The sequence below is a fragment of the Lissotriton vulgaris genome, chromosome 3_1 (assembly GCF_964263255.1).
Source record: "Lissotriton vulgaris chromosome 3_1, aLisVul1.2, whole genome shotgun sequence".
Lineage (NCBI taxonomy): Eukaryota > Metazoa > Chordata > Amphibia > Caudata > Salamandridae > Lissotriton > Lissotriton vulgaris.
The window spans coordinates 114,957,606-115,029,694 of NC_141689.1; positions in this window are offsets into that span (position 1 = coordinate 114,957,606).

The window sequence follows — 72,089 nt, forward strand, 5'->3', positions numbered from 1 at the left end:
GCATCTGCCGTGACGCAAGGTTAGTTTTGTGTTACGCATTTGTTCTGGCGCACCTCTGGAGGTGTGCAGCCCAGAACTCGTAAGTATGCCCCTAAGTGTCAGATTTGCAATTACCTGCGCATCCCTGCAAAGTGTGCGGCATGCCAGCACCACCCATGGTGCGCCGTATTTACAATGCGGCACACCATGGTCCCAAAACGTCACCGAAGCGTTACGCATCGGTGACGTAAAGGCGGCTCATTGATGGAGTTGCGTCGCAACGATGGTGCAGCTCCAGCAATGCTGCGTCAAGCCGTACGTCTGCTTCATGCAGGCGCAGGGTTTGAGTGACTCATCATTGTCCTAAATGACTGATTGAAATTTTATATATTCCCCATAGCCACTTTTAGCATGCGTTCCTGCGCAGGAACGCCCTCCCTTGCGCTGGAACGCTCCCTTATGGCGCATGGCTTTAGAATGGGATGCATCTCACATATGCGTCACATTGTTAATATACGCCACACCATGGCGCCTCTCTTGTTGTGGCGCTGCGTCACAAAAGTGACGCAAGAACGGAGCAAAAGAGCTGCAAGGGGCTTGTAAATCTGCCCCTAGAGTAGAGGCTCAGGTGCAGTCCTTTCTTTGTAGCCCTCTTTTTGGCTGAAATAGTTGGTTCTTGTTCTTTCTAAATGTTTGATTTGGTTGACAAGGACATCGACAAGCAGCAATCATCAATGTTTTCTGTTCTTTCTTTCATGTTGTACGTCAGGTCCCCCCAGGGGCAAGCGGATGGAACAGGAGGATGCTGTGGCTCCAGAGGAGGAGGATGCAGGCCAGGGCGGCGAGTGCTCCTTTGCTGGCCCCAGTAAGTTTTCATTTAAATATAGAGGACCTATTGTTGTCCAAGCGTTCCTAATTTAATTTTTTCGAAATAGTGTTTAGATAGGAGCACAATCTATAATACTACTGTTGCAGGGACAATTCTCCACAAACCGAACTATGGACACTAAACACCAGAGTAATAATATTTCAGAGTGGCGTGTTTGGCGCACTGTATAAAACTGGTAGTGTCAGAGGCACGGACTCCTCCTTGCAAAAATTGCAAAACCTTTCCCTCAGTCACTCTAGTCTGGAGGACCAAAAACCACAGAGTCTATTCAAGTTTAAAAGCTTTATTAAAAGTAAACACATATATTAAAATTAAGTTAGCTGGAAATGGAAAAGTGCTTGGTGCTGAGTTGATGAGTAATGGAACACATTTCTTGTGGTCGAGCCGAGCTTTCACCTGGTTTGAAGTTGATGTTGCTCTTGTCCTTAGAAGTCCAGCTTCTGTCTGTTCAGAGAAAAATGGTGTGTGTTAAAATTAAGCAAGCATTCATCAATTGTGACAAAAAAGTGCAGCAAGACAACAGCCTTCCCTGGAAGGAGGGACATTTTTACTTTAAAGTAGAAAGTCAATTACTTTTTCTGTTGTTTTCACATTTCTTCATTCCTAGACCAAATACTAGTGAGTGGTGTAATCTAACATTCTTAAATCTACTTTGTAGGTGGAACATCTGGTGGCGGGGCCAGCTCGGATGTGGTGGTGGTGGTCGACTCCGAGGACAACTCTGGGGAGGAGGTGGCGCAAGTGGCCCAAGAAGATACTGTGAGGAAGCAGACAGTGGTGGTGGCGGGTAGAGGTAAGCTGGATCATGGTACTATCTGACTCTTAGATAGCATATGATGTGTATCTACAGAGAGTAGACGGTCACTGGATGAACTACGTGTTACTTTGAAGAGCAAGTCACACCGCACCCGCACGTCCGTTCCAATGTAGGAAAGGCAAGGAAAAGAAGTTGTAATTTTGTCAAAAAACTACCATGAATAGTAGCAGTAGTTTTTATTGCAAGCACAGCATATATCCGGTTAATAGTACGGTGGCCACTCCCCACCTCTTAATAATTTTAGTAGTAGTACGTCATTCATGTGTGGATGTATCACTGGTCACTCAATAAAAAGCAAAGCACCTGAAGTCATCCCATATGTCAGCAAATACATCCCATGTGAAGTGATAGATAATCCCATTATTTATCTCCTTGATTTTCCTTTCCTAGTACTCAATTGCACTGTAGGGTGAAAGTTAAATTAATTAAGCAGTAGCCCTTGTAACAGAGTATTCTCAGTGCCACCCGTAATAGAAAAGTAAGAGCTTCACCACCTGCATGTACTGGACCGGTACAGCAACGCAAGTGTATGTCACTCATCATGGCGTGCGTCTGTTATTTTTCTCGGGTGCAAGTTCACTGCGCTTGCATTATGCCGGCTTGCAGATAACGTACCAAACAATTTTCCTAAACAAGAGAGAAGAAGAAGAACAAGACTGGTGTGTACTGTCATAGTCTACTCTAATGGAAGTCCATAGTGCTCGTACAATTTGTTCCTTAAACTCCCACTAATGTTAGAGCAAGGATGAAGAAGTGGGAGGTTACATAGATACTGGCCATGGGCGTCCACAGAAATGTTTCCAGGAGGGGGGGGGGCAACATCATCACCATCTCCTGACATGATTGAGCACAAGTATTAAATACATTTTTTTTAAATCTAACATGACATAGAGCTTAAATAAACAAAGAACCCCATAGGGGGAAGAGAAAAATCTTGTGCGGCACCACAGCAGACGACCTGGCAACTACATTAAAACAGAGGGAAAAACTAAAAATGCCAGAAAAAAACAATTCTAAATCAGGAGGATGTGGTTATAGAGCATGGTTCCTCACAAACTTTCTCTCCGGGGCCAAATTGACAGTGTGGTTTGTGGCCAAGGGCCGCACCGATGGGGGCAGGGTCAGTGGGGGAGGGAGGTGGATCTAGAGCAACAAAAAAAACTATGACCATGAGGTTGAACTCATGCCCCTGCAGCGGACGCCTTCGTCCACTGAGCCACCAGACCTGGCATACACACATCTTTCTTTCTCTCTCTCTCTGTCTCTCTCTCTGTCTCTCTCCCTCCCTCTCTCTCTGTCTCCCTCCCTCTCTCTCTGTCTCCCTCCCTCTCTCTGTTTCCCTCTCTCTCTCTGTCTCCCTCTTTCTGTCTCCCCGTGTCTCCCTCTACCTCGCTGTCTCTCTCTCTCTGTCTCCCTCCCTCTCCCTCCCTCTGTCACCCTCTGGCTCCCTCCCTCTCTCTCTCTCCTTCTGTCTCCCTCTCCGTCTTCCTCTCTGTCTGTCCCTGTCTCTGCCCCTATCTGTCAGTCTGTCCCTGTCGCTATCTGTCCCTGTTTCCCTCCATCTGTCTCCCTCTCTGTCTCTCTGTCTGTCTCTGCCTGTCTGCCCCTTTCCCTGTCTCTGCCTCCATCTGTCTCTGTCTGTGTCTCTCTGTCTGTCTCTGTCTCCCTCCCTCCCTCTCTCTCTCTCTGTCTCCCTCCCTCTCTGCCTGTCTCCCTCTCTTGCTCTCTCTCCCCCTCTCTCTCTCTCCCTCTGTCTCACTCACTCTGTCCGTCTCCCTCTCTCTCTGTCTCCCTCCGTCTCCGTCTCTCTGTCTCCCTCTGTCTTCGTCTCTCTGTCTCCCTCTCTGTCTCCCTCCCTCTGTCACCCTCAGTCTCAATCACTCTCTCTCTCTCCCTCTGTCTCCCTCTCCATCTCCCTCTCTATCTCTCTGCCCCTGTCTCTGTCTCTATCTGTCTGTCGGTCCCAGCCTGCTGTAATTACCATATTGCCACTGGGCCAGCACTGGATGGACCTGCGATCCAGGGGGGGGGCAAGCGCCCCCCCTTGCCCCTCCCTGCGGACGCCCATGATACTGGCCTCAATAGTTTTGTACTGCGCTGGCTAGTTGCTAGTTGTACTGTGACACAACTTTCTGCTGAATCATTTTGTGTTAATCATATTCTTAAAGAGCATTGGTTACAGATTAACAGCCTGATTCATCATTCTCCCGTTTTGCGAGCCCCTAATAGCGATTCATAGCGAATCGCTATTAAGGACTCGCAAAACGGGATTCATGTAGAAATTTGCATAAAGAAATGCGATTCCTACATAATCCTTATTTGCGATTAGCAAATTGCTAATCGCAAATAAGGAATAACTCGCCATTCATTCCTATGGGTCAAAAGGCCCATAGGAATGAATGGGGAGTATTCCTTATTTGCGATTAGCAATTAGCTAATCGCAAATAAGATAGCGATTTGAAGGGTGCCAGGGGTGTCCAAAGGACACCCTGTAGCACCCCTCAAATGAAATTTTACACAGGTGTTGCACACACACATGTCCAAAGGACATGTGTGTGTGTAACATGCAACTCGGAAAAATGCATTTAAAAGCATTTTTTTCGCAATTTACCATGAGGTCTGACCTCGCGGTACATTGCGGCCAGAAATTGCGAATTCGCAAAACAAAATTGTGATGATGAATTGCATTTAAGGAATCTCAAATAGAGATTCCTTAAATGTAATTCCTCGCAAAATTGCGAGATCGCAATTAGCGATTTTTGCATTTGGGATGATGAATCCCAAATGCAAAAATCGCACTCGCAAAAGGCCAGATTCTCAGAATCTGGCCCTTTGCGAGCCGATTTCGGCTTCATGAATTAGGCTGTATGTCTTTCTTTCTTCATATAGTTGGTCGTACTAAAACATCCAAACCATCCAGGAGTATGAAGACTCTACTGGCCCGGCAACGGAGGCTGGATGCCACTGTTGCCGAATATCGGCGGCTGGTGGAACTGGAGGAGGAGGACACGCAGTCCAGTACATCTACTGGGACACCTGCATTCTCCTCCGCGCCCCCACGTTCTGCCGGTCAGCGCAGTGCTCCGGCGGTACGGAGCCGGGCTGGCAGACGCCACCGCCGAGCAGCAAAGGCTGCCCCTCACAGTACTCTCAAGGCTCGCTTGCGCCGTGCAACCCACAGAGTGTCCGACCTGGAGGCGGAGGTCCGCAAGTTGAAGGAAAATCAAAATTTGTTGGAGGGCCTCCGCTTAGACCACGCCATCCTCCGGGAGCAGTACGATGCCCTGGCCCTAAGGCATGATGCCCTGGAGGCCAAAGTCCACAGCATGCATCCCTAGAGTGTCCCTTGCCCCTTTTTTAGAGACTTTTGGGGGGTGGGAATTGGGAGTTGGGGTTTTTGGGGACTTTTGAAGGACTATTTATTTGTTGGGGTTAGGGAGGGTCTTGCGGGAGATTATTTTGTTAGGGATATAAAAATATACTTTTTCAAACTTTATCTGAGCATATCTGTTTTTTACTACTTTTGAGCCTGGTGGGTGGTGGTTTTGCAGTAAGTTCGTTTTACAGAACACTGTCATCGTGTTGGTTCACGTGTAATTGGCCAAATGTTTTCCAAAGTAAATGCCTGTCACAGAGTAAGTTAATTCAAGAGTCCTAGGACTTTACTAGTACCACTGTCACTCTCTCGCCTCTCCTAATACTCCATTATACTACCTCCCATCCAAACGCTTATCTTACCTGTAATTTGTGTTTGAGGGCTGGCTCCACCTGGAATTCACAGTGTCCTAAAGTGTTCTGCAGCAGTGCCCCAACTGGAGTTTCCCGGCGTGGATTTTCTGCAAAACAAAAGCAATCAACATTAGAAATGTGGCAGCGGTGGTCACAGACCCCAAAACCCACCCCCAAAAACCTAGAAGCCCCACAGACAGCACCCCTAAGACAGGCAAGCCAGCAATAACGCCTAAACGTTCACGTGTAATTGGCCAAATGTTTTCCAAAGTAAATCTCTGTCACAGAGTAAGTTAATTCAAGAGTCCTAGGACTTTACTAGTAACACCGTCACTCTCTCGCCTCTCCTAATACTCCATTATACTACCTCCCATCCAAACGCTTATCTTACCTGTAATTTGTGTTTGAGGGCTGGCTCCACCTGGAATTCACAGTGTCCTAAAGCGTTCTGCAGCAGGGCCCCAACTGGAGTTTCCCGGCGTGGATTTTCTGCAAAACAAAAGCAATCAACATTAGAAATGTGGCAGCGGTGGTCACAGACCCCAAAACCCACCCCCAAAAACCTAGAAGCCCCACAGACGGCACCCCCTAAGACAGGCAAGCGAGCAATAACGCCTAAACGTTCACGTGTAATTGGCCAAATGTTTTCCAAAGTAAATGCCTGTCACAGAGTAAGTTAATTCAAGAGTCCTAGGACTTTACTAGTAACACCGTCACTCTCTCGCCTCTCCTAATACTCCATTATACTACCTCCCATCCAAACGCTTATCTTACCTGTAATTTGTGTTTGAGGGCTGGCTCCACCTGGAATTCACAGTGTCCTAAAGCGTTCTGCAGCAGGGCCCCAACTGGAGTTTGCCGGCGTGGATTTTCTGCAAAACAAAAGCAATCAACATTAGAAATGTGGCAGCGGTGCTCACAGACCCCAAAACCCACCCCCAAAAACCTAGAAGCCCCACAGACAGCAACCCTATGACAGGCAAGCGAGCAATAACGCCTAAAAGTTTTCACCTCCCATTTCCTCCTAACCAATTTCATCCCTTAATAGACCTTGCCAGCAATGGCCCAGCCAGGACCCGTAAACTCAGGCGCAAACAAGTTTGACACCCCCAAACAGCCAAAAAGCAAATCCGGGAAAAAAGCCACCCTTAGCAAAATGTATTTAAATGAGGACTCACTACTTCCAGTCCCTCTTTAGGGGACTCGTCAACGTAAGTTTCTTCATTGTGCGGAATCCAGGCATCAGCATTACGGGAAATGGATAGGGTGAGTCTGGAGGAGGAGGATAGACGACCAGGACTGAGTTCTTGTCAACTTGTGAACCTGAGGAATGCTGCGGCATCAAAATCAAGACAGTTCTGCTGATGGGCTTGTTGTTGTGATTGGGTGATTACAGTTGTGTTGTGAATGTGATCAAGCACTTGCTAAACAAAGAAAGACAGACACACAGGAATAAAAGTGAATAAGGACGAAAAATAAAGTTAGTGAATCATTGACTTATTTTCAGAACTCGCTGTCAGGGAAGCAGAGCTCGTCCTCAAACTCTGCAAATTGAGTCAGTAGTACTTCTGGTAACTGAGGAAAACTTCCCTCAGGTAGGTCGGTGTCCTCTTCTTCCTGTGTGCATTCTCGTACTTTGTAATCTGGTGGTATGAAGTGCTGGTTCATCTTTATCATGGTGAGCCGCTCCACATTTGCGGGCAAGAGGCGGGTCCTTTTGAAAGTCACAATGCCACCAGCAGAACTAAAAACATGTTCTGAAGACACGCTTGCGAGTGGGCAAGACAAGTAATTGATAGCCAGGTTGGTGAGCTCTCGCCATATGTTTCTTTTCCCATGCCAATACGCCAATGGGTCCTCAGTAATATTGACTGCTGTTGCGTCATCCAGATAGGCCTGCACCATTGAAACAATGTTCTCCCGGATTCCTGTACTTTGCACTTCTGTGTCCTTTCTGGGACAAGCAAACCCTAGCTGACTTAGCCAATCCTCTTCAGACATATCGCCTGGGCCTGGTGCAGATGATACGGTTGCTGGTGTGGTTAACGGCTCAGAGGAAAAGTCATTCACTTCTGCCACAGGCACAGATGCAGAAGTGCTTTTTTGGGACGCCTGATGGCCTGCTGATTCACTAGTAGTACTGTCTTCTCCTACAGTTTCCTTCCACTCTCTTTCAAAACGAATGGCTGACTGAGCTAGCCAACCTTTGTACTCTGTAACATCTGATGTTTCAAAAGGAATTAATACTTTGCCAAACAATGCCTTTTTGTAACGTGGATCCAGAATAGTAGCACAAATGTAGTGCTGTTGTTTCTTGATATTTACAAGCCGTTCATTGCTAACTAGGCGTTGTAATAATCTCTGCGCCAACTCATATGCTTCATTCTTTCCAGCATCCTTTAATTTTGAAGACACCGCCTTGACTTGGTGCTCTAGCTTCAGCAACAATGGGATAGCTTTTCCCAAATTACAGTCCTCCCTGCTGACTTCACGCGTGAAGACCTCAAAAGGACGAAGCATGTCTGTCAGGCTGTTAACTAGCTGCCATTGCTCCACCGCTAGCATCATTTCTGTCGTACCACCACCCAGGTTGTAGACATACTCATTGACTACTGGAAACAGCTCATGCAGACGCTCAAGCATGTAGAAGGTTGAGTTCCAACGTGTTGCCACCACCTGGATAAGTGCTTTCCCTGGCATTCTACGTTCATTTTGCTTGCGCCTCAGCTCCTTCCGGGCCTTAAAAGAATGGTTGAAATGTGTGCATATTCTTCTGCAGATGGTCAGTATTATGTCGACTGCAAGTTCTTTTTTCAAGAACTTTTGCACGACCAGGTTTATACAGTGCGCTAAACACGCCACTCTGAAATAGTCACCGTCCTCCATGGCCTTAACTACATTGCTGCCATTATCAGTGGCAACATAACCAACCTTGCATTTTCTTGGGGGCAGCCATTGCGAGACCTTTTTGTTAAAGTCATCCAAAATGTGTCTGCAGTATGACTTTTCTCCATGCCAAACATGGCTAATGTTGCATGTTTACGAGCACCCTTAAAAATCTCGACCAAGTCACCACCTGCATTTATCTGTTTTGCAACCCCTGAAAAAGAGACCCAGTGTGCAGTGATGCACATGTAATCAAGGGCTTGGCACTGGTCCACATGTCTGTTGTCAGGTGTATAGTGTGAACAGCACTCTTCTGCAAAGCTTCCCCAATCAACTCAAGCACCTCTTTATGTAGTGCTGGAACAGAAACCCTGGCAAAATAGAACCGGCTAGGAACCTTCCATTTAGGGGCCAGTGTTGCCACGAGTTCAAGAAAACCCACACCTTCGACAAACGAAAAAGGGAGAAGGTCCACCGCTAGCATTTTAGCCAGCTTAGTGTTATACAGGCGCACAATTGGGTGGTTGCGTTGAAATGGCGCATCTGAGGAGAACATGGCTGTAATGGTGCGCTGGACAAATTTACTGGATGATGCTGATGACTTCTTCGACCCAGTTGTGCTCAGTGTTGACATTTTCCGCATTGGTGTGTCTCCCAGACTCTCAGTGTGCCTCCTATGTGTTGCGGAGGGTGTGGTGCTGCCAGGGGTACGGGGTGCAACCGGACAAATGTCTGACGCTTCTACCTCCCCGTCATCTTCAGATGAAACATCTAGTACGGGTATATTTTGGCCACTTGCCCTTTGGGATTGCTTTCCCTCGATGTTTGCTAGGTGCGCATACCATTCGACACCGTGCCTTCTTTTAAGATGACCTATCTGGCCTCCGGTACCATAGTTGGTACCAGGCTTACCACGGCTAACTCTAGTCTTACAAATGGAACAAATGGCTATGTAATCATGCTTTGCATGGACACTAAAAAAGTTCCAAACTGAGGACTGGAAACTTCTGGTTTTGCCGCACGAGGTGATACTGCCAATGCCAGATGAAGCAGTGGTGGATGAGCCTTGCAGACATCTACTGGGTTGTGCAATTATTGCAGCAACCCTGCTTGAGGGAGTTGAGCTGGATGGAGGTCCCCTCTGGGGAGAAAATATGGGAGCTGTAGGTTTTGTTGAACTTGTTGTACTACTTGACTGCGTTGGTGGTGCTACCAGTGCCACGTCGCCAGGGTCACGCTCAGCATGACGTCGGGATAGGGTATAAATGTCTGTCTGCTGCATGGCTGGTGTGGCTGGAATGACGTGTGTGATGAATAGGTCATTGCTGTCATCCTGTTCATCAACATCAGAATGCACCACTTCATCAAGTCCGACGTTCGGATCCATAAGTATGAGCTTTCCGGGGCCCTTCCTTTTAACATTTGATACCTTTCTCAGCTCATGGTGTGCCTCCCTCTCAGACGTCAGATGCCAATCTTGATCCAGATTATCTGATGGAGCGGGGCTTGAAGAGGAACTTCTACACACCCTCCTTGATCTTTTCCTTGCTGGGGATCTGGGAGAAAATGAATCATCAGGAGGAGTGGCTTTGTCTTCCTGACATGATACCTCGGCTCCAAAGTCAATTTCCTCCTGTGCCCCTACTTCTGGAAGAACAACCATTGTGGGCACTTGCACCGCTCCATGCGCCGCTACATGGGCCTCTTCACTGACCTCTACTTGCAACTCTCCATGGACCTCTCCTTCTCGGCCAGCTCCTTCTCGGCCAGCTCCTTGTCGGCCAGCTCCTTCTCGGACAGCTCCTTCTCGGACAGCTCCTTCTCGGACAGCTCCTTCTCGGACAGTTCCTTCTCGGACAGCTCCTTCTCGGCCAGCTCCTTCTCGGCCAGCTCAGCTCCTTCTCGGCCAGCTCCTTCTCGGCCAGCTCCTTCTCGGACAGCTCCTTCTCGGACAGCTCCTTCTCGGACAGCTCCTTCTCGGCCAGCTCCTTCTCGGACAGCTCCTTCTCGGACAGCTCCTTCTCGGACAGCTCCTTCTCGGACAGCTCCTTCTCGGACAGCTCCTTCTCGGACAGCTCCTTGGACAGCTCCTTGCGCATGTACTTGTGCTTGTACTAGTAGCCCATGCAGTTGTTGTTGCGGCTTTGGTTGTTGAATAGTACTTGTGAGATGAGTTACAACCTGTGTTGATTGTGTGCTGCTACTTTCTTGCGATGAGCCAACATCACTGGTCGTTGGTGATTGAACCACTAAACAGGTTACCTGTGCAGCACTCATGGTGGACTTTTGTTTTTTCCACAAAAATTTAGTGGTCGAGGCACCAATCTCCTTGGTAAGTGGTGCCACTTGCTTCTTCTTCTCCTTAGTAGAGACATCTTTCTTGCAAGAGGAGCTACGGGCACCTCTTTTTGGAGCCATCTTCTTCAGATGTCGGAACAGCAGGCCGCAGCAGGACTTCTGCCTGGCACTGATGCTCAACGATGATGCGGAGTTCTGGACCTTGTGCACCTAAAAGCAAACGAAGACAGAGGAACATCAGTTAAATATATGTTGCATATGTAGCGCTTCAATTAATAGTTTGCAAGTAGGCATTTATGAATACACACGTGCACACCACAATATGGAAATATCAAAAATAAGAATTGCTAAATTTTTGGGAAACAGGAATTTAACATTGATCCAAGAGAGCCCACAGAGAGGGTTGTAGTTTCATGTACCACTGACTCCCCCTGGGCACAATGGGAGAAAGCAAGGCAAAATGGGTGCAGGCCTATGGCACAAAGCTCACTGCCTGCCTTCAAAATGGCCGCTTGACCCCCATCCACATGGCCAGGACCATGCCTCAAAATGGCCCCCACCAACATAGCCAGCCCCCAACCCCTACTCCAAAAAGTAAAAAAACACAACACAAATCACCACAATCCAATGCCATCCTTCAAGTTTCAGAAGGTTTATGCTGCCTGCCGGTAGTTTTCTGGTGCAGAGTTGCAATTTTTGCAATTTCCCGAGTGCAAGATTGTTGCTTCACGACGCGAACATGGCGAAAAACCCGCACAATCCGCGAACAGACTGATTCTGGGCCCCCTGGGCATAATGGATGAAATCAGAGCACACTGGGTGCAGGCCTATGGCACAAAGCACACAACCTGGCTTCAAAATGGACCCTAGATCCCCACCCAAACGGGACCAGGCAATAAAATGGCCCCCACCCACATAGCAAGCCCCCAACACCACCCCAAAAAGTCGTAAAACACACATAAATCACTACAATCCAATGCCATCCATGCCCTGGCCAGAATCATGTTAAAATTCAACAAAACAGTTGTATCATGCACCCATAACTAAGCCTGGTCCAACTGGATACTGTGGCTAGCCAGTAGCCACTATATAATATTTTACTTAATGTTTTGAAAAAAGTTCCAAAATTGTAGCTAATGCCCCAAACAAACATCAACTTATCAATTTACTAATCCAAAAGTAAACCAAAGAAAGTCAAAAAGGCCTCAAATCCAAATATCCAGCAGCATCCACAAAAAGTAATCCTTCCCAGTCAAGATCAAATTCAAAATGGACAAAGCAATGGGAGGAGCTTGCTGGACAGGAACAGGAAGAACTTGGTGACTGGGGCACTTCCTTCACCCCCCCCAAAATGGACTCCTTACAATTAATTATGGTGCCTGCTGGTGATTTTCAATTCATGTGCAGAATTGTAATTTTTGCAATTTCGCGAGTGCGAGATTGTTGCTGCGTGGGACGCGAGCAGTGCGAACACAAGCAAAAAAATCCGCAGCTCGCGAACGTGCAGATTTTCGGTAAATCCGCTGGAGCTCTAGGCCCCCTGGGCATAATGAATGAAATCAGAGCAGACTGGGTGGGCCTATGGCACAAAGCACACTGCCTGACTTCAAAATGGCCGCTTGACCCCATCCACATGGCCAGGACCTGCAGGACCATGCCTCAAAATGTCCCCCCACCAACATAGCCAGCCCCCAACACCACCCCAAAAAGTCGAAAAACACACACAAAAATCACCACAAACAAACAACATCAACTTATCAACTTACTTGTGAAATCAAATTTCGAATCCAAAAGTAATCCAAAAGGCCTCAAATCCAAATATCCAGCAGCATCCACAAAAAGTAATCCTTCCCAGTCAAGATCGAATTCAAAGTGGCCAGGAAATGGACTAAGCAATGGGAGGAGCTTGCTGGACAGGAACAGGAAGTTGGAGACTGGGGCACTTCCTTCACCCCACCCCAATGGGAGGAGCTTGCTGGACAGGAACAGGAAGTTGGAGACTGGGCCACTTCCTTCACCCCTCCCCAATTGTAATTTTTGTAATTTCGCGAGTGCGAGATTGTTGCTGCCCGCGCTGCGGGCTGCGAGCAGTGCTAAAACAAGCAAAAAATCCGCAGCGCGCGGATTTACCGAAAATCTGCAAAATCCGCAAGCGGAACGGATTTTACGCCCACGCTTAATATAAAACGGTTTCTAAGAGCACCAGATTAATAGTCAGCAGATGCGGTGTGCCTAAAGAAAACAGAGAGACAAGACGTACCTTCGTACCAATGAACACAAACTCACAGTACTCTCATCAGTCAATAGACTCCCCGTAAGAAAACCCAATATGTTATTTACAATCACCAAACTAATAAGGGCATCAGATGCCACTGATCAGATTTTATTAAAAAGGAAATCGGCACTCATTTTTTTTGTAAACAAATTCTACTGCATTTTATATTGCAATGCAGTACAAAAAACACGGGCCTCATTTACACAAAAATAACAAAGCGAGGCGCCGCAAGCCATTTTGCTGTGCAGAGCTGTGTCATTTTAAAAGCATACGGTGTCATGTAGTTCCTATATATCTATATATTTTCTGCACGTTTAGACAACATAGATTATAGGATTGGTGTCAAACTGATTCTGGACACCACTATCGGGAATGTTAGCCTGTATACCAGCTAGATCTCAGTGCCACTAAAAACCCCTCTTACCGAAGAGAGAATAGTTCTTGGCACCTATCAGACATGACAACCCTGATCCCTTAGGACCGTGGAAGCAGTGTACTGCTTTTCCCTCAGTCACTCGTGCTCACTTGGTCTCAGAGAAATACACAGAATAAACGATAGGGACATTTTCAATAAGGATTTATTGAACAGTCATTATTCTAGTGTGAAATAGATGTGCTGAAACAATCATTAGACAGAAACAGATATAAATGACTAGAAGCACTGGTAAAGTAAAAGGATGGTGGATTTTTACCATTCTGCTAAAATCATGAATGTAGGCAAGTATGTAAAATACATGACAATAAAATGCCTACTCCTACGATGCAATCCAAACTAGATGTACCTAAGTGTACCTACCCTGTGTGTACGTGTTGAGTCAAAAATCCCTCTAGGATAAAGTTGGACCCTATTACCTGAATTAACCCCTTCACTGCTGGCCCGTTTCCGCCCCTGTGCGGTAAACAAATGAACAGGGGCGGGCCATGACGAACCCCAGCCGTCATCAGCACACGAGCACCGTAGTGCATGACGGCTGGGGTTCGTCATCAGCATGCAAGGGGTTAAGAGACTGGTCTCTAGATGGACAGACCACTGCAAGCTGAAGTATCTGCATGCAGGTACCAAAGCGTGTTGCGTCAGTGTGTGGGGCTGGAAGTCCTGCTCTCTTCTCTATATTTCAGCAAGATGTGATGTTTATAAACCCAAAGGTCTCCCCAGGAGTTCTAACTTTGTGTGCGACTGTCAGACTTAGGATGACGTCAGGAATGAACCTTGTAAATAGTTATTATGCAGGAGATGGTAGTCGTGCTGTGTTTCAGAGAATCTAAGGATCCTCATATATAATGTATGAGGCTATTGTTCAGGGAAAACCCCAGGTTCTGTAAGTGGTGCTGTAACTAGGTAAAGGGTCAGTCCTAGCAGCACGTTATGTATATATTGTAGGGACGAATATAGGTGAAAGGTTGAGATGTTACCCTAGCCTATATTGGGGTACCTACATGGAATATAACACACACTCCTCATCCGATCGAACAACATAGTTACGTTGTGACGTATTGCTACGCAAGAACTATAGTAAAGACCAATACTTTTGTAAAAAATGTTAAAAACTTTAAAAAGTGCTAAAAAAATAGTCACTCAAGCAATAGCTCTAATGTGTCCTTATATATAGTTCGAGCTACTATAAGCATTGGAAAGCCATGCCAGTCAAAATTCTCATTAGGATTTTTGGAGTTCCAATTTATGAGTTCGTTTTTGAAAAAAAGAAAAGAAGGCCACATTTTTCCCAGCACATGACGGGCCAAATGTTTATGTGTCCTGGCTGGTAGATGCAACATTGCTTATGCCTTCCTTCGCAGACGACGATCCCTGTAACATCTCGAAGATGATGTCAATTGAGCACAGATGATCTTCCCTACTGTCTGCGGCCGATGCCAGGGCAGTCGGTGTGCCATCCAAGGCCTGGGTGTCAGAGGAAGAGCCGGTATCCATCCCAACAGGAGCTGAGACTTCCTGTGGTGGCTCTAAGAATGCTGCCAACAACATCAGAATACAAGGGAGGCACTGCAGAACATGGGCCGTTATCGGGTCCAGTAGAGCATCAACATTCAGTGGCGCAATCGATGGATGTGTCAGAGAGATATCCACATGCATTATTCTCCGCAGAACAGGCATCAGAGACTGGTCTGAATGACATAAACCTAGAAGCATTTAGTTCCCGTAGGCGAGGTGTGCCCAGATGTTGTACAATGCTATAACGGTATTTAAGCTTCAGGAGCACTCTCTCCATTTCCTTGGTGATTGGGACATCCATTGCTTAGCAGAAAATGTGCAATCAGTATACCTGCAATTAGGAGCAGGATCGGCGAAAGCCCTCCAAAAATGCTTCAGAATATCGAATGTTTAAAGTTTGGTATAACTCCTAGAACCGTTTGAAAGGTACTTAACAGTCCAGAACCTATGGTCTTAAATAGGTGGACTATACCCGTTGTACCAGACATTTTAAAGATATGATTCACCATTTCTGTGAAATGGAAGTGGCAATTTGTACATCTGCCGAGGACCTTCCTATTTGAAGATCAAAAGCCTCCTGAGCGGAGGTTAAGGGCACGGATTTCTGAAGAAGGATGGCTTTCATTCTGCTCGAAGTATCAAACTGTATAAGACAAACATTCAAGAAGGCCATAAGGATGCCTCCCTGATTGTGTGTTTCAGTGGAAACAATACTTGCATACAGCAAGTAAACTTGTTGCTCACGGTGACTAGATATGCGAAGCTAGGAAGCATTCCGCAACAACCTTGATCGTTCAGCATCAAGTAGCTCCCATTTGAAAGCAACTCAAATACCAGGGTAATCACGGCTGCTGGGGTACCTCTCAGAAGGCAGGACAAGTTTGCTACTGAACCATTGCAGGCCCCGTGTAACATAATATCCTAGCATATGAGAGATCCACTTAAAGCGTTCTCGCAGTTTGTGCCGCTAAGAAACACTTCTCGATCCCCACTTCTGCAGCAAAATCTAATTCCCAAAATTCCTAGATGAATTCCCTACCCATTTCTTCATATCTGCATGCCTGTTGTTGTTTTTCTAGGCAATTCTAAAACCGGAATGTTGTGATCGGTAATGCTATATGGCCATGGATCAACCATTCTGTAGACGGTAATTCTGCTACAGTGAAAGCTAACCTATCCAGTTTTTCGATACACACCATTGTATATTTTACTCCTCTTTGTGCCATTTTCATCAGTTTTTTTGTGAGGTTGTATGCAGAAAACAAGGACGTACTGTTGATAAAACGCCAAGGCACATAACCAGGGCCCAGGGTTTGCAGTGTCCAGCTTAACAACATAATCGAACGTAATTGAGATTGTCCGTGCTGTAGTATGGAAGATCTTGTTCTAGTACATCAATGGCAGAAGATGCAATGTTGCCCAGTGAAAAAATCCTGGATGTTAATGTAGTCATACCATTGTCGACTACAGCTAATGCTTTTTCTAACTTGATCCTATCTATTTCTTGTAATCGCTCCACTGCTTCTTGTTGGGAGATTTTCCAGATTTCATTCTAGACAGCATAGTAGAAACATTTTTGACGTGGCATTCTGGGACCCAATCAGAAAATCTGTAGATCCACATTCGCTGTAAGTAAGGATAAGTGTTGTCTCACCTCTGTGAGTGTTGAGGTTTTTAGCCAATCAAGGCATAACTTCTCAACACTGTATGATGTTACCACGCCCGGATGTTCTCTTTGTACATAGCGTGGAACTGGCCTATGGGTACTGAACCCTTCAATGGTACCCCTGAATCTCTCTTAACATCTGTTAGTGTCTGCGGTCCAAACCAACCATCCCTTCCAATTGGGGTCTGATCTATTGTATTACATGATGCCATCTGAAGTAAACCCTTCTTTGGACGTATTGTTGTCCCTCTGTTTGTGATAGTGTTGGAATCTGAGGTGTGTTCAAATCCTTGTTCTTGGCTATTCCAAGACAAGAAGTCTATTGCACAGTTTCGATCAGAGATATAATCTGCTGTGGAATGAGGCATGCTCTAAATAGCGCTTCTGTTCCCTGGACTTGCCAATCTCTAGAACCGAGACTGATTTTAATCAATAGTGTCTTTCCATAATTTGAAACCCTGTTCAGACAGTTGGTTAATAAAGGAAGCAGAATAAATCTGTTTGGTGTTTGTCAACATATTTTTCTGTGCAGATGTAGGTGCAATATGAGGCTCGGTCAGAAGTATTAAATCCTGAAAAATATGAAACTTTTTATGCAAATGTTTTATAACTACTTTTCGGCGGTGTTGGACAATGTTCCCATTACTGATATGTGAAAACATTTCTAGGGATACTAGATTTGTGTAGGAAGTGATGACCAAAATGTTGATAACAATACATGCGGAATTCAAACGCCATGAGGGGATCGGCTTGAAAGGCACTCACCAGCACCTACCAGCTCCGTCGCAGCCGATCGCAGCGCCATGAGGGGAACGGCCACAGCAGTCTGAAGGGGGACTGCAAATCCCAGGCACCCTTGAGCCTACTTCCCACGCCTGGAGGCGGGTTATAAACAGCAGCGGCCTCCCGCAGCGTGGAAAGCCTGTGGAATTCAAATGCCGTGAGGGGAATGGCTTGAAAGGCACTCACCAGCACCTACTAGCTCCGTCGCAGCCGATCGCGGTGCCTTGAGGGGAAGGAGGACTGCAAGTCCCAGGCACCCTTGTGCCTACTTCCTGCGCCTGGAGGCATGTTTAAAAGAGCGGCAGCTCCCCGCTGCGTGGAAGGTGCGCGGGCATGCCCGGGCGCTGCCCAGGCCAAGGGCAGGCCCATCTGCGCCCATCAGAGACTGTAGGAGGCCAGGTCACCCCTCTGACAAGCATTACCTCCAAAAAATCCTTAGTGGTGAGTCATCCATCCTAATATTCTCTTGTTTGAAGGACTAATACGTCATGGGGGAAACGTACAACCCAACCAAGCTCTTGTTCTTCCATCTCAATAGACAACATGCTGGAAAGAGCGGTTAATTGAGAGAGCACGATCGGGAGGTCGGCGTTTCTCCTACAACGCCTCCAAACTGGGGAACTCCCTCCCCCCTGATCTCCGCGCACAACCTAATCTTCTGGCATTCCGAATATTTCTAAAAACCTGGCTGTACCCGTCAGCTTCCCCTCTTTATTCCGCCTGTACTTGTTCAGCGCTGGGACGCTTGCGGGCAGCTATGCGCCCTAGAAATCTCCTAACATTTAACATTTAACATTTAATATTATTGCCACCAAAATAGAGTTTGCGGAGAGGCGGTTGTTATTGGGACTTACAACCCCTCAGTTTGTTTCCTCTAGCCCCCCTAACTAGCCTACCCATGCCATTGAATTTGCCATCAACTTCCACTAATTACCTGGCTGTAACAACGAAAATAGCGCGATCAGTGAGGCTACTGGGACCATCGGCGTGGTGGACCACATGGGATGGATAGACCATAATGTCATTGCACCAAGCATGAATGTCTCCCCAGACTCAGCAGTCACCGGGGCCAAAAGAAAATGGAAGGCTACTAGACCAGTGAGTTGTAAAAGAAAACAATCACCTTGTTTAAACAAACAACATACTGCCTTGAGCTCATGGATTAAAGGTACTGTGCTCCCTGTGGCTCAGAGCCCATCTATCATTTATGCTAGTGTTGACTTCACTACCTCCGTGGCATCAAATCGGTCCACCCGCACCTAGACTGAGGCCGTTACAGGCCTTTCCTCTTGCTTCCATCTTGGCGATACTGCAAGTGACATAATAGCAGACTCTGTGTATGAGCACATTAAAACACTCGTGGATAAGAACTTCACAGCCCTCTGGAAACGCTTAGACCATTCGGAGTCATTAAAGAACAAATTAGGATCGCCTAATAACACTCACAAGCAGGACCCACAACAGGGGGAGACTCTTAAGCCCCAGGCCTCTTGTGTATCTAGTGTAATTAGGCCCAATAATCAACATCAAAGGTCGTCTTCGAAACATCCACCATCCAATAGTACTTCATGTGCACCTAGCGTAACTAATTCTAATAATCAACAGCTGAATCTGATTTCCAAACATCTGCCATCTACCAGCACCTCCAATACCTGTGCAACTTGCTTTAAGATAAGGGAATGTCTCACACCCACAACCACCATCATATAGAACAATCCTCTAAGGACTGGAATCCTTAACAACACACACCAACCAGCCCATTCAGCCACCCGAGTTGCCACCGCAAATCACGTAACCAAGACTACTCTAGCTCATAGCACCCAGTGCTCGAAATCCATAACTGCGTACAATACTAGTGAGTCTCTGATGGTTAACGAAGAAAAGCTTAATCTACCACGGCTGCTTGTCCCTATGTTTTAGTCTTAGCAGGTGTTACCCCCCTAAAGAAAAACCAGACAGAGACATGGGAACAATTGTATAACAAAAGTGCTGATTGTCTTGTCATTCATTTGATAACTTTATTTCGGTCAATGACCATAAAAGTGCAATAAAATATATACAAGCACAGAAGTAAACCCATAAATACAGATAGTTTAAAAAGTTATTAAACATTGACTTATCAAAGATGTGAAAAAAGCAAGGGGGCATTACTTTTTGTTAATAAAAACAGTTCTTCTCCGCCACATGCCATATAAAAATCAGGATTCAGAAAGTTGAGGGATGCACACCTTGTAATCAACAGTCCTTTTTCCCATGTTCGTCGTCATTAAATTCGTGTTAGCGTGCACATTGGTGTATGGCATGCCCAATAGCCACCTAAAAATCAGGAAACAGCTAAGACAATGGAAGGGGCAGTATCATATGTTAAAACTCTGCAGGCTTGTGCACATTATCTAAGTCCCAAGTTTTAACACAATGGGATAAGCCAACATTTCCGATTTTCACTATATGCCGGGCAGAAAAAGAAAATATGTACAATGTCTTCCTTGCTATAATTACAGGCAGGACAGTTACCCTTCATCGACTTTACCCATTTAGATGTCAACGCCCCAATCGGTAGAGAACCGTGTCTCAATTGAGTATATCATTTTCTTGCGAGTAAAGACTGCACTAAGTCCAAGAATACCTCCGTCTTGGGTTCAATTTTCATCAGTAGGAACTCAGTAGACAGCCTACCCAAGGAAGTCGAACAATATAGTATTTTAAGGTTATAACACCTTGCAGCCGCCACTAGCAAAGACTTTTGCATCCTTGCGCAGCTATCCTCCGGTGTGCCCCACAATTGGGGCAAACCAACTTGGTAGAAAAGAGCCTTTATATGAGCCAACCATGGTATGTTCTTATTCTTTAGCTGCCCCCAAATTGCAATGAATTCTGCTCTAAAGGATACAAGCTCTGGCACAGACCAGAGCCTTCTCCAGTAGAGTAGAGGTTGTGTAGCTGCCGGTTCATTGATGGGTTCCAGGCCCATATCCAACCGTAGTGGTATAAGAGGCGTGCTTTGGGGAAGGCCAACCAGACTACGCATGAAGGCCTGTTCTACCTTCAGTAAATTATGTGTGTTCGTGTGTCCCCAAAGTTCTGCAGCATACAAGGCTGCTGACCTCACCTGTGTTTTATAAATCTCGAGTACAGGGGCAACAGGTTTGAATATTGAAGTTCTATGGAATCTGCCAATACCCCCCCATAATCTGCGACAGTCTCAGGGAAGATTTGGATACTTGTTGGTCCCATACAAAGTGCTCGGTCAACGTAACCCCCAGATAAATAAAAGTCTTAACTCGCTCTAAGGGAGTGCCACTCAGAGCTGGATTCGGGCAGGTGAGCCTCGGGGGATTGAAAATCATAAACTTGGTTTTCTCCAAGTTAACCTCCAATCCCCGCGAGGCACAAAAGGTCACACACACGTCCAGGACCCGCTGGATGCCCGATGATGTCTGTGACAACAGCAAAGTATCGTCCGCGAACATCAGAGAGGGCACTTGGCCGGAAGCCAGGCGCGGAGCATCATTGTCCCTAACACTATTGAGTTCATCTATGAGTCCATTAACATATAGACTGAAAAGTGTAGGTGCCAGTACGCAGCCCTGACATACGCCCTGAGTCACAGAGAAATGGGCCGATAATTCTCCGTTTCTCCCACATCTCACCTGTGCATAATTCCCTGTATGAAATCTAATTAGGGCATCCAGTAAATAGGGCGGGAGACCTAATTCCTCCAACACCGTCCAGAGCCTCTCCCTAGGATACAGACCGAACGCGGCCCGCAGGTCCACGAAGACAAGGTAGAGGCTGCCACCCTCTACTCTTGCAGTTTTCCAGTATAGGACTTGGAGCCGGAAGATCTGGTCCATGGTCGAGACGCCCGATATAAATCCGGCTTGGAGGGTGGTCAATGTTTTGTTCTCCTCCATCCAGCCCAATAGTCTAAAGAGTAGAATTCGGCCCATCAGTTTCTGGGTAGTATCCAGTAAGCTGATGGGTCTGTAGTTGGATGGAACAAGCGGGCAACCATTCTTATAAATGGGAACAATCTCGTCTCCCAACCAGGTCTCTGGCAATGCGGTACCCTGCAAGACCGCATTGAACAAGACCGCCAGGTATGGAGCCCAGATTTTAGGTTGGGACCGGAAGAGGTCCCCTGGGAGCTTGTCAAGGCCTGGGACTTTATTTGGGAGCAGTCTCTCAATTGCAGATCCCACTTCCTTAAGAGAAATGGAGTCTAGATTATTAGCGGCAATCCTCTCCTGGGCATCCAGCTGTCCTATCCGGTTTCCAAGGCCCAAGGCCCCCGGCAGTCTATGCTCATGCGGGAGGTCTGGGGCCGTGGAAGTCCCGGAGACTGAAACCACTTCTGGTTTTGTATCCTGGCCTTGAAACACAAGAGCCCGTGGCCCCAAGACCCCCAGCAGTCTTTACTCGTGCGGGAGGTCTTGGGCCATGGAGGTCAGAGGGACCGTTACCACTTTAGGCATCTTGTCCCTACCTAGGCACACAAAAGCCCCCTGCTCAGGGCTTGTATAGAGTGCCTTAAAATGCGCCTCCCACACTGAGGGAGCGATATTCGACACCCCAGCCTCTCTCTCACCTTCCACATTTGAAGTGGTGATGGCCCAAAAGGTCTTAGCGTCCTTTGAGAGGAGTGCTTGTCTTAACTCATCCCATCTAGATTCCTCCCACTCGCTCTTACCCATGGTGAGTTCCTTCTTGCAGAGCAATCTAGATGCTCTAATTTTTAGGGTATCTTTAGATTTGATTGCTGCAAGGAGACCTATCTTTGCTTTTTTACAGGCATGGTCATGCCAGGGATGTGTTCTAATCCTAGGCTGCTTGGTCCCGCTAACTGGATAGAATACCTCCCCTAGGCTCATGGCTAACTTCCTGTGAATCTCTATAGCCTACCCATAAGAGGTAGATCCCCCCCATTTCACTTATGAGCGGGGTAGAAATCTGGTATATTTCTGCAAGTCGGATGGGAGAGTCCACACAGGTAGGCTATTTGACCCTTCCCGTGTTATTGGATATAATAAAAGGTGGCACTGCCATGTTAGGGCTAGAGTCAGGGTTAGTTAAACCAAATGCACCAGGCGTAAGCGTCAGGACCAGAGCGTTATGGTCACTGTCGTGCCTTGGTACAACCCTGAAATCTTTGAACCTGTCCCAATGTTTAGCTTCCAACATGAGATAGTCAATGATGGAAGTGCGGTTGGTCCTATTGTATGTGGGTAGGCCGGAACTGTCGTTATTGGACCTTCCGTTGCATGCCCGCAGAGACGTTGCAAGGGTAAAGGATTTTATTTGTAATACCAACGAGGTCCAGGCCTTTACCGGGGCAATCATAGGGACCGGGATGCACCAGAGCGAGTCAACTTCGTCCTGATCGCACATCTCGGATCCACCCAGGGGCTCGAACTGGCAATTAAAATCGCCGCCAAGAATTATCGAAATTGCGGGATCAAGTGTCTGAATAAAAAGATCAAGCGCTTTAATAGTACTCAATTCCTTTCCATTCATGGTGGGCCTGGAATAGATGTTTATAATGGCCACTCGAGATTTATCAAGGAGCATTAGTATAATATCTGGGGAATTTGTTTCCATCTGGGTAACCTGTATACCTAAGTGTATACCTACCCATATGGATAGACCACGCGAAGGGCGGCCCTTGCCCCCGGAGACTGCAGGAATGTCAAAAGTCGCAAAGCCAGGGCTAGCACTCTCCTCCAGGGCCCAGGTTTCTTGCATCAAACAAATGTCATGCGTGGCCATGAAGGAGGACCACTCCGGTACAAGTAACTTACTCTTTATCCCGGCTAAGTTCCATGAAAGGATCTTTATACATCCTTCCATTGCCTTTTCTAAGCCTTGCGCATCCCCCTGTTCTTTTAAGGGGCCCTGATCCAAGCTCCGCTCTACTCTATTCCCCACCCGTATAACATCAATAGGACAAAGGTCATCACCAGTAGGCGTGGGTAAAATCTTTTCCTTTGATACAAAACCTCCCGTAAGTTCACCATTATTACATTCTGATGGGGGGGGGGGTTCCCTTCGGAGTAAGGTAATCAACCTCCTCCAGAACACTAAACCTACCTCCTCCAGAACACTAAACCTTGATTGGCTTGTCAAGCATAAAGGTTATAGGATGGCAAATACCAGTGACATTATAAAGGTGCGCAGAGTAGGGTGGGTTGGCTCCTCGGTAAAGAATATAGAGGGCGATTGTGTCGTTCTTAATTTTCGCCGCCCAGCTCTAGTGAGATCAATATTAATGTCACAGGAAGCCAACAGCACTATCCCCACCCTCCTTTGGTCGATACCCCTTAGTTTCTTTTACAAAACGACCCCGGGGCTACACATGCCTGCTCTTATCACGCCCACAGAGTTTAACAGATTTTCTGTTTTGTCTGTTTTGGACAGCCTGGACTGACTGTCATCCATTCAAACACCACCAGAACATATTCCTTCGAGTCCCACGCCCAATTCTTTAGTGCTTGACAATTCAGAAACACATGACCCAAAGCCCAACCGTATAATACACAACATCACAGAACCATATGACCCAAACTTGCATGTCCTTAGCTGGAACATTGCTGGCTTGTCTTCTAAAACAAGTTCTGAAGAGTGGGTACATTTAGTCAGGAAATGTGACAGTTTTATGTTTCAAGAAACTTGGGCAACCAGAGATTTATACCTAGAGGGGTTCAAATCTCTTAACATTATTGTACCTACCCCAAACAAGGTCGTCCATCTCGTGGTCGTTCTATATGGGTCAACATCTCCTCAGGTGGTAGCGTTAAAAAGCTTGTTACAAATAATGACAATTGTCAAGCCACCATCTACACACGAGGGTCCTCAATCTGTTTTATTAATTTCTATAATAATGATTTCTCTGATGTACCTAATAGGAATTATATTAATCTGTTTAATTTTATTTCAGTTTTACAGAACCAGATTGAGTTTAGCAAACTTGCAGGAATTTGTCTGGGTGGGGACTTTAATGCTAGGATGGTGAGGGCAAACGAAGTAGTAACTACATCTATCTTAGACACATACGCATGTAAAAGAGGGAAATAACTATTGGACCACCTGTTAAACCATAACCCACGGAATGTAATGGACGTTGCAAATGTAAATCACAAAGAGAGTCCTATTCCAACTTATAGGGGCTGGGGCTGTGCCTCAATAATAGATTACACCTTTATCTCTGCCTCGTTGGAAGACCTCGTAGTGCAAGCCGAAGTCCTGCCAACCGTGCATGGAGATCACAACCCAATTTTAACAACAATTAGGTTGGTTCCCAGACCCGTCTTCATCAAAGTGCCGGGGGCAAGAAATGTAACACACTTGACGGGCAACTTGAGGATAATCTGGAAGGGGATCGATAATGGCAAATTGTTTCTCAACATGATAACAGCATACTCACCATCTATTGAGGTCTGTTTGTCGTTTCATGATCCCAATCCGGAAGTAGTTAATGCTTTTTGCCACCTATGTGCTGGCGTTAAGGGACTCATTTCAAGGCCTGTATCTAATACTAATTCGAACCCCAGATGGTTTACTAATGCTTGTTCTCATGCGAATAGAGAGCTCCGTGCAGCACTTGCAGTGGTACCCAGGGATGCAACTCTTGTTGGAACCATGAGTCATCATTATAAACAAGCGTTAAGACAGCGCAAAGAGGAAATATTAAAAGAACGCTGGGACAAGCTTGCCTGTGCTGCTAGTTTAAAAAATGGGAATACGTTTTGGGCAGCAGTTAAAGACATGAGATCCATAGGCCTCCCACTTACTTCTATAAGTTGTAATATAACAAGTGAGGCCTGGGAGGCACATTTTTCCAAAATGTATGGAGCCCGCCCCCCAGATTGAGGTTCCTTTTGACTCTTTTGATGATGTAGCACCCATCCAGATGTCAATAACAGAAGTCGGGGACGCAATTATTCAAAGCTTGGGTAACAAGGCTCCCGGCCCTGACGGGCTTCCCATTGACCTCATCAAGTATAAACCTGGGCGCCTCTTTTACTTAATGTTTTCAATAATTTAGTAAATACTTTTATACCAATCACATGGTACACGAGTATTATTGTTCCGATTTTTAAAAAAGGGGTCAGGTCTAATCCTAGCTGCTATAGACCGACCTCCCTGATTGATAATACACTCAAGATACTTGGGAGGATCCTGTTTAATAAAATCAGTTCACGGGCCGAGGAGGAACACATTTTAAATATTTATCAGTTAGGCTTTAGAAGCAAACTGGGCACAGTTGAGCAATGTTTAAATATTAACTTGATTGTCAGTAAATACACCGTAGCCCGACAGTCACCAATCCATCTGGCTTTTATGGATCTCTCCTCGGCCTTTAATCTTGTAAATAGGTCTCGTTTATGGTCAGCACTTATAAAATACAGGTTGGACGAGGTTTTAGTTAATTTTTCAGCTTATTTGCACAGGGACTTGAAAGCACGGGTGAGAATTGGCAATGATGGGGAGGTTTCAGGGTATATTAACATCGGCAGAGGGGTCAGGCAGGGGTGTGTACTGGCCCCTCTCCTGTTCATCCTGTACATCATTGATTTACACAATGCCCTGTCGGAACTTACTTATGATGGACCACAAATCAATAGCAATGTACTCCCAGTTCTATTATATGCAGATGACGCAGTCCTAATGGGCCGCACTCCAAACGCACTTCGTACTTTAATTAGGGGCTTTGTTGATTTTAGGGCGGCCTTGACCTTTGTACTAATTTTAGGAAATTACAAAAAGTACCACATCCCCTCAGTTACTGTAGGGTACGAACACCTCCTATGCACTAGCACATTTCCGTATTTAGGGTTAATGTTTTCAGATACTGGCTCCTGGGTAGCTCACTTGGCTTATACTAGGAATAAATTCTTAAGTGCGGTTAATTCAATCCTATGTCTCCTGCAACCAAAAAGAACAGAGGTAGTGCTACCAATAGTTCAAATTTACAAAGCGCAATGCATACCTACGGCTACCTACGGAGCGGAAGTTTGGGGTTACACAAAAACTAGCTGCATTCAGGGAGAAGAAAATCGATTTTGCTGAAAACTTCTGGGGATCCTAATTTCTTCTCCAAATTTTATTTGCCATCAAAAATTACAGTTGCTTTACATCGAAGATTATATCAGGTCTCGACCAGCCATATTTTGGTTAAAGGTTTGGCAAAATCTGGCAGCATCGTTAACAGTAGCGGCTCACGAAGGAGTGCTGCGGGGGGTGGGGCGGGCGGGGGAGTGGCAGGGTGGGGGGTAGTAAACACCGGCATACGGCCAAACGGAGGTAAGTACATAAATAATTCAAACAAATTACATTGCGCAAGCCGCAACGCCAACGGGCGATGCAGCCTGTGCAATGTAATTCGATGTATTTATTTATTTATGTACTTTCCTCCGTTCAGCCCCGTAGGCCAAAATTTACTAGCCCCCACCCTGCCCTTCCCCAGCCACACCCCACTGCCCCGCAGCACTCCCTCCAGGAGCCGCTACTGATCGTTAACAAGAGAAATTATAACGGACTGCCTTAAATGTGACAGGGGTGGTGATATACCATGGCTTGCTGCGGTTAGGAATAGCTTGGCTTTGGTAAACCTTGAGCACATCTTCATAAAACCGAACAGCATAGAGGGAATAACCGAGAAGACGCCACAGGAGGCCCTATATGACCAATATAGCAATTCAAGGCACAACATAGAACTTGTGAAGCCGTCAGCTATAAGGGAAACGTCCTTGTTTTCCACCAACTGCACCTGTACCCATTTGCCATCTAGCTACCTCCTACTGAATTTAAGTCATTGGGAGAGAAGCCTTAAAATATCTACTGTGCTTCCCGATAGGCTTCAATATCAACCTTGGGCAAATGATTTGTCTCTGTGGCAACCAAAGCAATTATTCAACTTTACACTTCTCATTTTTCAGTAATTTTTTTCTGTTATATACTAAACAGTTTTTGATTGCTTTCTTTAAAGCTAAAGCCACTAATGATTTCAGAACAGCTTACCTGGAAATCCTTAATATCAATAGCGCAGATTTAAGTTTCAGAGTAACCTCCTTTCTGAAAGGGGCAGACCACTCACGTGCTTCAATGAGAATCTTCTAAAAATCATCAGATTACACTTGTTTTTATTTAGTTACTACTTGTATAGAATCATAATTCCTATTATTCATTGGTGCTCTTTAAAAAATTGTTGCCCTGTTCACCATGGCTTTTCAGAATTAGCGTATATCTGTACGCACTTTAATACAACATGTTGTTGTCTTTGTGCAGTTTTTTATCATACTGTGTTGCGCTGCTATTTTTTATCTTTGATTGCTCTTGTATTAATTCAAGTTGTTATGATAACCGCTATTTGCACTTCCCTCACCATGTTGCTAATACCATAGATAACTGTGTAATTTAAGGGAGCGGTCGTTCTATATACCTAACTCCCTTTTATAATATGATTATTAATATCCCTGATTTTGCCTAACTACATGTTCTTGTTATTTGTTATTTACTGAAACATTTTAATGTAACTATCATATGCTGATGTTTTTATTTACCTGTGCTTTTATGGATATTATGTATCCGAATGAAGATTGTTTTGAAATTGAGAATAATGTTTAAATCTGATGTGTCTTCCAACATTTCATTGCTAGAAAATGCGGCAGATTTTTCTAAATCAGACAACATATTATTAACAGTTTCAAAATCCCAATCATCGGAAATGTACTGGAGATAATAGCATAATTTAACACAATTTTAAATAAATTAGGTATTTTTAAAACTTCTTTTGGGCCAAAAATGTCATAATCAACCTTGTCCCATACTATACCATCAGGTATAGGAGCTGCTGTAATGTTCACTGATGACAAGTCACTGTGTTCGCGATGTGATGAAACTTTAGGTCTCAGGAGTAAGTTCACTTTTGATGATGCAGAGCTTTAGAGAAGGTAAGTTCCATTAATAAGTAAACAGAAAACAGTTACTAAGCCTAAACAGAACAGAAAGAAAAGGATCCCTGTACTTATCCATAGTTGTAACCCCGGTGACACCAGGTCATTCTTTTTAAGTGAAATGAAAAAGTCTTTGAGTTGTTGACGTGTTTTTTGGGCTGGCATTGTTTCAGGTTCACTCGGATCCAATGAAAAGGTATCAAAGTCTATGAAATAGCCAGATTCAGTTCGGTCTATTTTACGTCGCTCAGCAGGTTTTTGTTGAACTTGTAGGTGGATCTTGTTGAGGTACGTTTATGTGGACATCAGTGTTTGGTCTAATTGAAATGTGTCTTTCATTTTGATTTCTGTGTGAATATCATTTCCTAGTGGAATGAGTTCCATGGCGTTATTGCATAGTCCATCATTCAGTGTAGTTGACTCCTCAAATGTGATGAGTCTCTCTGTTTGTACTTCCTGTATAGTAGCGAGAGGAGGACCCTGGCTACCTAGGATTCCACAAGGTCTACTGTTCAGTATCGGCCACTTAGTGTGGTTTGATCAGATCAATGGAGACTAATCTCTTTTCTTTTGCGGCAAGAGGCGTCAGAAGTACAGTTCTTGTTCCTTGAACTGCTGGGACAGGTATGGGCTTTCTGTATGATGGCCCAAATTCTTTCTTGTCAAATATCTTTTCTCTGACCAGATCCCCAACTTTAGGACTCCAGATAGGTCTTGCTGTTACTGATTTGATTTCCCCAGTGGAGGTCTGCTTTATATGGACATTAATTTGTCATGTCCTGGATGCATTCAGATCCTGTAAAAAGCCAAACGTTGATTGATGTCAAAATGTTTTTCATCCGTCACTGTGCTTTCACAATCAAGATCAGGTACCCACATTCTTGTCCCAACTAGGACCTCATATGGAGTGACCCCCCAACCCCTAGAGAGCTTCTTGGCAGAATATTGACTCCAGTGTGTGATGAACTTAGACCCTTCTGTGCAGCTAGTATTAATTCTAACCTGCGATCCATGTTTGGTATTACTCTACCCCCCACTCCAGGAATCTGAGCATACAGAATGTTGTTTACATCTAACTTGTAGGCGTACTTGAGTGGAAAACCTTTTGGTATTGCTGTTTTTTTTTTGCCTGAAGTAGTTACAGCTACCATTATCTGTCCGTCTATTCTCGTTTTTGAATGAGTGATTGCAGCTACCGAAGCAGTTATACTGCCCCCTTTGAGGCTTCATCAGCCACTAAATTCCCTTCAACATGAACGCCATCACGTTGATGACTCAGTGTATGTATGACATGATTTCATGGTAGTTCGTTTTTCAACTTAGCTAATTGTTTCCATAGCATTTTATTCTTAATTGGGCCACCTTTTGAATCTTTAAACCCATTCTGTCCCCAATAATGAAGATATTCATTGTATGTCTGGACACAGTAAATGGAATCACACACAATAAGGGGGTCATTAGGATGACGGGCGGACTTAGTCCGCCCGCCATCCTATCGGATAATGGGACCGCCCGCCATAAGAGCTGGGGTCCCGCGGGGGGTATTAGGATGCGCCCGCCACAGCGGCGGGCACATCCTGCATTTTTTAAATTGTGGCGGGCGGTGCTCTCACCTTCACAATGGGGGTCCGCAGGGGGCCCCCGAAGTGAAGACCGCCTGCCTTTCCGTGGCGGCATTGCCGCTACGGAAAGGCATCTGTTTTGGCCCATGCTAATATGGCTGGCGGTGTCTGATAGACACCGCCACCATATTAAACCTTTTCCGCCCCGTTCGCAGGCGACCGGGGCGGAAAAGCGGCGGACTGTCTTTCCGTCCGCCGCGGTCCCTACCCCGCCGCCATAGTAATATGGTGGGGGGGAAATGGGTGGCGGACGGGTAAGGATGTCTGGCGGATCGCCACCGCCCGCATGGAGGTGGCGATCCGCCAGACATTCTAATGGGCCCCTTAGTGTGGCGAATTCCTGATCCGTATTTACAAATGCGGGTATCAAAGCTTTTAATTCTGCCAGCTGAGCTGTACAGGGCCCTTGGGGCTGTGTTTTTGTACAGCTTGGATGGAACTTGCCGTCCTGCGTATGACCTTTTTACGATCGTACACGCCGCACTGTTTTTTCGGTTTACTTCCTATGTCCGGCTGCGCGGATCCGTCTGTGTAAATTATGTATTCATATTGATCTGAAGACATTATTTCATTTGGTAGAGGATATTCTTGTTCATATTGCAGTAATGCTTGTGTTTATAGACTTGGGTCGTATCTGTAATCTACATCTGTTGCAGTGAGAGAATTAGCCCATTGTATCCATCTCGGATTTAAGGCTTTTGCGTTTGGGATTCTTGCCTTTGTAGCAGCCTCTGAGGTCGTACTGGAGTCATGACAATTATTTGTTTCCCCTGAGCCAGTGCTCTTTCTCTCACTACCGCAGTCTGTACGGCCGTCTAAATTTTTTCTGTGGATGTGAAACGCATCTCAGCATTTGAGTTTCAGTGTGATTTGTATGCTATGGGTACTGTTTTGTCTTCATTATATGTTAAGTATGTGTACCAAGATTGACCGCAACTACACAGATGACTAGATTGTGGATATTCACACGTGTCTGTAAAGGATGTATGTCATCATAACGCATGCTTTTACTACGCATGCCTTTACAGCGCAGGTTTTACAACGCAAGTCGTTACAACGACTTGCGTTGAGGGGCGCTGGGTAGTGGAATAGTTTAATTTACTATTCCAACTCCAGTCCCCGTGGATAGTAGGGAAGGTTTTGGATATTAAATTAAACTATTCCCTATCCTGAAGCGCCCCCCAGCACAATTCGTTGTAATGACTTTCATTGTAAAACCTGCGTTTTAAAGGTACTGTGTTGTGAAAGTTGCGTTGTAAAGGATGTTTCCCGTCTGTAAATGTTTTGAAGCAATCATGTCAGCTTTGAGGGTACAAAGTGTATCTGTGTGTTCCTGTGCCCATTGCCTCACTGAAAAATCAGGTCTTATGAGGTCGTAGAAAGGTTTAATCTCTCACTCTGCCACTTCTATTGTGCATATCCCCCAAAGTGTTGAGTGAAAAGGGGTGATATTTACAAGCACTGGTAAAGTGACGCAGGGTGGATTTACGTGTGCTTGTTAATATCACGTAGCAGGTTGCCCGCTGGTGTGCCACACAACGTGACGCACCGGAGGTGCAAGGGGCTTTTAAATCTGCCCCTTCATTTCTCCCTAGACTTTCATTATCCTAATGTTGCAAAAAGAGTTCAGTTGAGTAGAACTCAATTCTTATTAAAAAAGACAACCCCCAACCACAGAGGTACATTTTAAATTCTAAGGGGCAGATTTACAAGCCGCTTGCGCCTCTTTTATGCCGCAGTTGCATCACGTTTGTGACGCAGCAGCGGCACAAAAGATGCGCCATGGTGCGGGGTATTTACAAAGTGACGCATCTCCCAGATGCATCACGTTGTAAAGCCCTGCAACAGCAGGAGGCATTCCATCGCAGGGGGAGGCGTTCCGGCGCAGGAATGCCTTCCCAAAGTGGCTGAGTGAAATCTACAAGATTTCACTCAGTCACTTTTGGGCCCATGCTGCCTTCAAAACCCTGCGCCTGCTTAAGGCAGGCGTAAGGATTGACGCAGCATTGTGAAAATAGGGCACCCCGAGCGTTGCTGGAGCTGTGTCGTGCTTGCGACGCAACTCCTGCAATGCGCCGCTTTTACGGCACAGATGCGTGACGTATCTGTGACGTTTTTGCCCCATGGTGTGCCGCATTGTAAATGCGGCGCATCCAGTGTGGCGGAGCAGTGGCGCACAATTACTGGCAAATCCCTGCTGATATGCAGGGATTCGCCAGTAATTGTAAATCTGCCCCCCAAGGGCCTTATTTATGGGAGTGACCCATCGCTACGTGAAAACAGGGATGCGTTACTTCTCAGTGCACCCTCCTTGCGAAATCATGGATGTGTCATATTTACTGTATGACGTTTCATGTTGCACGGAGTTCCAGATATGTCATTATTTCTGATATATCTGTAGGCGCAAAAGAGACGCATTGCTTAGGTGTGTCGGAAAACAGACGCAACTTCTTCAATGCGTCCATTCACATCGTGCAAGTCCCATGTTTTAATCAGCCTGCGTCAGTCTTACCCCTGCTGTGAGGCAGGCGTAAGATATTGACGCAATGGCGTCCTTGAAGTGGAGCAGTGAAATCTCATAGATTTCACTGCGCCACTTAAACCAGGCTTTTTGAGGGGGAAGCCCACCCTACAGACATTATACCTGCTGCGGGCATAATGTGGCGCAGGGGTTTACAAAGTGAAGCATTTGCCTAGATGTGCCACTTTGCAAATAGAGCGCAACATGGCGTAAATAAGGAGATCAGTTTGAGCTTCTCCAGATCAAGCATTCCTAATCCATACCCAGTATATATGACGTATGATTCCTTTCCTTCACTTCGTATGTAACATTTCCTATACACTGCTTTACACATGTATGATTCATTGTCTCTGTGTGATGTAAAGTGCTCTGACACACTACACCGGTATGAGTAGCTCTAAAAAACAAAACAAAACCATGTGAGAGAGAGTGGTTATGGAGACTTGAAGGTCACTGTTAAAGGGTGGTAAATCGCAATCGCCTGATTTTGCTCGCAGGAAAGTATCACTCATAGTTGTTGAAATGTCACTCATAATTTCATTGAAAGTATGAAAATGAAATGAAAATGTCACACGTTGCAATCTGAAACAATGGCAGCTATGCATCTAGTAAGGACCTGTCATACTGCACTTTGTGCTGCTGATTCTACAGGGACATCTAGTAGCGACCTGCGGTACTGCACCTTGTGCTGCTGACGCCACAGGGACATCTAGTAACGACTTGCAGTACTGCACACCCCTGCTGCTGACTCCACGGCGGCATCTAGTAGCGACCTGCAGTAATGCACCCCAGTGGTGCAGACTCCACAGGGACAACTAGTAGCGACCTGCGGTACTGCACCTTGTGCTGCTGACGCCACAGGTACATCTAGTAGCGACCTGCGGTACTGCACCTTGTGCTGCTGACGCCACAGGGACATCTAGTAACGACTTGCGGTACTGCACCCCCCTGATGCCGACTCCACGGGGACATCTAGTAGCGACCTGCAGTACTGCACCCCAGTGGTGCAGACTCCACAGGGACATCTAGTATCGACCTGCGGTACTGCACCTCAGTGCTGCTGCCTCTACGGGCACATAAAGTGATAACCTGCGGTACTGCACTCTTGGCTATTCTAGTAATGAGTGGGGAAGGGCGGACATGGCAGTATAAATAGGAAGTGAACACAAAATCTGTCTTTCCGACAATCTTCTGAGAAATAACTCCACATATTTCTCACAGTACTTGTTTTTCATACTTACAGGAATATAGAATTATTTTGATTTTCATGCACAGTAAAATATGTGAAATGTATTTCTCTGGACTGGGGGCAAATATACTAACATTTTGCTCTAGGTTTATGTCACAAAAGTGATGCTAACCAGCACAAAGTGTGTTTTTCCTAATTTACTTGCCAGTGCAAAACTTGTTTTGTGCCGGAAAGAACCTTGGGGCAGATTTACAAGCCCCTTGCGCCACTAGTGCGTAACTTTTTCTGACGCACCAGCAGCGCATTTTGCTGCCCCATATTTACAAGGGCCACCCTGGGTGAATTTTCCTGTCCTTGTAAATACGGCAGAGTTAAACAGTTTCCCTTGGTAAATTATCTAGAGAATTAAGCCCAAATATTGATTTTGGACACACGACTCAAATTCATCACATTAGAAACATAAACAACATTGTATATAAAAAGTAAGAAAGTTTATTAAAACAATATTGGCACAAGTTTAAAAACCACATACACAAAACTTAAAACAGAGTTTGTCACTCTTTACACTATTCCTATTGACATCATTAAATATTCATCCTGTAGTTCATACACACCCTATCTAAATATCAATGTTACACCAATATGGGAAAGGGAGTCTACACACAAGCTCTAATTCATCTGACGTGAAATGGTAGGAGAAAGGAAGAGAAGGGGAGACACAGACATTCACAATTTGTCATATAATTTATTATTATTATTTTATAGCACTTGTAAGGCGCAACAGCTACCCACAAAGGGTTTCCCGGCGCCGGACCAGCAAGACACACAATACCACTGGAGAGAGAACATTCAAAGCATTTATTTATTGAACAGCCAAGTTTTTACGTTTTTTCTGAAATTCATATAGCATTCCTCTTTGCGTATATGAATAGGCAGTGAATTCCACAGCGTTGGGCCCAGGTAGGAAAAAGATCTCCCGCCTATTCTGGCCCGTTTGAACCTTGGTACCGCAAAGTTCGCAGCTGTGCCTGAACGAAGACTGCGATTTGGGAGGTAGGGTTTAGCAAGGGCCTGTAAATATTTGGGGGCAGTGCCAGCTTTGATTTTAAATAAGTAATTCAGGGCCTTGAAACGAATTCGATTTTCAACCCTAAGCCAATGCAGCTCCCTAAGATGTTTAGTGATCCGAGCGGATCTAGGGATTTTGCAGAGCAGTCTGGCCGCAGCGTTCTGCACTAGTTGCAGACGCTTTATCACTGCCTTGTTTGAACCCAGGTATAAGATGTTACCGTAATCAAGCCGAGATGTCACTAAGGCATTGACCACGGTCTTCTGGGTAGTAGGTGGCAACATCCAGACTATTTTGCGTAACCATTTAAGAATGGTAAAACATATACCTGCCACTTTGTTTGCTTGTTGAGTCATAGATAGATTGTCGTCAATGATGACCCCAAGGTTTCTAACCTGAGAGGCTGGAGGTGGAAGTTTGCCTAATGACGATGGCCAATGGGAATCGTTCCAGAGATTTTTAGTATTTCCTAACAGGAGGACCTCTGTTTTATCTCCATTTAATTTAAGTTGGTTGGCTGACATCCAACTAAATATTTCTTGGAGACCTACTTTTAATGCAGAGGGGACAGACAAGTCGGATTTGGAGAGTGAAAACAAGACTTGTGAGTCATCTGCACAGGTCATTAAACTTAGACCAAAGTTTTCTGCCAAATTGGCCAGTGGTCGTAGGTACAAATTAAAAAACAGAGGGCTCAAAATTGATCCCTGTGGCACACCATGAGGAGAATGGAATACCTCAGAGCATGCCTCCGAAGAGGTGATCTGGAAAGTGCGGAGGGATAAGTAAGATCTAATCCATTCCAGAGCTTTGCCTTCGACACCATTCTCCCCCAGCCTGTCAAGCAGTATGGAGTGAGAAATGGTGTCGAAAGCCGCACTGAGATCTAACAAGACCAGTGCTACTGTTTGGCCGTCATCCATTAGCTCCCTGATCTTTTCTGTGACCCCGAGCAGGGCCGTCTCGGTAGAAAAACCACTCCTAAACCCAGATTGGGACGAATGCAGGAGCTCATTGTTTTCCACATAGGTTGAAAGTGCCTTATGGATATGCCTCTCTAAAATTTTTGAGAAGGCAGGCAGTAATGAGATTGGGCGATAATTGGCCAATATCATAGGGTCTGCGCCTAGTTTTTTAAGTAGAGGGCTGACCATAGCATGTTTCCATAGAGCAGGAACTGTGGCTTGCTCTATGGAAGCATTCAGTATCTCTGCTATGGAAGTCAAAGCAGCATCCTCTAATTTATTTATAATACTGATAGGAATAGGGTCACGTGGGGAACCCAATTTGATCGATTTTAGTAATTCCTTCAGTGTGTCTAATTTAATAAGTGGCCAGGCTTCGAGATGACAGTTTCCACTAGGACCTAGGGAGGTGTTTCCTTGCTTGTCTGTGATCATGCTATCATTTTTAATATTAGAGACAATGTTCTCAATCTTATTAGTGAAAAAAGAAGCCAAATCCTGGCATTGCTGGGTATTGAGAGGGGTAGGTTCTGCTCTAGAGTTCTCACCAGCTAACTCTTTTACCGTGTTAAAGAGAGTCTGCGATTTGTTTTCGGCCATGGTAATAGTGTTGGTGACATAGCATGCTTTGGCTTTCATGCATGCTGAATGATAACAATTTCTGGCCTTTCGGTAGACTTCTTTTTGGTAGAGATCGTAATTTTTTCGCCACTGCCTCTCTAGAGTCTTACAGGTAGATTTTTCTTTCTTCAGAGCTTCTGTGAACCAGGGGGCGGGAGGGCGATGTACTTTCCCTTTGCAACGGGCTAAAGGCAGGCAGGTGTCAACAGCGCCAATTAACCACATTTGTGTCGACTCTGCAATGCTATCCATATCTCCATCTAAACATGGGTGATCTTCCTTCAAAGCATTGTTAAGATCCTCCAAGTTAAGGGATTTCCAGTTTCTTCTAAAAGATTCTGAAAGGGTCGTAATTGGACCTTTTTTGGGTTTAAATGAAATAGCGAAACTTTGTAGAAAATGATCTGACCAGAGAACAGGCGTGGTGTTAAGCCATGAAAGTTCTTTCAAATTTGATATTATGGGGTCTAACAAGTGTCCAGCTTTGTGAGTTGGACCACTATTTCGTAGCGTCATGTCTAACACCATGAGGTCATCTATTAAGTTTTTGCAGGTCTTGTTGTTATCATCATCTAGATGAAGATTCAAATCTCCTAGTAAAGTGAAATTTTGGGCTTTCATATGTTGGGGTAGGATGAAATCAGCCAAATTTTCTGACCAGGAGGGATTATTTCCTGGCGGTCGGTAAATTAATAAGCCGGAAAAGGTAAAATTAGGGCTGAGGGTAATTTTGAAAGATGCTGCTTCGCAGTTCGGGATAACTGCAAGTTCAAAGTTGCACACATAGTCTCTGCTGTAAATAATGGCGATACCCCCTCCTGTTTGGCCTACCCCATCTCTCCTAGCAATAGCATAGCTCGGGGGGAGGGTGGTTGCAACATCAGGGCCCGATCCGTCATGAAGCCACGTCTCAGTTAAAAACATGGCGCAGGGCTTATTTTCAGTCAATAGGTGGAAGATATCTAATTTGTGCTGGGGTAGTGAGCGACAATTTATCAGATAAAAAATGAAGTCATTAGAACTTTTTTAGAATTAGAATAATTTGTGCACATTGAGGCCCGCAATATAGCTCAAACCCAGACTTGTCTTTGTTTTCAATGTTCATGGGATGAGTTGGGTTTTTAAATTGTGCAAAAGAAGGGCGTCGACGCGTTTCGATGGACTCATTGGATGTTGACCATCTTTTTCAAGACTTTTATAATGTGCTTCTCTCCTAAAAAGGCACTGGATGGTTGCCTCTACCTTGCGGTCCTGTTGGTAGATATATTTATATCAGTACATCACTTATAATATTCTTCAACAGTACATTTTAATGGTCTTATTACAGTTCAGATTTACTTTTGTCAGCTTAACTTTCTGTCAGTATTCTTCCATTTACCAACATTATGCATTGATCCTGTAATCTTTATAGTACATCTCTTGATAATTTACTCAAAGTCTTTGCTCATACCAATGTGTGGGCTTTCATTCTAGGGGATATTTATAAAAAAATCTTATACTGACACCCCCAATGTGAGGGAAATTACTGGGAGTTTGCTTACATTCTAGGGGATATCTTAAAATAAAAGATCTTATAAAGGCTCCCCCCAGAGTGGTAGAAGATGCTGTGGGTTTGCCTACCCATGTTAGCCATACCCCAATCTCTTGCTCATTAACTGGCCTGGTTGCACTGCATTTTTACCTTATTGCATGGTCTTTATAAAGTTCATTCTGATACACTTGTTGTGGGAAGATATTTTCATCCTCACTCTTGTGATTGCGGTTGGATCTGGAAATGTTATTAAGGGGTCAGATTATTAATACCCTGTGGTTATGCATGACGTTTTCTCTTTAGTTTAAAATTTCTTTAGTTGGTTTTTTACCTGTTTTTTCAAAAAACGTCCCTTTTGTTTCTTGAGACACTTCCAGTCTTCAAGAGTATAATAAGCGGGTATCTGCCTCCTGTTAGGAATAATTTAACGGTATGTCACTATCCTATAATATAGATTGATACAGTTTCTCCTATCTACTACTACTATTATTATAAATACGGCCCCTTTACACGCTGCACTTTACGTGAAAGGAGGGTTTTATGGGTGTTGTTGTGTGTGTTACCACTCATTACCCATGGAACCATGGGGCATATTAGCAAGGAACCTCGTTAAAATTATCGCCATTTTATCGGCTGGAAACTGCTGACAAATGGTGATAATGGGCTTGCTAATATGTGTTATAGAATTCCTATAGAATCCCAGGATAGATGCCCAGCACATCTAACCTAGGATTCTGTAGGAATTCTATAACGCATATTGGCAAGCTCATTATCGCTGTTTTATCAGCAGTTTCCTGCCGATAAAATGGCGATAATGTGAATGAGGTTCCTTGCTAATATGCCCCCAGACACATTTCCAGGTTTACAAGAATCATAAATCTGGAAATGCGTCTGAATACTACACCTCGCCAGGGGAGGCATCGGTAGGTGCAACAAGGAGAAATGTTTTAATTTCTCCTTGGTTTTTTCCTCTTTCGATGCATGCTGCGTTCTGCAGCACACATCGAAAGAGGAAATCACAGCTGGTGATTGTTTATTTACAGGAAGGTGTCCCGTTGTGTACATTGACAATCATTTCAACAATGACGTTTTGAAAGTTCTATGTGTGCTAATGCGGCACACATAGAAGTTGTAAAACGCCATTTCTGGTTGTTTATGTGCAGGAAAGAAACCCTTCCTGCACATAAACATCATCCCCGTGACGTCGGCATCCTTGCACCATGGAGCAAGGGTGCCTGCGTCGGCGCATTGCAGCAGTTTGTGCGCCAGCGCAGGGGGGAAGCACAGAGATGCAACATATTGTTGTAGATATGTCAGTTCCCTGTGCTTCCAAACTAACGCAGCGCGGCGTGGCAAAATGACTTGCTGCGCCGCGTTAGTTTATTGTAAATCTGCTGCCTTGAAAGTAACACAAATCAGCTCAAAGCATTGCTTTCCGTTATTTAGCTCCATGAGGCATTACATGGCAATTTCCATGCAACCACCCATGCCTTGTGACTTAAAACCCTATCTACAAACAATAGCAGACCTAGTTTAGCGCCAAAGATTAAACCATTTAAAAGAAGGAGTTAAGAGGAGAAATGTTTTTATTTCTCCTTTCTTTTCTGACTTTGCATGCGTGCTGCACTGTGTAGCGCACATACAAATTAGGAAACTTTTTAAAGCATGTCTACATTTAGAGTTTTGTACTGGAAGGAAATTCTTCCAGTACAAAACCTATGGCAGACTAAGGCACGCACACTGGCACTATGGTGCTAAGTTGTGTGCCTGGCGCACAATAGCCGAAAGCAGCGCTGGCACTAGGGAAAGGAGAGAAGAGAGACATATCTTTGTAGATATCGTGCGCTCCTTCTACCTCCCTTCCACGCAACGCAGCACAGCATTTTTGCCTACTGCATTCTATGGGGCATATTCTCAAGAATGTGTTATAATTACCACAAAATTAGCTTAATGCAACTTCTCACATCGCAGTCCATTGCGGGAAAATAACCCTGTGATAACGTTGTATTCTCAACCCAGCGGCACCATGCGATAGTCTCACGATAACGCGACAAATTAACGCATTAAAATGAACACGTCGACAAAAAAATGCAAAACACCAACGTGAAAAAAGTGGCGATGTCCCAATCGTGATACAAAAATCAGCTAGAACCAGCGACAGGCCTGCAATTCCCATGCGTCATGCGAGAAAATGCACTTTAAAAGCAGGAAAAAAAGACAAAACAAAATAAACTGCGTTGCACCATGGACGCACAAGTGCCAAGTGCAGAGGACGACTCGAACCCCTCAATTCCCATGGAGGACCAGCTATGAATCCCGGGATCGGGGAAGGGCAAGGAGAAGAGGAAGACGGGGTTCACTTTGCAGGAAAATAGGAACATCATCACAAAGGTGATAGAACACTACCAACAACTGTTTGTCACCTCCACTGTGACATTGGCAACACAAAGAGGCGCTGGCATGATATGAACAGCCAAACCAGGCAGAAACTCGCTGCCAACAGAAAGGCAGCAACGGCGACTAGAGGAGGGAGTCCAGCGCCACAGGAGGAGCTGGATGAGCTGGAGGAAATGGTGGCCACAGTCATCAGTGAGGAGACAGTGCAAGGAGTTGGGGGTCTGGACACTGCTCGATATGACCTGACCGAACAGCAACAGGGTGAGTAACGACCAGGGACTGGGACTGGGAGGTCGGGGGAGATGGGGGACAATGGCACACATGCACAAGTATGCGTAGCACACTGCACGCCCACAATGATCGTGGATCATGTCCCTGACACCTTTGACACACTGCAGCACACATAGAAATACCAAGTAAGCCCCAGTCCACTATGTGCACAAAGGCAACCCCCTGATCACCGATCCGACAACCTACCCATGCACATGTGCTGATTTCAGCAAAGCAGCGGCTCTGTGAGCCACACTGACAATGCAAGTGACACTGCATGAGCAATAGCATGGCAGCAGCCAAAATACATGACATGGTGCATGACACTACACTGAGGTGGCTCGGTGTGGATCACATACGCAAAGTAGCAGGTCACACTCTGACACATCCACGTGTACATACAACCCCTAATGCCAACAACACATCTGCAGACAAACAATGCACAAGAGTACACAAAACGTCCAAGTGCACAAATGACTCAAGTCACCAACACCTCTTCACCGCAAAAGCACATGAGTCAATACGGCCTCAAAGGGATGAGCGGCCGCTAAATCAGAGCTGTAGGGGTGACTCTCCCACAATGCAGCACACACATAGCAATCACAGCACATCAATATTGACGACAATGTGGTTCAAAGTGCAACACTTTCACTACAGGACACAACTGGTGCTGCTTGTGCTTATGGACTTGCCATTCGCATCTGGCATAGCAAGAAACTGTGAGATGAAAATGTACGAGTACAACCTCACATCGATTATGTAGTCAAAATGTACACTGTCTCACATCAAATTAAATATCCAGCTCCCCCAAAACAGTCATAATGTACATTGTCTCGCTGTCTGTCTTGTAACGTACAATGTGTCGACATACATGGAACACACTGTTAACCTGCATCTCCCTTTCACATTGCAGAGGAACAATCAACACCTCCTGCCGAGCAGACCAGACATCCCTGCACTGATGATGAAGAGGACCCCCTGGCCATCTGCTCTGACACCCTGCAATGGCTCATGTACAGCGTCTGCACCCCACCCCAAAGAGGAGGGCTGCCCAGCTGCATCAAGGTGAGCCCGCCCCCTGCACAGTCCAAACAGCAGGAAGCACCCACCACCACGGATGGCTCTCACCACCTCACGGAAAGACACATGGCATTCCAACGCCATGTGTTAGACTGCCAGAAGGAGCTGGCAGAACAGGTACACTTCCACTTACACTCCCTATCGGACACACAGAGTCTGTTCCATGCTCTACAACAATTCTTGGATGACCACGCTGGAGCCCTTACTCGGATACAAGAACTGTCTAGTCATACGGGCTCCAGCAACAACAGCACAGCACAGATGCGGAGGACAATGAAGAACCGCAGTCACCACCTCCACCCCCTGATGTGTCAGTGGCACACAGTGATGCAACCATAACACCATCACACACACCTGGCACACCTGACATAGAAGACTTATCAGAGGACGAAGATGTGGATGGTAAAGACTCTGTGTCAAAAAGGAGGTTGTAGCATTCTTCCCGCCATATGGCCTGTTCCTGCTTGGTTCAGCCCTCTGCATCATGCCCTGGAACAACACCTTCCACTGTCCCCTGACACACTCTGCAGCATTCACCTGGACCCCGACATGGACTGCCATATCTGCTCTAGTTACTAATGACACAGCAATCAGCCTGTGGACTGAACTCTTCCTCGTCCGAATAATTTGTCATTCCCCAAAGGACTCTGGGCAACCATGTAATGTGTGGTGTGCATGGACATGTACTGCTCCAGCTCCGACACACCACATAATGTGAATAAAAAATTCCAAGTCACACAGATATGGCATGTCTATGTTCAATCATGCAGAAAAGTATGGATGAATGTAGGGACATTGATTTCACAAAAAGGTACTCTGGGAAATGGCATCAATGCGCATGTTTGACCCTGACCCACACGACCAATACGTGGCTGTGATGGTGTGAACTAGCTGTGGCCTCATTGCTCATGAACACCAACCTCGAAATCCACCAACGTTGCCACACGTCCATGCGTTAAATAGGGCTGTTTGAAATGATGTCAAAATCGGTAGCAGCCCTGATGGAATATATGATGCTACTTAGCATGCCATTACTTCGCATGCTTTCAGTGCAATGTTTTTACATCACATCTACCAGTACTCCGCATATTTTTAATTAGCAAACCATTACTTCGCAAATGCCTTTGTAAAATAGGAAACTGCTTTCACTGCCCAGTTAATTACTTCGCAGACGATCTACTCTGAAAATATGTACCATTTTTAATTTTTTTGAAGAAAGTAACCTAAATTTAATACACATCTTTTTTTCACATTGCTTTTTTTCAATTAATAAACACCCAAACACTTTGAAAGGCTTTTAATTATTTTTGTAACTTTTAATAAGTAAATAAACACCCCTGCACTACGCAAAATATAAATTGAAAATACACTACACTACACTAACGTTATAACACTACTCTAATCCCTTCAACACTACCTTTAGCACGACCCTACCCTGTGCCACAGTCCTGCCCCTACACGCAAACACTTCCCTGACACTACCCTAAACCCTAAAACACTATCCTACACTACACAAACACTACAACATTACCCTAAACCCTATAACAAAACCCCCAGCACGACCCTACCCTTACTCCTAGTCCGTTCCCTACACTCAAACACTACCCTACACAACCCCCTGACACTACCCTAAACCCTAAAACACTACCCTACACTACACAAACTCTACAACACTAACCTAAACCCTAGAACACTACCCCCAGTATGACCCTACCCCTACCCCCAGTCCGTCCCCTTCACTGATACACTACCCTAAACGACCCCCTTACACTACCCTAAACCCTAAAACACTACACTACACAAACACTACAACACTACCCTAAACCACTACCCCATCACTACCCTACCCCTAATACCAGTCCATCCCCTACAATGAAATACTACCCTACACAACCCTCCGAAACTACACTAAACACAAAAAAACTACCCTACACTACACAAACACTACACCACTACCCTAAACCCTAAATTACAACCCCCAGCACGACCCTACCCCTATTGCCAGTCCTTCCCCTACACTTAAACTCTACCCTACACAACCCTCCGACACTACACTAAACTCTCAAACACTACCCCACACTACACAAACACTACAACACTACCCTAAAACACAACCCCCTGCACTACACTAAAACTAAAAAAACTACTACTCTAACACCCTTAAAAAAAAAAACACTCCCACTTACCTCTCTCCTCTTTGCACGTCCCGTCGTATTAAATAATGCGGAGTAATAGCACTTTGTAGTAATGCCCACGTAGCACCAGTGTGTTACCGCCTTGAAGTAGTGTCCCCCATCACATGTGACAACAGAACCTCTCTTCGCATACCTACCCACACTCAACTGTGTGAATCCCATTGATCCACATGACAAGAATCTGGACACCATACTCACATTGCCGTAGACACATTAGAGCACAGGTTTTCCAGCAACTATCCCACACACGATGTCTGGCTCGCAGAGGTGGAGCTGTCAATGGGGACTCAACCCCCAGGTGAAATGCATCAGCCAGTGCCTCCCCGTGTACGGACAATGCTCATTGAGGCACAAGATGTGGCATTCTAATCAACACTCATCACAGTTGAACACCAGTGAAGTTGCATAGGCTTTATTGGAATGTGCGTGTCAGTACAGGCAAGAGAAGAGCCACAACATGCAGACAAATGCTTCAGGCAATAACAGGCAGCACAGGAACATGTAGAGGTGCAAGAAAGGTGGAGCTAAAAATAAACCCCATTCATTAAGGATGGCAACGTTCTCAGCCCAACTTGCCTAGCTGGACGAATCACGAGATGTTTGGCGTCTGCTCCTTGCCCCCTGTCAGGAAACATGACTCACAAAACATGGCATCGACATAGTGCTGTACCACCAGACTGCGCCGACTGTCTGCTCTGCTGACAGTGAGCATGTGAAAGGGTCCAACAAGGTTACATGTAGCACTACTTTGCCAAGTGTGTACTCTCCCTCCAGCAGTATGTCCGATTTAGGAACGTTGCCAGACGACGCTGTGCAGCTCTGCCCATGGGACTGCCTCACCTTGCACTGCTGTGTGTCAACGCATAAGTGCACACACGTACATACTAAGTCCAGGTGAATGCAGACATGTCCACTGTTGTGGTGGGATATGTGACCATTCATCCAAGATGCAACAAGGTGTTGGGAACTGTGCTATGGGTTATAATGAGTTGTGGCTGCAGGAACGTAGTTACTCATCCATGAATGCGAGCGAGCTTCATGGGCAATCAATTCCAAGAGTACATCGTTGTCGAGTTCAACTAACACGAGGGCAAGCCAACCCATTAACTGGTTCAGACAGATGTGCTCCGTCCATTCTGTTTCCTCAGTCCGCAACACGGCCCAATAGGGGAGCGCCTCGATGTGGTCACTGCACACAAGGAATTGTGCAATCTCCCATGCACAACTGCTAGCACATACGCAGAATATCAAGGCATCCCATGCACGGGTATCACTGTTACACTCCTGTTCGTGATCCAACGGGGGGAGCACACACAAGTCATAATCCAGTTCAGCTACCGCAGTGTTGGATAGGCAGACTCAAATGTGCATGATTGACAGTGGAACCAGGACTGGGCATAAGTGACGTACGCAAGACAGAAGCTCAGACGGTAACTGATGCGCAACACTGCGAGTGGCAGTGCTCCCAACAAATGCAGCATACATGCACGGTACTGTTCCACGTGACGGGGGTTGTGCATGCGCCCAGGATGGCCTGCCATAGCGTTGGTGCGTCTTGTAGAACAGGCACTCTTCTGACCTGCGGCCGTTATTTGGATGATATGCCACAGCTCTAAGCAATGAGTTGCATGTGTGTGCAACATTAGGAAGAATGGGTTGTTGTGTACGTGAGTTTCAAGGTCATCCCATGCAGGGGTACCTCAAGCAGAGACTTCTGAGTGTGGGGTCTGGATACGTTGGTCTTTCATTAGCGCAGTTCGTGTGCGGGAGTCGTCATCTGCATTGGTATCTCTCTCAGGGTGTGCCAGCCGCATTCAAGACCAAGGTCGGAGGTGCAGATGTCCTTCCGCCTTATGTATTGGAACAAAGGAGCTTTCTCCCTAATGTTTGTCTGACTACTACTTGCATTTTCGAAATGTGATGTGGCTTTGGAGCTGCAATTGAGGCCAGGCCTTAGGCTTATGGTGCACCAATACACACACACCAGTTGGTATATAGAGCCACAAGCCCGAGTGGCCTTGCGCTCCTTGTACTATCTCTCTCCCTCTCTCTTTCTCTCTCTCTCCCTCTCTTTCCATGACACACCTCCTTCTCTTTAATTTTATCTTCCAGGCTGTGACCTACAGATTGTCCTGGGAAGACCCGCTATGGCTCTTCCGAATAGTTGTTTTGAGTTATTAAGAATGAAATTCTTAATATTGGGAATTGCAATTATGAATGTATGATTCTCCATTTTCTGACCACACATGAATGTTCTAATTGTGTGACATCAGGGGAATTGTTTGGTTCATGATTCCGTAAGGTTGATGTGACATATCTTTGTCTGGGGGGGTGCCCGGGGTAGGGCCCGCAGGGGGGTCCAGGAAGGGGGGTGGAGTGTTGTAGCCCTGTTGGGTGTCTGCGCTACATGATCAGTAGCTCCTTAGCATCTGTTGTTCTGCAGGTGTGGCTGTGGGCTGGGATCCCTTTCATGGTGCAGGTTGTCGTCCGACTTTACACCTGGTCAGGGCAGGTGTTAAATCCCTGCTACTAGCGTGCCTTATCGCCTGTTTTGGGATCTTATCCCAAATCTGGCTGGTCGTTGAGAATGTTGCAAAGTGGTGTTTTCGCGGCTTTTTGCAGGCGAACGCCTTCTTTGCATCTCATTAGCGTTAGTTGCCGGTGTCATCCGCGGCAATGTTTTTTGGGGCTGCTATTGCAGGTAAACTGGTGCTATTGGCTGTTAGCACCAGCTTGTGAATGGTGCAATAAATTCACCACCGCTTTTGCTGCGATAAAGTGCCGCTAACTGAGCGATAAGTCCTTGAGAATATGCCCCTATGACTTTTTGTAAATCAGGACCAATGTGTTGTAAATTTTAACAAATTAGGGCCCCTCCTAAATATTATATGGTGATTATAATGTTTGGTATGCTCATCCTCCATCGTTTTCTTTTTTGTGTTACGTTTCGACCTATGCGTTTTGGTTTTTTTATTTGTACTTTGAGCGTCAATGATTGACCGTTATGGAGGAATATTTGGAAAACGTTTTAAGAAAAAAACATCTTGTGAACTTGTATGTAAAACTGTTTTTACTTTGATTTGGTGATGGAATGTTATTCTGAGAACATGATAGTTTGTGACGTATACTTGAAATCACAACTTTCAGTTGAGATTTCTGTATTATTTGGTTATTTTTCAGCTCATAAATGTGCTTCTAGGTTAAGCTGCAGGCTTCAAAGATGGCACCTCAACAGCCTGCTTTAAAAAAGTGTGAGCAGATGTATGCCTTTAAGTTTGAGCCTGCAGGCAGCGCACATGCGCTGTTACTTGGCGACCTATCGTGCTTTAATAGCACAATGCTTACTTTATAAAGTAAGGGCCTCATTTATGAGAGGTGAAGCACATGGCTCATCCCGGTAAGTATTCTTTTTTTGTTTTTAAATGCGATGCTCATATGGGTATAATTTCTGCTGTTGCTTGTGAGAAAGTGTCACCTATAGTGGTTGAATGTCACTCATAAGTACACTGAAACTATGAAAATGTCACAGGTGAGCAATCTGAAACCTTTGCAGGTAATGGCTCCATGCTGTTTCTTTAATGTGCTTCCACCGCTGGTGAAGAAACAACTCTGCAGCGCCCAAAGACTGTGAGCAACACCACCTTCCCACAATCCTTTGCGTAATATCTGCATACAAACCCTCATTGCGTTTCTCTTTCACTCCCATAGGCCTGAATACCTATTTTAATGAATTCGGTCTACTCAGATTATGTTGAACGTTTTTTGTACCACACTCACCATTGTTGATCGTGACACGTTGCAGCTTAGTACTATCATAATCAGGTGATTACATTTTTGGGGTTTGCTCTATAGACAAATTGCATGTGAGTCATGTGATGAGTTCGGGTGGAATGATCAGTCGCACTTCGTGTAGCGGTGCAAATCATTTTTAGGTTTCGGCCTAGGCAGTGCATGCGCTGTCTCGTCAAGAAATGCTGTATACAGTATAGTGGGGGTAGCCCCACCCCCTTTCCGGCTATCTTTTTAATTGGCTTTTGGATTCGTTTTTTTCTAAATGCTGCTTTCTGATTGGTTTAGAGGCTGCTAGTCCTGCTTTATCACTGCTATGTCTCCTTCCACGGCTATTGGCCCCTTTACTGTGTGTTTTCTGAGCACTACTTCGTGCCCTTGCCACCTCTCCCGCTGTCCGAGCCTTCTCTCCCTCCCCCCCACATATCTCATCGTGAGATCCCCGCCACAGACCCACGGGATCGCCTCTGCTTGTGTGAGAACTGTGAGGGCACTGTGTGTTATCAATACCACAGGCTTCTTTTCACACCATTTAAACTTTTACACATTTAAACCAGCTCAGGAGCCTCGGGAACCCTGTGCACTGCACCCCTGATGTTAGGGAAGAGCCGCGCTGGGATTGGTAACCGCACGGGAGCTGTTGTGAATTCCAGGAAGAGCAAGGCCTCACGAAGCAACCCAACCACCTTCCCCGTTCAACTTGTTTTTAATTATTATTGGTAAATTCCATGCTGCTGTGAAGCCTGCAGGCTGTTCCTTTGCGTTTCTGCTTGTAGGCATGTGTCGCGTGCATCTCTACTTGTCAGTCAGTGTGAGCGTGCTTCAGAGCATATCTGCATGAATTGAAATAAAAGAAATGAGGGTGCACACGGTTAATGTCTCAGTGGGCAGATGTGCGCTTGACAAACGTTGGTAATGTGTGTCTTGGGTTGTTATTGAATGTGTGTATCTAAAAATGACTGATTTTCTGTTTATAACCGGGAGAGTGTGAGGTGACATGAATGTGTGTCAGGTGTGTAAATAGTTCCACAAACTCTAGTAAGCTTGGTTTTCTGCATGGTTATGAAACCAGCACACATGCCAGACTCTAGTGACGTGCAGATGTTGTAACAGGAGGTGACATTGGAGTGAAATATCTAGTATGGCACAATAGTCGAGCAAGAGGATATATCTGTGCGAACCCTCTAGTGTCCTGAAACCTTCCGTAGTGTGGTTTGCAGATAGACACATTGCAACACACTGCGGGCTTGAAAGGGACGTTTACTTGGGGTGCAACTAGATGCCAGTGGAAGGTTATTCTGGCTGGGGCCCACTTTCACTCATTGTGGAGGCAAACGGCCCCACCAGTGCAAAATATAAATATCAGGTGAAATTACTCTCGTAGTGGTCGGTCAGGGAAAATGACACTTTAAGTGTGAACAGTGCAAAACTCTGCTCAAGAAATTTACAATATGGAAAACATTTAATAGTAGAGCTTTTTTAGTTTCATTCGACACGAACAAGCTGTGTTTTGATAGAGCTCGGGAGGGTAAGAAGAGCTTTAAGGGACACAAAAGGTTGGGGTCTCTAATTTCGGCCTAAGACAGTAGCTCAGAATAGTTTATGAGAAGTGTGTCCACTGTACAAAGGGCACATTTCATACATGTGGCCTGCAGGCATCCTCTTCCCCCTGCTCCAGGTTCTCCTCATCACCTTCCAGGTCTGCATTCATTCTCGTTCTCCTGCTCCAGATTCTCATCATCATCATCCTGGTCTTCATTCTCTTTCTCCTGGTACTGGTTCTACTCCTTATTGTGAACTTGTTCTCATGGTCTTCGAGGGCCTAGATTTTCTGGCTTGCTTACCCGATTTCTGTTTCATTGTATACCACATTTTCATTAATCTCACTAGCCCTCTCCCTTTTCATGGCCTCCCTCTCTTCATTGCTCCAAGTCTCCCGCTCTGTGGGGCATATTACCAACAAATAGCGATATTTATCGCTAAGTAGGGTTAGCGTCAATAGTTTTATCGCCGCGCATCACCAGTTTTTATCGCTGAGATAACTTGCTATTAGCAAGGTTTATCTCAAAAGCGATAAAAATCAGGCGAAGAAGAACTGGTCTGAGCAGGCGTTGGTTTTTGGCGATAGCGGGAATATTTCTATAGCTACGCCTGCCTTGCTAATAGGCGATAGAGACGTTAGCGACTGCTTTCAATCGCTAACAGGTTGGGTACGCCCACTTTGCATATCTTTAGTGATTAATATCGCTGACATGCAAAGCGGGCCCCAAACCGCTCGCTATCGCCTAAAAGCTGTCACTCACATCAGTTAGCGACAGCTTGCTAATAGAGCGATAGAATTATCGCCGCTTAGCGGCCGAAAAAGGCAGCTAAACCGGCGATAATTGCCTATCGCCACCCTTGGTAATATGCCCCTAAATCTTCTCCCGTTCCTCCTTCTCCTCCGCCCTCCATCTCTCTGTGCCCTGTATCTACACCTTCCTCTAACCTTGACCTCCTGTACTGCACCTTTCTTTCAGACACAAATGCCTATTTTCATTGTTCATATTGCTGCACAAGTCTGAAATCCTTTCATTTTCCAGCTCCGAAAACAACTTTATCCTCCCCGAGGACGCTGCTCTGCGAGAGCTGCTGTGTCTACTCTATCGCCACATACTACCAGTTGGAGTCAAGAGGTTCATACAATGTTTGGAAGTAGGCTTTCCTCTAGGTGGTTATATTCTGCAACTACAGTGGTTATTGGTCTGAGTTTAGTTCTTGCTTGCCTCTCATTTCCATTGTTTATTTTAGCTTTTTGCCCTATTTTTGTTTCAAAGGGCAACATTTAGAGTACAATTCAGATAAAGGCAGCTTATATTTTTATACCCTATCAGTTTTCCGTTTCTTTGGCTCCAACTAGTTGCTCTACAACATTCATTACACACATTGGCAAAGCCATAAGGTCTAGCCAAACACTTATATGGTCCCAAAGGCGAGACCTATTGGCTATGCCAATGCTTGTTTGATTTCTTTAAACTTCTAACCAGGAGGAAATGCTTCAAACAGTGGAGAGTTTGTGAAATTGTTGTTCTCCTGTTATGTGTTTTCTCCTGAAGTTAAGTATATGGTCTACACAGGAGCAGCCCCGGCCCCTGTATCTCTGTTCTTCTGACACAATGTAGGGGCACATACACGCTCCTGCTTTGGGAGAAGGAAGAATATTCAAGAAGAGAAGACATTGCCTAGAGAGCAAGTAGGGTGAAATGGGGTGAAGGATGAAATGAGGAGACACGTGGATGCTGCTTTGTTCCTTCTAGAGTCCTCCGACCCTTTTGTGAAGAAAGCAATCTGTCTTCTCATTTCACCCTTCTTCTCTAGGAATCAGCAAAGGTTTATCTCTTTATTCTGTCGTTTTCTTTCTCCCCAAATCAGGAGCATGTTTGTGAATTAGGAGGCAACAGGTGTGCAGGTACAGGGGTGGCCTTAGGCATTTGCAAGCTCTGTACCTGCACAGGGCCACCAAACCCCAGGAGCCACCACGCCAATATATATCCTTAATATAATAATCCTCTGAGGATGGATACATATTTGCGTGGCGGCCCCTGGCAGGGATTTGGTTCCACTTCCAAACACCCTGACCCCCCCCCCCCCCCCCTCCTCTTCACTGGCCTCAGCGCTCCGCCCCGCCCGGACCCCCTCTTCCGGGGCCCCCTACCTACGCTCCCTGCCCAGGGCCGCCATGAGCCTAGAGCCGCCCCTGGCAGGAACTAAAACGCTGATTGTGTGCCAGCCTGACTTTCAGTAAGAAGAAATACAAGCATTGGCATAGCCAATGGGCCTCGCCTTTGGGACCGTATAAGTGTTTAGCCATGCAACAGGTGATGTTTGTGCACCAAGGATATTGTGCTGGATAACCATAGCTGCCAAGGTTTCAGATTGCTATGTGTGACATTTTCATAATTCCAGTGAAATTATGAGTGACAGTTCAATGACTATGATTGACACTTTTTCGCAAGCAAAATCAAGCAAGGAAGACTAGGAAAACATATAAATAACAGCAATGGCACCCATTTGAGCAAGAAGACTCTCAAAGAAGATGGTTAAACTGTTGGAAAAAAAACAGAAACCGAAGCACCTAGTGCCCTTCTAAGCTGACCATACTGTTAAACAAAACGAGGACTCAGATATGCACCACTCATTGGCAGTGCCCGCCGCAAATTTCAGCGAAGGGAGTTATTGTAGTAGGGTCAGATTATCTGTTGCGAAACCAGCGCAATGTTCCTGCCACTTGCTCACCTCAAGAACAGAGAATAACAAAATGACTGCTATAGATGGTGAGGGGGAGGGGAAAGAAGGCCATGAGGACTGTTTTCCTGATTGGGTCTAATCACTTGAAAGCAGACATCATCGTTCGCTGGAGCACTGAATGTATCCAAGGCGCAGACTCCACTCAATTCCTTCTGCTCTGACAAACGTTACATTTTATTAAGAGCACTGATCGTTTTACAAGTTCACAGGTAATAAGTAATATTTAATGTTGCACTTACTTGGATTTGAGGCAGGCTGGTAGGTACATGGTCTCACAGCTGCAGGCAGCAGCCAGCCCGGCCCGAGTCGCTGACCCCTAAAAGGAGGGATCATGAATATACCACACTACACACCTCGCACAGAGCAGGCAGCGGACCGAGAGTGGCCGCAGTAATCTCTGCAGTGCTTCAGGGCGGCTGCATGCTCGCAACGGCCGGACAGCAGCAGGTAACGCTGGAGGGGTCGGGTGAGCTTCAAAGAGGCGGAGGCAGGCCTGTGGTGGTGCAAGCGGTGGCGTGCTCATCACCTCAGCTGCCCCGGATCGTTTATAATAATAATCTGCTCCTGCCTCTCCTCCTGACTGATCCATCCAGTGAACGCCTGTGTGCATTATTGAGGGGGCACCAAAATAATGAATGCAGAGTGGCGGGCAATGGCAAATGAAGCAAAAAAACTGCTGCACTCGTTCCGCGGCGCTCTCACCGAGAGTTATGGATACAGTGTTTGTTGCAATCACTTGACCTCACCATGTCATGTGATTGCCGTGGTAACCCCAGCTGGCCGCAGCAGCTGGGTTAATTATGAATGCTCATTGCTGCAGCCAGAGCAGCAATGAGCCAGTTCGGCGTGAAGCTCCTGACCTGAGTAGACTTTCACACTACTAACTACAATCACACACTCTGCCAGAGCTCAGCAACATCATGCGGTCCGTGCTGCGTGCTCATCGGGAGTGCACTGTTTGGCCCAGGTATCGACTTCCTTTGCACCCGCGGTGGTGTCAAGGAGGCAACACAAATGCGTAACTTTACATTTTCGTGACGTGATGCGGATCACTGCACAAAAACTCCTGATGCGTGATGCCTGAACACTTATAAGGTCCCAAAGGCGAGACCTATTGGCTATGCAAATGCTTGTTTTTATTATAAACATGGCACTACAGTTATCCAAATACAAAAATATTCACAAAAAACTTAAGGATATTGCATCAGTTTTCCTGTATTTTTGAATAAAATACAGAATACAGTCAAATTGCAATAAAAGACACGTCCCACCTATATGTGTTTGCAACATGGCGTCTGCGGAAACTTACCTTGCACAAAACATGGTAATGTATTTCCAACACTTGAAGGTAACAGTATGTGGTCCTTCCTATAAAGTGGCCCTTGTGGGCTATAAGTTATACACACATGGCATTTAAATGTCACATGAGCACACAGAAAACATGTTGACATAAAGCCCAATGCAAAACTGGGCAGCTAGGTTGATGCCACTGTCAGCAGATGGCCTGAGCTTTTGAAGTACAACTCTGGGTGGCTTTGAGGAGGACCATTTTAAGTAACTTCTTTTAAGTGTATTCTCCCAGCACCTCTGTAACTCCAATAAGACTTTTGGAAAAAATGAGGGATGCAAGAGAGCATTAGCGACCAAGCATTCCCAGCCAGTCTGTAACCTTCCCATTAGCCACATTCCTTAGGAACAGCATAGACCACAGCTCTACCCAGAAGAAAGTAGCAAACGCAAAAATGTGAAAAGCAAGTAACACCTCATATCATGTGGAATGTATGAATGCATCGCAGAGAGGCTGTCTAAGTACTCCCCATTAAAGTTGCACTTCTAGAAAAGTAGTTTGCTCGTGTTTTGTTGTGTAGCATTTTAGGACCCTAGTGTAATTTTCCTGATTCATGCCCTTATATAGGTATCATTCACCATATCCTTATATAGGCATGGAAATCATAACCATATTTAGACATAGCTCATGCAGTCCAAATAGGGCATGGCTACTTCCACTAGTTCCGAAAATCCAAAACGATTTCTTAGAAAACTCGCTTCAGCAGTCAGGGACTTCCCCTTGCTGGAATATTGATTTATCCATGAACTCATGGAGTTTTCAAAGAACTAAGGGGCATATTATCAAGTGGGTTTATCTCCGCTTTTTTGGCTTTAAAAGCCAAGAAAGCGGAGATAAAATTATCTCCCTATTACCTAGCTGTCGCTAACACCAGTTAGCGACAGCTAGTAGGAGATAGCGACCATCTTGGGCCCCTCTTTGCATGTCAGTGATATTTATCACTAATGACATGCAAAGTGGGCGTGCCAAGATGTTAGCGACTGGAAACAGTCGCTAACATCGCTATCTCCTATTACCAACTTTTGGAGATATTCGCGCTAAGCGTGAAAATCTCCAAAAGCTAACACCTGCCCCTGAGCAGTTCTTAGCCATGTTATCCAATGGTAGGTGGATAACATGGCTAAGAGCATTAGCTCGGTAATGCATGAATATCGCTGACTTTTCAGCGATATTCATGCATTTCGGCCGATTTTTATCGCTTAGGAGATATACCTTGATAATAGCAAGGTTCCTAAGCGATAAAAATCGCCGCAGCTTGGCGATAAAAATATCGCCGCTAAACCAACATAGCGATAATTATCGCTAGTTGTTGGTAATATGCCCCTAAGACCCTTTGATGACGTTATTATGTCCAACCTTCCATCAAACTCGGCACCTTCAAGATGTAAATATGCCCACACTTGCCCAAGCAAACACACGGTGATTTGGAGCAGTTCGACTATCTACTTGCCCGACGCAGCTCGCTACAGCAAGTGCCGAAGGAAGCCGACCCTCCAGCAGACGCACTGAGAAAGACGCTGTATTTTCTCCTGCCGAGAAATCCAGCTCCAGTGTTTCCTAGCTCCCCTTGCGGGGTGTTGGGAAATCGAGTCCTGAGAGAGAGATACCAGACCTCCTTCATTCTAAACCAGAGAAATCTTGGGTAGATTCTTGGCAAAAGAATACTACAACTAAGCTACACCTCACTTACTTCTTCCCTCGTACTAGACCTAGGTTAGGTATGTCGGGGTAGGCGTATTTTAGAAGCACCAGTTGAGTACTTTTTAGTATTTATATATTTTTGTATGTTACTTTATATGGCTTAGAAACCATACCATGCATTTACAGTATTATTTTATAATACTATTCTTACTGTATGCATTGTACTTTGCAACCAGTATTACGATTGTAGTAGTTAATTTCTTCTGCATGAGAAAAAAGACTGTTCAATAAATACTTTCATTGAAAACGCCTGTCTCTCTATTTCTCTGCACCTCTGGTGAATCTGAGCATGCACGATTGACTGAGTGAAATAACAGTCTATTGTTTCCGCGACTCTAGAGATATATTTCTTATTCTTGGGAAACAAAGTTGTCATGTTTATGTGGTTGTCAGAAAATAATCCCTTCTTGTTTATTCAAGAAAGTTTCTTGTGACCTCTGAGCTAGCTGGCACTCACAATTAAGTCTAATATGTTCGACAGAGACCTAGTCGACCTCAGTCCTACGTCTAAACTATAGTATATATTATTCCAATGCGCAGAGCCCTTTGGGAATATAGGAACTACACTACATGGCGCCCAACATTGGGAAGGCGATAATTTAATGCTAGATACTATGTAACTTTTCACACGGACCCCTTTTTTCCCATAAAAACTCCAATAGACGTCTGGAGTGGGTAAAAGGATATAATATCCGCCATAACTGAGTAGGACGAAAATCCTATGTATTAGTATTTGGTTTGTTCAACATTGAAGGATATTGTGCACCTTATCTTTGTTTCCTTGAAACTAGCTCTGCAAACCTTCATGAAAATGGTGGATAGTGACAAGGAAAGAGCTGCTGCAGCAGCAGCAATTGAACAAATCCTAGACACTACAGGTTTTAATGAAAATTACCCGGGTGCTATACACATCCTGGCAAATGTAAGACAAATTATAACTTACAAACTTATAAATAATGGCGTATCATCGAGAGGTCGTAAAGTAATCTTTGTTATAGTGGCACATGAATATCGGCAGACAGAGGTATTCTATTCATGGATTCTGTTTCCTACAGCAAATCCAGTAACACATGAGTTCCACTACTACAAAGTAGAGGAACCTCCAGCGGAATACGTTCCTTTCGAGGACGTTGAAATTCCATTAACTTACCAAGAGCATCAGCTCTGGTTTAAAGGCACCCTACAGCATCAAAACCACATTACCAGGCTCGGTCCACTAGGTAGACGAGGAGCAACATGGCCGGTACTAGCCAGCTATACACCACATCCTGACATTAAAACAATGACAGGTCCAGAACTGTTAGCTCAGCTGAAACAGTTAATCAAAATACATAGACGTTTGGTTCAATATGTCATGCGGACTGTAATAGTTCAACCTGCTGTAAGAATTCCACAGCACATCCCTCACCAGGGGAATACAAACAAAATTACACCACAGACTATGCAATCAGTCATTGGTAAATTACCTGCAAAACGGGTCAAATTCCGTTCTGGTTAGCTCAAAAAATTACTCAAATAGAGGCAGTAGTTCCCGATAGTACACCTCATGAGAAACACAGGATTTTAACAATCTGTTTACCAATGGGGATTGCACCACATGTGGAGGACTGCGACACTTGGGGTACAGTCTTTGCTTCAATCTACACAAAAACACATGGTGTTCCGTCTATGGCGGTAACACCAGACGTCCTAAGACAGATTCAAAATGAATACGGACCAGAACCTGCTTTGAATCTTGGTATGAAATTACTAAAAGATTTCAAACAGGTCTCGGCTATACTATTAGCTAACATTAAGGGTGAAGGAGCATCTGTGGCAATCCGCCAAAAGCTAAAAGAAATAGATATAACTGAGCAACCATATGTACTTGCAAGAATTATTGAAAAATCCTATGAAGAACTAGGTAGAGATAGTTTGGGTGGGAAACCAGTAAAACCCAAACTAACATAAAATCCTGAAAAGGTCTTTATTAAAAATAATCTTACTACTCCTAAAAAGAAGTGAGAAAACACAAAAAAAGACACGTCCTAAAGAGAACAGTTCTCAGTCCAGAGGAAGGTCTCCTCAACAGGAGCCCTCTGAAAAGAGGTATAACCTCAGAAATAGGGATAATTTGAGAAAACCTGATAGATATCAAGATACTGATAACTTTCCTCACGTACCTTTCAGACTTCCTCGCAGAAATCAGAAAGAAGAGGACGGTCAGAACAAAAGGAAGAACACGTGAAGTTCAAAGACGATCAACACGTTCAGAAAAATAAGAAAACCCAATTCGCCAAAAAGAACATAGCAAGTCTAAAAATCAGACATGGCGAGGAACTTGAGGACACAACTTAAGAACGGGGAGTGGGGACAGACAATGCTGGACACGCGGCAGAGGTTACCATAGCTCGCAAGCTCTTGAAGGATCATCTGGAGACAGTGGACTTGAATGAATGCATTCAATTTGAAACTGCCAACACCAGGGTTACTGTACCCCATAAGTTATATGAAGTAACGCTCCAGATGGAGGGGGACATACCCAGAAAAGTAAAAGCGCTCTTTTGGAAGAAGCTTTCTAAGGGTTATGACATTCTTCTAGCTGAAAAAGACTGGCCACCTGAATTTGTCAGGGAGTGCTCACATGGCGAAGACATCATTATTATGAAGCAATCTAATTGAGTTTAGGCAAACACCAAGTTCATTCAAAATAGATTTGTAATTGTAATTATCACTTTTTCATTACAAATTCGTAACTTTCTTCCATGTGGTAAAGGTACTCTTCAAACGTCAGTAAATACATCCACAATATTTATTTCTACATCCCATGCTTCAGTTTCAGTTTGTTTAGCTTTATTCGATTTTGTTATACAAATCATAAAAGCGTACAGTCTTAAAAACATACATAAAAAAAAACTTTGACGTAGCCCGCAAAATATTGACAAAAATAAGAAGTTAAGACTTAAAAGATTGTTCAAAGAGAGAGGATCCCAGTGCTAAAAATGTAACCTCGTTCATAAAGAGAAACAACTTTACACAAAATTTAGACAGTTATGTATTCTCGCAACCTTGCCTTTACAAAAATATCGCCCTCCCCGTGAGCTACTAGTAAAAGCCTCTGCAGCGTAGCATATCTAGACGGTTTGGTGCAGGGGGGTTACCATTGATCATTCTCCGGGCAAATTTGTCGATAGCATGGGTATAGCCAGCCCGTGGTCTAGGTGCGGGATAATGAGGGTAAAAGTCATGTAGGTCCCCAGTATGTATCGGGCCATGGTCATCTTGCCGGTACCGGGATTGGAGGAATGAAACAATGTTTCTGTGACAGAATTTCACTAAGACTAGATCGCGCCGGGATGCCCCTGGGTAAGCTGAGCGCGCTATAAATTTCATATAATAATAACGATATCCTTTCGAAGGGGACCTAACCAGCCCACCCTTCTAACGGCTAGTATGTCAAGTCAAGTCAAGTCAAAGGATTTATATAGCGCACTACATACCCAGAGGGTCTCAAGGCGCTTAAGGAGGGGTGGTGATCGGCAGGCAGGGGTCTATTCCTAGATAACCAGTGGATAACTTTGTTCTGTAGCTCATGTTGGGTTTCAGTTTTCCCCTGTGTGATTGATGAGACTCCTGATAGAACGTAAACAAAGGGAGCAGCCTCTGGTGGTAAGTGAATATGAGGTGCTATGTTTGACCCTGAACTGGCGATGTTACGCTGTGGAAAAACACGGTTTGGCAGAGGATGAGGGTCCTTTGGATCTATTATATTGGGAGCTGAGGCCTGAGTCTGGGCATTAATGCTTGGTGCAGTTGGTTTAGGGGTTCCAGAAACGGCAGCTGAAGGGAATTGCCTGGTGTGTACCTGATTTTTTATGGGGGCCAGGTTTGTGTTGATCGTAGTCTCTAATTCCGTAAGTCTATCACCTAGAAGGTCTATTTTTGCTATCAATGGTGAAATGGCGGAATTAATTAGCCATTCAATGAGGATCAGTAAGGGCGACTGTGAGGGCGATGATGAAAGATCTAACCCTCCCACAATTTCACTCGGATCTAGAGTTGGGGGGGAAGTAATCGGAGACGGCAAGGATTTAGAAGACAATTTGGGATGTGTCGGTGGATTCCCATTTTGTTTGTCTGTCTCGCACTTCCGTTTACCAGGTGGGGGTCGTACTGTTACTGTGCTCTGGGCGTCTGCAGGGTTAATGTGGGGACGTTTGTATGGACTGTTAGTCAAGTGTTGTGAACTAATTGGGGCGCTAATATATTCAGGACTGCTGGCCGCTAAAGTGTACATAGTTCCACACAGGCTGTTTAGTTCGTCTAACCCTGTTAAGCTATTCCCATAGTCGAAGACAGATACACATGAATGATTTGTAATAGTGCACTTGGGTGACTGTATAAGATCATTTACCCCTGGATTTAAGGTTGATTGCTGTGTTGGCTTAACACCTTGTAAGTCTTGTGTCCCTTTTGGCGAGTCCCTATGTGGTATTGCTTTGTTGAATGCCCCCTTTTGTGTCATCGTGGTTACAGGAGGATGATCAATCAGTTGGTATTATTGGTCAAACGGATGATGAAAGTACCTTGTTGGTAAGATGTACGTAGGTAAGATGGAGACAAGGGGGCTGGCCCGTCCCGTCCTTCTCGATCCTCTGAGGGCCACAGAGGGCCCGCCCTTTGCCCGGGCTTAGCCCCGGGCTCAGTCCCGCTCGCGTCCCGCGTCGCAGGACCTCCCGTGTGTTTTTGAGCACATCCAGGCTCGTCTCGGGCGTCAGCGCCCGCAGGGGATGCCAGGAGTGGTAGTTCTCCTCCCTCCGCACAGCGGCCACCTGATGTTCCTCGGCGACGGCGGGAGGGAGGGCAGCCGGTAGGTGGGGAATTCAGGAACCACCCCACTGGGTTTGCTGGCAACAGGGAAAAAGCGAGTGCTTCTGGCAAGTAGCGCAGGGGAGCCCGCTCTGCCAGACCTCCCATGTGTTTTTAAGCGCCTTCAGGCGCGTCTCGGGCATCAGTGCCCGCAGGGGATGCCGGGAGTGGTAGTTCTCCTCCCTCCACACAGCGGCCACCTGATGTTCCTCGGCGGCGGCGGGAGGGAGGGCAGCCGGTAGGTGGGGAATTCAGGAACCACCCCACTGGGTTTGCTGGCAACAGGGAAAAAGCGAGTGCTTCTGGCAAGTAGCGCAGGGGAGCTTTTGCATTTCCCATGCATTTCGGGCTTATCCAGCCGATCATCAGGGGAATAGTTAGAGACGTGGTGTTGGAACGCTATAAACCACAGGTTCCCGCTAGCTATCTATTTTGAATGAACTTGGTGTTTGCCTAAACTCAATTATACCTTCGGGTACTTCTTAAAGCGGTGTACTGGGGGACAACTCCCTCTGGGAGATTGCTTCATAGTGTTCACTTCAATGCTGATTTGTTCAGACAGCGAAGCCCTAGTTTGCACAGAACAACTTTTCATCAATCCAACTTACGGTTTACTTAAGAGGTGCGTGTCTTATCCTTCATTTGAAGACATCATTATGCCAGCCTTCTGAAATCAGATTCCAATTCATAGAAAATACACTTATGGCAGAAACTGGACGGTAGCCCAGGCTCCAGCATTATATAAAAATCATGTAGGATGGGATTAGGACTCTCCTCACCATGAAATCCAGTTAAATAATCAACCTACTGCACAGAGGCAGTATCCAGTTAAGCAAAAAGCTAGAAAACAGGTCAGGGAGATCTTAGATCAACTTGAATACCAAGGGGTGATTGAAACATGCACCTCATCTATGAATAATCCTTTGTTTCCTGCCTCCAAACCAGACAATAAATATCATCTGGTTTTGGACTACAGACACTTAAACTCTTGTTCCAAAACCTTTGCAGTACAAAATGCACACAGTGCAGCACTGATGAATAACATTGTTCGCAAGAAATATAAAACTACATTAGATATTTCAAACGGTTTCTTCTGTCAAAACATTGCACCAGAAAGCAGGTATTTGGCCACTTTCTCAATAATGGAGACACAGCGACAATTTTGCTGTCTCCCTCAGGGATTCAAGAATAGTCCAGGGTTATTTTCAGCCAGAGTAACAGAGTTACTACAAATGTATGATGATGAGGCATTATCTTATGTTGATGACATCTATCTTACAGATGATAATTTGGACGTACACTTGGAAAGAGTGAACACCATAATACTTGGGTTCATTTCCGAAGGGTACAAAGTCAATTTTAAGAAATCACGAATTTCCCACCTTAACGTCCTATTCTTGGGATATGAACTTTCAAGTGAAGGCAAAAGCCTGGCAGCAAACTTTCTATACAAATGTGCACTGCTCCAACCTCCAAAGACACTGAAAAACTTACAGTGAATTCTAGTTTTCCTGAATTTTGGAAGAACTTACATTCTAAATTACGCAGAAAGGGTTAAACCACTCTACGAACTAATCAAACCTGATTTCAAACTAACTAATTGGACTCAAAAACACACAGAAATGTTGCGTTCAGTGCAAACAGATATGTTAGCAAAAACACAGTTACAAACACGCGACAGCGTACACAATCTTGTAATCCCAGGGAGATGCGGATTCACATACCTAACTTTTAATGAAATTCACTTCTAACACAAGAAGGGTACAAAGTTCCCCGATGGGACTGTGAAATTAGGAGTGTGCGTGTAGCGTAGAGGACAGTAAAAAGGGAGGCGGAATTCCCTTTTTGGAACTCCAGGATACCGTGTGGGGGTAGGTGTTGCAGGCAGAGACCGCACACCACTTGGGTATCTTACTCAAAGGTGCAGGTCCCACAGGAGCAGATTGCGGGGCACCTTAGGGAAATTCTTAGGGTTGCATCACTAAAGGCAGGACCAGCCGGCCTGCTCGTTTACTGACCTCAAGATATAAGGTTGTAAGGTTGTAATTTATTATTCACTGTGTAGTAATGAGCTCTTAGGTCCTGAAGAATTGCTATGATTGCAAGAAACATGTTGACCTGATCAGAGGGTTGTAGATATTTTGCTGTGAACCTTCCCAGCACGTATCTCCCCTCCCACCGTTTTAACCAAGGGAGTCAGCCACGCTAATAAAGTTCCCTGTGGACTGACCCACCTTTTTTAACTCACCACCACTTCATGACTACACTTTCACTTGCCCTCTCACACGCATGCACCATATGGCTGGAACAAAAGATCTCTGATAAAGAGCCCCTTTACGGGTGCCCGTCAGACATTGCAGCGCCAGTCTGACGAGGAGCAGAACCCATATGATGAAGCATGACACCTCGCTTGCTGGGTGTGTGAGGGTTTTAGTTCCAAAAAGGGAATTCCCCCTCCCTTTTTACTGTCCTCTACACTACACGCACACTCCTAATTTCACAGTCCCATCGGGGAACTTTGTACCCTTCTTGTGTTACTAGTCGTTTGGACATGTACACTGGACCCCGTTAAATATAGTCCACCCAAGGTTCCACCCCTTGTTGAATGAAAATCAGTTCAACAGAAAAAATTCTGACAGCGGTTCAAACTGCAGTAGCAAAAGAAAGAGACCTCGCACAGGGAAAACGCATAATGGTTGTTACGCCTGTACCTGCCTTAGAGGCAGTGATGAAAGCAAGCATTCGGAATGCTAAAGCTTTACATCCGAGAAGGATATCTTGGGTTATTCTCTTGCTGCAACAGATGTTAAATAAGTTTTTGACCCCTACTTGAAAACGCAAGACTTGCTACAATACGAACACGAATGTCCTTTGCTAGCTGAGATTCTGCCTCTAGAACATTACTGCTGCATGATTTATACAGACGGATCAGCACAGCTTGCAATTGGTGGTAAACAAGCTTACAGTGCCGCGTGCACGATTGTTAAAGGTCGCTGGCGCAATGGTAAATTCCGATCCATGGTCACAAAAACTCAATCACTAGGAGACTGTACAGCTCAGCGAGCTGAACTACAGGCATTCAAGATGGTGCTTGAAAATACCAATCGCAAATTCCCCACACTCATAGTGTGCGATTCGTATTACTGCGTCCAATCTTACAATGAATACTTGCAGAACTGGGTTCAAAACGAGTTCAAAGGCGCAAAAGGTGGCACAATTAAGCATAAAATGCTTTGGGAACAAGTAGTTCTATTACAGAAAGAACCACAAAAGACTCACGTGATCCATACTCTGAGTCATCAGCTTGATGGCGTTCATGTTGCAGGGAATTCATTGGCTGATAAAGCCGCGAAGGCAGCTGTACAAAAGGCTTCCGTAGCTACAATCACTGGTTCAAAAACAGAAATAGACGGTGAAACAATGCTAGCTGTCATTTCCACTAGCAAAGGCAGCAGTGCAACGTTACCCCTAAACTATCCACTCGAATATTCATGCATAATTGATGTAAGCTGTGTTCCTTTTGCTCGAATCCCTGGAGTGGGGGACAGAGTAATTCCAAACAAAAAACGCAGAGGTGCTTTGATACAAGAAGCACATATGGGAGAGGGTCTGACACATCAAGGGATCTCAAAATCTCTACTAGAACTAAAAGAGATGTACTGGTGGCCAGGGATGATTGCCCATATTTACGAATTCGGAATCAATTGTGATGTCTGTTACAGAGATCATAGCTTTGAACGCCACCAGATACCTGACTACAGTGTAGCCAGCCCAGTCCAGACACCTTTGATAGACAGCATTAGACTTTCTACACGCAGACGTCACCATGGACGAATACGGTCCCACAACTATTAGGACAGATTCATTTGGATGTGGCCTCAGCGCTCGGCTGACGCTTGAACTATTATAAAAGATTTGCAAATCTTTATCGGCACATACGTAATCGGCATGCTACATTCTGACCAGGGTCCTGCGTTTAGCTCTCGAGCTTAAAAGGAGGCCAAGGCCAGTTTGTGTGTTGCATTGCGGTACTCAAGTCCATTCCATCCAGAGGGAAATGCGGTAGTGGAAAGAAAAAACTGAGACATAAAGCAATCTATAACAGCTAGGGTATTAGGCTCGGGTGACGGGTGGGTCAAACATCTAATAAGTGTCCAACATAGTCTTAACAATCTGCCAAGAAATTCTCTGGGTGGAATCACTCCATACGAAATACTGTTTGGTATTATAATGCTCATCCAGGATCTTGATCGTCGTACTTCAGTGGTGGAACAAAAACACTTTGATATCAAAGAACGTTTGTCTGTTTTACAGGACTTAAATGAAACAAGAAGAATTCTGAGCAATACAACACAAAAGCCAATGATCACTGAAGAAAAACCACCTGTCCCAGCAAGACCTGTCTAGATTCCAAAGATTGGGGATCTAGTCAGGGAAAAGATCGCGGTCAAGAAGGAATTTGGGCCTTTTTACAGAAAACCAGTACCTGTCTTAGCAATCAACAGAACAAGATCAGTGTTACTGCCGCCCCTTGCTGGAAGAAAGTTGTCAAAGTGTCAATCGACCTGGTCAAACCACATCATGTGGCCGATAATAAGTAGTAGGCCCAGTGGACTCCAAAGATGTAGCAGACAGCCAAATCTTGCTTCAATCCAAGAGGTTCAAACTGAGAGACTCATCACCTTTGATAAGCCTGCAGTGAGAAAACAAGGACTATGCAACAAAGCCATGAAACTTGTACCTATTGAGACCCAAATAACAGTTTGTCAAGAAACACCTGTCTACAATGATATAGCCTCTGACTATACTAATATGACAAAGGAAGAAACAGCTCCAGCGATTTCAAGTAATCCGGATGCAATTCCAACAATTGACAGAACTGCCTCTGGATATTTTATCAACTTTGATATGTTTTCCGAGGATCCCAGTGAGCCCGAAACAACGCAGCAAATAAAACTTTCAAAGAAAAAATAACAGAACTCTTTCATCAACTTGAGAAAACATATCTGGTTTTACCATGGGTTGAATTTTGGATTGTGTTAGGTGTACTTTTTCTCCCACTTTGGCTCATCCTTGTTTTAAGTTTGGGAAAGCTGATAGATGGACAATATTGTAAAATAGACACAGCAAGTAAGAACATCAACTTGCTCCTTAAACCTCACAAATCTTCTCATCGTGAACAAAGATACCTGTCATGAACATCACAGCCGTTTCTATACCTGGTGGTATAGCATGGGACTCAACTGATTATGACATCTATGGCCCGGTGGAGCTGTTGAAGTTTCTACACCAATTTGAGGTTTTTTTGAGTGATTTTGTTCACCCAGCACATTCTCTGATGATTGGGACTTTAAGACTGTTAATAACATGATGACAGATATAGAAATGTCACCTAAATTCACAAAACATGAATAATTAGAAGGTTCATCAGAATATGAACAAATGTATTGTTTTAATCATTATGGTCATCATTATTTGCATAAATCTGCAAACCCTAGAAATATTTTAACTTATAATCAATGGGAACATTGTCTAACGTCGCCAAAGGGCAGCTCGAAAACATTTTATGCAAAGTTTCCATACTTTTCAGGCTTCGATGTCACAAATCCAGAAACTTTTTACTTTAAAAATGTTAATAAGACAGGAATTAAAAGTATGTTGACCAATACTAAGCAAATTTATTCTGCAGCTTTTTATGCTCAACTGTCTACATTAGGCTTTAACTTTTGGAAAGACAACATTGAGACAAAAACTGTGTCGGGCACAAAAGACTGGTAGGTGCAAGGTTTAGAAGCCTTATTTAGAGCCTGCATCATCCCAGAACAAATTATGGGGCATATTACCAACGATTAGCGATATTTATCGCTAACTAGGCTTAGCAACACATTTTTTATCGCTAAGCATCGCCGGAAATTATCGCTGAGGTAATGTGCTATTAGCAACGTTTATCTCCAAAGGAATACATTTTCAGTCGATAGCGTGAATATCGCTGAGAATACAGCGATATTCACGCATTAGCGACAAAATGCTCTTAGCCATGTTATCCACCTCCCATTGGATAACATGGCTAAGAACTGGTCAGAGCAGGCGTTAGTTTTGGGCGATAGCGGGAATATTTCCATCGTTACGCCTTGCTAATAGGCAATAGCGACGTTAGCGACTGCTTTCAGTCGTGACTGTTTCAGTCACTAACAGGTTGGGTACGCCCACTTTGCATGTCATTAGCGATAAATATCGCTGACATGCAAAGCGGGACCCAAACTGCTCGCTATCGCCTAAAGCTGTCGCTAACTGCTGGTAGTGAGCAATAGAATTATCGCCGCTTAGCGGCCGAAAACGGCCGCTAAAGCGGCGATAATTGCCTATCGCCCTGCTTTGTAATTATTATTATTATTATTATTTATACTACTATTATAAAGAGAGAACTTGCACCTTTTGGCCAGGTAAACTCGGAAACCACAGCACCGATCACAACACCCAATACAGCGTTGGAAAGGGCAGTTGCAGCAGAAGGACATAGGCTATGCAGACGCCCACCATATACATTTAAAATGTATAAGAACCGTGCCAGCAAAGTAGTCCCTTGTGGGCGTGTCTGCATTGTGCTGTGGATGTGTGCTGGGGGCGTGACAATCGCTGGGGGCATTCCGTCACAAGTGTTGTTTTTTCTTCCCCGTTTTCTATACATTCCTGCTCTCTTTAAATAGTAATTCAGTGGTGGTCCCATTCTCTGAGAACCACCCTAAGCACAGTTATGGGCAAAAATACAACTAAAAGGCCCTGCAAAGCATTATGGGATAAGCTTAGCATAAATTTAAGCATTCATGAAAGGGTTTCAATGTTTTTGAATTTTACTCATCAGGGACATCTTGGGATGACGAGGTGAACTGCACCTTGATGTATAATATTTTCAATGCTATAGCATTTGCCTCATCAGGGACATCTAGGGACCATGAGGTGAACTGCAGCTTGATGTATAATAGCCAGCAAAATAGTCCCTTGTGGGCGTGTCTGCATTGTGCTGTGGGTGTGTGCTGGGGGCGTGACAATGGCTGGGGGCATTCTGTCACGAGTGTTGTTTTTTCTTCCCAGGTTCTATACATTCCTGCTCCCTTTAAATAGTAATTCAGAGGAGGTCCCATTCTCTTAGAACCACCCCAAGCACAGTTATGGGCAAAAATACAACTAAAAGGCCCTGCAAATCATTATGGGATAAGCTTAGCATAAATTTAAGCATTCATGAAAGGGTTTCAATGTTTTTTAATTTTACTCATCGGGGACATCTTGGGACGACGAGGTGAACTGCAGCTTGATGTATAATATTTTCAATGCTATTGCATTTGCCTCATCAGGGACATCTAGGGACGGCGAGGTGAACTGCACCTTGATATATAATATTTTAAATGCTATTGCATTTGCATCATCAGGGACATCTAGGGACATGAGGTGAACTGCAGCTTGATGTGTAATATTTTAAATGCTATTGCAGTTGCCTCATCAGGGACATCTAGGGACCATGAGGTGAACTGCAGCTTGATATATAATATTTTAAATGCTATTGCATTTGCCTCTTGGGGACAACTGGGGAGAACGAGGTGAACTGCAGCTCTTTGTAGAATTATTTGGATACTATAATATTCACTTCCCACTGCTAATCTCGTCCCATAATGGTTTGCAGGGGCTTGATCTCAAAATCATCACCTCTCTCACTGCTTGCTGGAAGCTAATTTCACTTTTGTGAAATGACTATATGCATTTTAGCATGTAGAAATACTTATTTTACCTTGAATATATGAGGTTTCTGTTTTAATAATTGGAAATCTGACGGAACGAAATATTGCGGATTTATTGTACCAAGTATGCGCCAATTCCGCCCACCCCTACTTTAAAAACCCCTGCACCGCATAATCATAACCAAACCTTACTCTATAAAATTCCCCAACACCCTTAAACACGAACCCATCTTAACCCTAAAAATATACCCTGTACCCCAAAACCGAAACCTATCCCTAAACCCTAAAAATACCCCTGTACCCCAAAACCCAAACCTACCCCTGAACCCTAAAATACCCCTGTACCCCAAAACCCAAACCTAGCCCATAACCCTTAAAATACCCCTGTACCCCAAAGCCCAAACCTACCCCTGAACCCTAAAAGTACCCCTGTACCCCAAAAGCCAAACCTAGCCCAGAACCCTAAAATACCCATGTATCCCAAAACCCAAACCTAGCCCTGAACCCTAAAAATACCCCTGTACCCCAAAACCCAAACCTAGCCCTGAACCCTTAAAATACCCCTGTACCCCAAAACCCAAACCTACCCCTGAACCCTAAAAATACCCCTATACCCCAAAACATATACCTCAGTATCCCAAAACATATACCCCTATACCCATACTTGCCTTATCCAAACATTTTTAAAAAAAACATGCTTTTACCATTCATGCATTTACAACAAATTTTGTTGTAAATGTATGCGTGGTAAAAGCATATAAAATGTAATGCCATGCGTTATAATGGCATTGCGGAGTCATGGTACTTTCGTAATGAAAGTATGCTGAGTGATGGTATGCGGAAAGAAATTTGCGGAATAATGGGTGTTTACCCTACCCCGTAAGTACATTGGTGGCACGGCGGCCCACATCTCCAGCAACATACTCATATTTTTTCACCACCAATTGGAAAAATGCACAGGTCTCTCTCATTGATGCCCAGCACTGACATACACTTTTAGACACACCTCCCACCACAAGTTCTAGAATTGCGAACTTTAGAGATGGGGAGCTACGTTAGAATCTCGGCATCAGCTCAACATCCTGTGATTCCAGGCAAATCACTTTGTCTCCCCGCGCCTACCACAAATCAATGTGTTTTTCTGTAATGTAAATTGTGCTCATGCCATGTTGTCGAGTTTGCGCTATATAATATTGCAAGGAAAATAAAGTAGGGAAACTCGAGTTCACACACTACTGAACGCGCACTCTTAAGTGCATCAGCAGTGCACTGTGAATCGGAGCGTTTCACAGGCCTGTCACAGATAAGAAATGCTATCAAAATGAAATCCTACGAAACAATATACTACTGGCCGGCAGCAATTCATACCCGGACAACGTCGGGACGGGCTGCTAGTTATTATTAAATTTATAAAGCGCGTAGTCACCCGTGAGTATCCCAGCGCTAAGATCCATACATCTGAGGGTCAGTGGGGCAAGGGGGGGGGAGTCAAATGAGGGAAAGAGGTGAGTTTTTAACCGCTTCCTGAATCGGAGATAATCTGGTTCTGTTCTAACGTCGTGGGGTAACGAGTTCCAAAGGCAGGCAGTATGAACAGAGAAGCGCCTTCCTCCCGTGTGCACCTTCTTGACTCTAGGGATGGTGATAAGATATTCCTGATCGGGTCGTAAGGATCTTGGGGCTTTGTAGGGTCTGATAAATTTTCTTAAAATAGGGGGGGCCTTTGTCTTGTAGAAGTCTGTGAGTCAGACATAGGGCCTTGAACTTCACTCGCTCTCTCACTGGAAGCCAGTGGAGGAGCTTCAAGGCTGGTTTGGCCGAAGCTCTGGCAGGGGTATTGGTGAGGATCCGGGCAGCGGAATTCTGGATCCTTTGTAATTTGTTCAAGGTTGCCTCAGGGGCGCCTAGGTAGACGGTGTTACTCTAATCCAACCTTGATAGAATAAGGCCTTGGATTAACAGTTTTTGGGAGGTGGGAGGAAGTAGAGGCAGAATCTTCCTGATCGACTTGAGGAGTCCAAAGCACGTCCCGGCAACTTTTTTGGCTTGTGTCTTGAAAGACAGATCTTTTTCGAGCCAAATACCCAGGCTCTTGATCTCGGACTTCGGGTCAGGAGGCGCACCCAGGCAGGGCGGCCAGATGTTCTGTGAAAGGGACCGCCCCTGCTGGCCAAGGAGGAGAATGTCTGTCTTTGAACCGTTAAGTTTCAAAGATGAGCTGTTCATCCATCCTTGTATTTGCGTCAGACAGTTGTATAAGTCCGCTGGTTCTTGACTTGGGTGAGATAGGGAGACCACTAATTGAGTGTCATCAGCGTAGCTGACGATACTCACTCCAAACGGATTGACAACCTCCTCCAATGGGGACATGTAGACATTGAATAATGTCGGGCTCAGGGAGGAACCCTGAGGCACGCCGCATTGGAGGGGTGTTTCGGGGGAACGGGTGTCATTCTCCCAGATCTGAAAAGAGCGTTGGCCCAGGAAAGAAGTGAGCCAGGGCAGCGCAGTTCCCTCCACACCGATATTCCTGAGTCGGTGAATAAGGAGCTGATGGTTAACGGTGTCGAAGGCCGCACTGAGGTCCAGGAGGATCACTGCCACTGATCCCCCCGCGTCCAGAAGTGCTCTGGCCTCCTCCACCGCTGCGAGAAGGGCAATGTCAGTGCCCTTCCCTGGGCGGAATCCAGTCTGCGAGCTTTTGAGCAGATTGTTGATCTCCAAATATTGTGAGAGTTTTTTATTCACAAGCTTTTCAGCAATCTTGCTGGTTCCGGGAAGAAGGGAGATTGGCCTGTAGTTGGCCAAATCCGAGGGGTCCAGGGAGGGTTTTTTCAATAGTGCCTTGACGACCGCAGCCTTCCAGCTGGAGGGGACGAATCCCTGTTGCAGTGAGGCATTAATGAGATGGGTAAGGGGGGGACGATGGTAGGTGCTACTTTCTTAAGGATGCGTAGCGGAGCGGGGTCCTTAGGAGATCCGCTTTTGATGGTATTTAGCGTGCTTTCCACCTCTTCGATAGTCACTGATCCCCAGGAAGTTAGACGGGGAGAAGTGGGAGTAATGTTGATTTCTTTTTCCTCGCTCAAGTTGGTGGATGGGATGGAGGCAAGGATTTTCTGGATCTTCTCCTCAAAGAAGTTGGCCAGTTTACGGCATTTTTCCTCATCTGCTTTGGGGTCTGGCGGGGTTCTAGGTCCGGAGTCTGGGACCTTAAGAAGTTCTTTTAAAATAATAAAAGATTCCTTGCTGGAGCAGGAGGAGTTTTCTATCCTTTCTTGAAAGAATATGCTTTTTGTCTTGCGAAGAGCGGTCTTGTAATTTTTTAATGAAGTATGGTAGGCATCCTTCTTGACAGTTGACTTATCCTTCCTCCAGGAGCGCTCCGTTCTTTTACATTCCTTTCGTAAAAGATTGAGCTCCGGAGTGTACCAAGGGGCAGGGCTCACTCTTTTGGTATGCTTGAGGGTGGTAGTTTTGGGGAGGAGTTTGTCCAATGAAGATGTAAGCCAAGAGTTGAACTGTTTGTCGGCGTTGACTGGATCGGTGAAGAAAAGGCAGGGATAAAATTCATAAGAATGGTGGTCCATTCGCCTGGTACAAGTTTGTGCCAGCGCCGGTCAGTAATCCGGGTTTTGGGGTGTTGGGTGGGTGATATAGAGAAATGCCAGCAGATGGGGATTAAGAAGTGGTCTGTCCAGGGGAGTGGAAGGGGGGGGGCAGAGGTGATGTCCGTGATGTTAGTAAGGACAGGATCCAGAAGGTGTCCCTTGTCATGGGTAGGTCCTGTATTGACTAGCCGAATGTTAAATGACATAAGGTCAAGAAGGAGATCAGACGCTGTTAGATCTGTAGGGTCCGATAGGTGGAGATTGAGGTCGCCCACGAGGAGGAAGTTGGGGGAGGAGGTAGCTATCTGTGACACAGTGTCAACAAGAGCATTAAGGAATTACCCTGGTGTTCCCGGAGGACGGTAGATCAGCAGCCCTGAGAGGGAGTGAACCGGGGATGTTTGAAGAGCGAAGTGGCAGCTTTCACAGTGTTCAATGTTGGCATTACTGGTTCTACAGGCAAGGTGTTCTCTGTAGATTATCGCAAGGCCCCCTCTTCTGCCCCGCGGTCTGTGAAGAGTTTGAATGAGGTATCCTAGGGGTAGGGCGTTGACAATATCAGAGTCTGACCAAACAGAGAGCCAGGTTTCTGTAAGAAACAGCACGTCCAAACCTTGGTCCTGTATCAGCAAGTTAGTTTTGTGAGCATGCTTGGGGAGGGACCGACAATTAAGAAGGCCCATCTGTAGTCCAGGATTGCCAGTGGTAAGAGCGACTGGGTTACATCGTTCACAGTTGATATAGGGTTTACCTTCTACATAGATGTAGCGACACTCCTGATTTTTTTCCGGGTGGAGAGCCCGGAGCATGTCACTTGTGTATACCAAACGGTCATTTGGTAAAACGGGCAGAGTCCCTGGGCCTGGGTCCGGCTGGGCCCGGACGGGCCCAGATGGGCTTGCATTGGGCGCGCCTTCAGCACGCTGAAGGAGCGCCCGCTGCGCCCGTCCGCTGCGCCTGTCCGCTGCGCGTACGTGCAGTGCACATTTTTTTGTAGGCGGAGGGGGCGTGGCCTCGAGCGAGTGGGCGTGGCCACAAGACCGGCTCACTCGCTGATGGCGGCGAAGAACTGGGCGATCCCGCTGCA